This window comes from Prosopis cineraria, unplaced genomic scaffold (genome assembly GCF_029017545.1).
Source record: "Prosopis cineraria cultivar Desert tree isolate PC_DT_omini unplaced genomic scaffold, ASM2901754v1 PC8, whole genome shotgun sequence".
NCBI lineage: Eukaryota > Viridiplantae > Streptophyta > Magnoliopsida > Fabales > Fabaceae > Prosopis > Prosopis cineraria.
This window is the reverse complement of record NW_026555339.1, coordinates 28,670,522-28,742,610: the sequence shown is the minus strand read 5'-3', so window position 1 is coordinate 28,742,610 and position 72,089 is coordinate 28,670,522. Positions and strand designations below refer to the sequence as shown.

The 72,089-nt window shown below is 31.0% G+C and overlaps 1 protein-coding gene and 1 long non-coding RNA gene across 3 annotated transcripts; one reads left to right on the top strand and one right to left on the bottom strand.

The window, feature by feature from the left end:
* The first annotated feature begins 35,925 nt into the window (after positions 1–35,925).
* Positions 35,926–39,255, top strand: LOC129317799 (uncharacterized). Its single transcript, XR_008595049.1, has 4 exons — positions 35,926–36,230; positions 36,324–36,430; positions 37,911–38,140; positions 38,844–39,255. It is a non-coding gene; the product is annotated as an uncharacterized LOC129317799 (long non-coding RNA).
* Positions 39,256–58,906: 19,651 nt separating this feature from the next.
* Positions 58,907–63,275, bottom strand: LOC129318958 (non-specific lipid transfer protein GPI-anchored 12-like). 2 transcript variants are annotated; one of them, XM_054963973.1, is made up of 3 exons: positions 62,659–63,272; positions 60,746–60,799; positions 58,907–59,162 (listed from the first exon to the last, which is right to left on the bottom strand). In XM_054963973.1, the coding sequence occupies exons 1-3, from the start codon at positions 63,053–63,055 to the stop codon at positions 58,993–58,995; spliced, it is 621 nt and encodes a 206-aa protein (XP_054819948.1). In that variant the 5' UTR covers positions 63,056–63,272; the 3' UTR covers positions 58,907–58,992. The 2 variants fall into 2 exon arrangements, with proteins under 2 accessions (XP_054819948.1, XP_054819949.1); XM_054963974.1 differs by lacking the exon at positions 60,746–60,799 and having other exon boundaries at positions 62,659–63,275.
* Positions 63,276–72,089: the final 8,814 nt, after the last annotated feature.

The window sequence follows — 72,089 nt, the reverse complement described above, 5'->3', positions numbered from 1 at the left end:
TTACATTTCCTAAATTTTTTATTATAATTTATTCTCCTTTTTCCTTTTATATTAAATAATTTTCTTGGTTTATATTTACTATGTTTGTTATAATATTTTTCTTTAGGATATTTTTTAAATTTTATTTTCAATTTCCTTTTCTTTTTTTTTCTTTCATATTTTTTTGGTTTACATCTTCATTTATGTCCTTTCATCATTTTTCCACATTTTAATATAGTTTTATTAGTTTTATAATATTTTATATTTCTCCATGCATTTCTACATTTATTAGCTATGTATTTTCTTAAAAATAATTCTCTTCTTTCCATAGTATCTACTTTATTTAATACATTTATTGGTCCATGTCTTAAATCATCTATTATTTCTTCTCTTGATGAGGTTATTTCATAAGTATTATAATAATCTTCTAATATTGTATCTGATAATAATTTTGATAATTTTTCATAAAATAAATCTAAATAAAATCTTTCTTCTTTTAAGTCTCCTAATCTTGCTTCATAATAGTATTTTTTGTATTCACATATAAAAGCATTTAAATATTCTGATTTTAACGAACATAATTCTATTTCGTGTAATATTTTTATTACATCTTTCTTTTTACTTACTTCATTAATATCCTGTGTTATTCTTGTAAATTCATTTCTTAAAGCTTTTTGATATTTTTCTATAATCATTGCATAATATTCTCTTCTATTTTCATAACTTTTATCTTGTTTTTTAAAATTTTCTCTAAATTCATGAGTTTTACTCTTTCACTAATTTTGTATATTTCCTATAAATGTTCATTCTATTAGCATAGTTACAGTTTGTATGTCTACATTTTTTCCTGTTAATGCTGTTAATGTTGCTTTTCCTCATTCTTCTATTATTTTACCATTATCCAAATTACATTCTAAATCTAACTATATTCCTGAATTAGATATTTGTTTACTTTCATATTATGCTAAAGGTGTTGGTATAAATTCATTATTTTTTGGTATATTAAATGTAGCTTAAAAAGGTATATCATTACAATCTATTTTATTTGGTTTTATAAAATCTATTTCATAATATATTTCTCTTTCATCTGGTTCTAGCATTCTTTCATCTCTTGGTTCTTCTGATATTCAACTGGATTCTACATTTCTATTGTTATAAGATGGATCATCTAAATTTGGTGGTATAAAGTTTTGAGGCATTCCATAGGGTTGTTAATCATGAATTACTAATTGTGAATTTTGCATATTTATAAAAAATTCATCATAATTGTTATTTATCAAATGTTTATATTTTTGTTTTATTTTCTCTAATTCTTTTCTTTCTTCATTTTCTTCATTTTCCAATAACTTTTGTAACTCCATTTATAATTCTTCATATTGACTTTCTATTTCATCTTCTATTTCATTTATTGTTTTTGCCATATTTACATTTACTTTCTATTATGGTTTTTGTTGAGTTTTCTTTTTAGGTTTATAGTTATAATTTTTTAACATTATTTCTACAGCTCTATTTACACTCTCCCATTCTTCTTCATCTATTCATTTTTTCCTCTTAATTCTCTTTCTATTTCTATTTTTAATTTTTATTTTATTTCTTTTTCTTTTTCTTTTGCATAATTTGTTCCACTTTCTCTATCAAATATTTGTAATTCTAGTTTTTTCATTTGTGCATGTATAAATCATATATTATTATTCATTATTTCTTGTTATTTTCTTAATTTTTTTGCTTCTATTCTTGTTTGTCTTATATTTTCATGTATATCTTATTTTTTTATTTTTTCTTCAGTCATACATTCATTTTCAACTATTTTCATCGTATTTACTTGAAACCATTCTTCTTCTACTTTATTATGAGGATTTATTCCTAAATATTTTATAATTTTATAAATATTATGACTTATCGTACTTCGTTCAATTCTTAGTCTTTTTGTATCATATTTTATTTTATCTAATTTTTTATTACAATCTTTTTTTTATTTCATATATTTTTTATTCTGAAGGTTTAGCATATTCTTTAAGTCTTTTCATTTTTTTTTCTTTAGGGTTTTCTTTTTCTAACATTATTTGTACTTCTTCTGGTATCATATTTGTTATTTATTTTTCATTAAATAGATGTTCTAAATTATTTATATTTTTGTTTATATAACAACCTAATTATTTCATTAAAAACATGTTTGTCCAATTTGCTTGATTACTTATACTATCTTCTTCTTCTCTTAATAAAAAGGGTACTAAAATACATGATAAATTTTCTATTAGTATGTAAGAACTTTCTGAGATTTTATTTTATTCTACTTTATACATTTTTGATTCAATTATTTTTATTATATTCATTATGACAAATTTTCTAATACTTCTATTATTGCAAAACAAATATTTAGAAATGTTAAATATTTTCTAGTGTTTCTCTATCTTACTGGTGTTGAATAATATATTCTAATTTCTCTTCCTATATATTCATTAATTGCCAATATTATTCCTATTCTTGTTTCAATATTTTCTAGATCTTGTTCTATTAATCAATTTAAAAATATAGAAAACATAAATGAATTATTTGAACAACTATTTGCCCAATTGCAATACTATCAGCTGATTACTATCAAAATATTCAAACTATTCAAAACAACAAGTAAGGAAAACAAAAAAAGCAGATAAGGAAAGCAGGATAGCAGGTAACTAAGTGAAACAATAATAAACTTTAGAAATTAAGAAGTTCATATTATCTTCATCTTAACATTATTTTGACCTTCTACTCTGATATCATGAGTGAATATATATATATATATATATATGAATATATATATATACATACATATTTTGAAAATATATATATATATATATATTATATTTTAATTTTATATATCATATACATGTATTATATATCTATATATCTGATATATACATATAAACATACATATGAATATCTATATATATATAATTATATTTTGAATTTTATATTTTATATAAATATATATAAAATATTTATTAAATAAATATTTAAATATATATATATATATATGTATAATTCATTCACCCTATATTACATTCATTGAATCTAAATATATTTCGAATTCAATGAGCTTGACATTATAGCTCCAGTTGGGCTGTTCTTGTGTGCAACCCTGTAGGCCCATATGAAATTAATAGTAGGCTAATTACGCTATTAGCCCATAAATCACAAATGGCCTTTAGCAACACATTGCAATTACAAAATTCATATAGGGATCAATAATATGATATAACCTATCATGCAACCGTATTATATTCCTTTTGTCACGCGATATTTCGGTGAAGTATGAGATATGGAATTGTCATTCTCCTTCACTTGACCGTTACTTTCTCGATCTCTAAGTGGACTGACAGTAGCAATAGAAAAACTCTTTCCATTATAGTATGGCCATACATTTTCTCAATGGCCATACATTTTCTCAATGGTCATATATTTTCTCAATTTTACTCATCAAGGGGCTCAGTAATATCTCTCACTTAATGTGAGGGACAAATTTCATCTTGACCACTCATATTCTTCTGCATGAATATTACTAAACTCAATCATAGCCTTTATAATTACCCGGTCAAAGGTGACTCTTGACTAGGTTGAAGTTCAGTGGTCATTATGTAGGAATCCATGATGATCTTAGGTTAAAGGGCTTAGTAATATGGTTACATATGAGATAAGCTAATGACCTATACCATGTAGCTTTCTCATAGTGGGTCAGTCCAGCACCTTGTACTCTTTCAAGTGCCTATAACTTTGATTTGTATCTCTATAATTAATCAAAGTCATACTAATCTTGTTTCATCTATGATCCCTTATAGATGACCAACCAGGGATATTTAGGACAATCACTATAGTTTGTCTAAGAATACAATTATCATATTAAGCATGCAATTGATATGATAACAAAAGACAAATTCATTAAATAACAATGTGCATAGTACAATAATTGGTCCTATGACACAATTTTCAACATAAATAGGAGAAAGTTGATTAAGATTTTGGAGAGAAATGAAGCATATCTTAAGAAGGAATTATGTCCCATCTCATTACTATCAGGACTTGCAAAAACAATTGCTTAGAATTAAGCAAGGTTTCATGAGCATGGAGGAGTACTACCATGAGCTTCTGATGGCTTTGATTAAAACTGATATTAAAGAAGGTGTTGAAACTTCTATAGCCCGCTTCATTAATGGCCTAAAGTTTGATATTGTTGCTGAGGTGGAGACGAACCATTATATTGATATGGAGGAGCTTTTGCAAAAAGTTACTCAAATTGAGAGAACTACGAAGGTGAGGCAAAGGAAGACTTCTTCCAATTTTCATAAAGATTCCAAGTCATCCTTTAAACCTAAAGGAGATTGCAAGCCTAAGGACATCTCTAAGTCCAAAACGCCACCATCAAAGGCTAAATCTAATCCTAAATCTTCTTTTTCTACTTCATCTACTTCTATTTAGTATTTTAAGTGTAAAGGTTTTGGGCATAAAGCTAATCAATATCCAACTCAGAAAAATATAATTATTATTGACACTAGTGATGGTATAAGCAAAAGTGATGACAATGATTGTGATAGTATGCCATCATTGGAAGATGCTTTTAACCTTGAGGTTGAGGAGTGCGAGGCATCTGCTGGGAGTGCTTTAGTTTCTTGCAAGGCACTTAATGTTCAACTTCATGATGAGAGAGAGCCTAAACAAAGGTGCCATGTCTTTCATACTCATTACTTAATTAATGATAAAGTGTGTAATTTGGTGTTTGATAGTGGAAGCTGGATTAATGTGGCACTTTACTTGTTGATAAGTTAAATTTTTTTTTTATAAAGCATCCTAATCCTTATAAATTGTAATGATTGGCTGATGGCATTGAGATAAAAGTCTCTAAGCAGGTTTTGGTTTTCTTTTATGTTGGGAACTATCATGATGACATTTATGTGATGTTGTACTTATGTGTGCTAGTTGTTTACTACTTTATAGGTCTGGACAATCAGACCACAATGTCACACATAGTAGGCAATCCAATTGCCTTTGCTTTCCTTATAAAGGTAATAAGATTAAGTTAAAGCCAATTCAACCCCCAAAAATCCTACAAGATCAAGTTGGAATTACTGAAGAATGTAAGAGGTTGAAGAAATGGAGAAAAATATAATAACCCAAATTATATTTATAAATTTAGAATAAATAGTAAGATAAACTTATTATATTTTTATTAATTGTTGGGAGAAAGTAATAGGATGGGTTGTTGGTTTGGTAGAAGCGCTCTTAATTCTTGCTTATGAGATTGGGTGTTGGAATCCTGGTGGTATCCAGGGGAAATTTTCATTTTTGGTTGTTCGAAAAATTACCAATTTTGCCCTTCAAATATATTATATATATATATATATAATAGTGACATAGGTAGTGGAAAAATTAGGGGGGAGCCGCGCATTAGTTTTTTTATTCCTTTCATTGTTTCCGTCTTCAGCTTCGAAGGTTCCAGAGGAGAGCGTGAGAGAGAGAGAGGGAGAGGGAGAGGGAGAGAGTGAGAGCTCCAGACCATCGCCTCTACCCTTCTCTATTGTTGCCATCGCCGATGCTGGGACTCTCACCGTGAATCTTCTACATGCGGCATCTTCAAGCTTTTTCCCTCTTCAAATGAGAGCGCAGGCGTCGACAGTGGTTCTCCTGGTCGGGTGGTTGTGGGTGTTCGGATTTTCTTCTTCTTTCCCCTGTATTGTTAATTGTCTGTCGCTGCAAGGAGTTCTGGCAACGTCACAATCAGTCTTCTCCCCTGTTCTATGCTTGTTGGGAACTTATGCTGCTGTGGAGGTCATTTTCTTTCCTCTCCCCTGTTCAGTGTGAGCTTCGATCTCTCCTTTCCTTCTCTATGATTGGTTGATGAACTGAGGTATAGAAGCTTTAAGCCCTCTTCCCCTTTGTTGTTTTGGGTGTGCGTGTGAATGCCGTGTGATCTAGGTGATGATTTTTTTTCTGCTGCTGTGAGTGTTGGATGGGGATGAGAAACTGATTCAAGTTAAAATTTCTGATGAGGAGAGCTATATAGTAATATATAGATTGAAACTTTTCTGTGAATTAAGGCTGATTTTTCGGTTCAAGGAATGAAATTTGGTAAGCTAGATTTACTCAAATATTAATATTAGAGTTAAGAGTGATTTGTCTATTGAACGAATGGAAATTGGAAGCTAATTAATTTATATATTTATTGTACATTTTGGGAAAATGGAAATGGGATAGGAGAAAGCTTGCTAATAATTTGTGATTTAATGCCGGGAAGGTAGTCGATAAAATGATTGAGAGTATTGTTACATGATGACTTGATTTATATGATCATTATATTGTTGACTAAACAAATCATCATTAGAAGGAAATTTCTCTCTAGTAGAAGTTGGAAGTTGTTTAGTTAAAGCATTAATAAAGGACAACTTTTGACAAAGAATTGAGGAGGAAAAGAACTTGGTCTAATGGCTTAAGTATTGTTCAAAATAAAAGATGTTTAATAGAAAGTTTGAATGGAAAGAAAAAAGAAAAAAAAAAGGAGATTTAGTATTTAACTTGAGCTTTGGTGAATAATTTTGATTATGAAACTATTGTGAGTTTAACTTGAGAATTGTGAACACATTTGATGATTATGGAAGTGATGTGCAGTCAATTGGATATTTGATGCAGTATTTGAGAAAAATTGGATTTAAGATTAATCTATTTTACTCCTTGGAATTAATTTAGACTGTAGACTTTGAGTTGTAACGGGTGACATATGTATATATAATAGTATTGAAGGAATTGATTGATGAAGAGTATAAGTTGGATTGATTTAGGATCTTAGTGACTATGGTGTTGTTATTATTGAATAGAGCTTTTGGAGAAGGAAAATCTTGATTGATGTAGTAAGGAAGAGTTTATTGAAGTCCTAAGAAATTAATTCTAGTACTTGGGCACACTATAGGTAAGTAAATAGCCTTCTAACTGATTTATCAATATTTTTTTTAAATTTTTTTTACAAAAATCATTCAATAACAATTATATCATATATTTAATATCTTGTTAATTAAATTATTTTTATATCTTAACAAATTATAAAGAAATGTTGAATAATATTTGAATTATGATTTGTGTATGTATTTTTCCTTACGAAGGATACTTTCATATTTGATAAGATTATTTTATCAACTTTGGTTGTTTTTGGATTACTCAGTAAATGTCAAATATGGACATTAGTTATGAAATTTTACTTTGGCAGGTTTTTAATGCTCAAAATTATTTATGGGAGTATGATTTTGAGAATGGAAACAATATTTTCATAGTGATGATTGCTCGCGTGTTTGAAAATGGATTTGAAGGAGATTTTATACAGAATACTGGTTGTTAATGGTAGTTCCGTTAGCTTTTAGCATGCCATGATCAATGACTAGTTAGTTTGATTTTCGTGAGCCCTGTTCTCACGTTTGTTATTCATAGGTCTCGTACTCACGTTTGTTTTCATAGCTTTAAGTCGCGTTTGGTTAGCATTACCCTTTGTGGACTATGTATCTACAATTGTTTCGTAGCTCAGGCTGCGTTTGGTTACTTACCCTCGTGGACTGTGTGTCCACGTTTGTCTCTGTAGCATAAGTTGCATATGGTTAGTTACCTTCATAAACTGTGTGTGCACATTTGCGAGTTGTTTTGATAAATCCCAAAAAATCTGAATTTTTAAATCAACTGATGATTTCATATTCTAAAAGTTTTTAATATTATTATTTTTATTTATTTATTTAATCCATTTGACTTATTAAGATTAAATGTTAGAGTTGCTTCATCAATAAAGATCTAAAGGCTCATTTTACTGAACTTGTATAGAATTTTTTTTAAATTTTAAATGTACAAATTTTATTATATTGAATTTCTTTATTTTTAATTTTCATAATTGTTGTAAATTATTCATTTTAATCTTGTAAAATTTTATGGTTGGGATTGGGATGTTATTCACTGAAAAAGTATTTGGTTTGATCTCAGATAGTGTAGTTGACATTGTTCGTCCTGTTAATCACTGAGGAACTTTTGGCTGAGCTAGGTGAAGATTTGTTTTGTAAATACCTCCTTTAATATAATTAAGCAATTCAGGTATTATGTTTTGAAAATATAATTAGGTACTCCACATATATTATAATTAGGATCTTCATTTGATTATCTTTATTGTTAGTTTACTATTAAGAACTGAGCTCTTGATTATTGTTTTATGTAAAAATATTGTTGTACAATTTTTAGGAGACCCTATCTTTAGGAAAAGTTCTATCACAACTTTTACAAAAAAATATATTAAATGTACTATTCTTATTATTTGCACTAAAAAATTGTTTGATTGGTTGTCAGATGTTTTCATGATTTAGAAATTAGAATTTCTTAAGTTAAGGTGTTTCGAGTATGGGTCTTGTTCTTATATTTTGTGCCAGTCACGCCTTATTTTTAGGGTGTGACAAAAAAGAGAAAGAGAGAAAAGAAAAAGAAAAAGAGAAGAAAGAAATTGTTAAAAAAGAAAGTGAAAAATCAAGTGTCACTTTGGTTTGTGGCAAAAATGAGATTAAGCAAGCATTACTTAATGAGAAAGCATTTATACTTGTGTGTCGAGAATCTTATATTATTACTTACTCTTTTGATGTTTCTTTACTTGGAAGTGTTTTGTATCTTTTGTAGGAATTTGGAGATCTTTTTCTTGATGAGATCCCAGATGGAGTTCCTCCCTTAAGAGGAATTAAGCAATCACATTGATTTTATCCTTAAAGCATCTCTTCCTAATTTGCTAGCTTATAAAGCTAATCTTGAAGAGACTAAGGAGATCTAACACCAAGTTGAGGATCTCATAAAGAAGGGCTTTGTGAAAGAAAGTTTGAGTCCATGTGCTGTATTAGTTATACTGGTGCCTAAGAAAGATGGCTCTTGGAGGATGTTCATTGACTGCAAAGTTATCAACAAAATAACAATTAAGTATCACTACCCTATTCCTCATTTGGAAGATATGTTGGATGAGTTGCATGGTGCATGTGTTTTTTTCAAAATAGATCTTAGGAGTAGGTATTATTAGATACATATGTACGGGGGTGATAAATGAAAAATTACTTTCAAGACTAAGTTTGGATTATATGAGTAGTTACTTATGTGATAGAACACATTTATTATACACTTATTTATGTCAATTAGGATTATTTATTAAGATTTTATTAGTCAAAGTGCACAAACATTATATTAGATTTGGAAAGTTGCTTAAGTGTTTAGATTCATTGGACTGGAGGTGTTTTGGTCTAAAAAATGAATTTTTGAGAAAATGTACAAGAAAAATTGACAAATGAATTTTATGTGCAGAAGATGAGTAGTCAAATTAGATTTTTGAAATTCATTTTAATTTGAGAGTAATTAAATAAAAATTCAACATTTTCTTATGTGTCCTAGTTTGATTTAGTTTTTGGTTTGTCTTTATGTATAAAATTTTATATAATTTTGTACAGCCTAAAATTTGATTATTTTAATAAATTCTTCCTTCTAAATATGAATTTAATTCAGAACTTAAATTAAATTTTATAATGTCACATGTTATTTAATTGAATTATGTGATTTTTGTTACATAGGTGGCATGTAACTTGTGCTTCAATTAGGCAAAGGAAGTCAAAAGTTTATGGGGTCAAAGGCTAATGGTTTGGACATGTATAGCCTGCTATTTAGTGGTTTACATTAGCTTAAAATGTGGATGAAATATGAGATTAATTTGACACACATTGGAATCATCTATAAGCCAATAGGAGAATGTCACCTTGCAGTGTGACAAAGCCCTAAAGTTTCTTTTTATTTACTTTTCTTTTATTTTTATTGTGTTTAGCTAATGCCAAACTCATTATGCACATCCTACTCTTCAATTTTAGATTTGCCACACACATTTCATCATCTCTTCCATTTTCTCTTACTAATTCACGGTGTTTTTCATTTTCTCCATCTTCTCTCTACACCTCCAGCACTTCCAGCACTATTTTCTCCCACTTCTTACTAGGATTGTGCATGGGCAGGGTTGGGTAGGGTAGTCTCTTAACCTAATGCCCTACCCTAAATGTCTCTGGGCAAAAAAACCAAGCTTGAAGCCCGACCCTATTCAAAAGATGTCCGACTTTGGAGGGGCTGGGCAAGCAGGGCTGGGTAGGGATCAGGCACCTCAGGCAACGTCTGTAGTCCTAGGATGATATGAAAGCATGAAAGAATAAGAAAAAAAATAAACATGAAAAAGCTTAAAACAATAAACTACACACACAGTAGATAGTACAACTAAACAACTGAACATTATGAATAACTTATAAGATGATATTCCACTACCAACAACAATAAAGGAAGTGGAAAATAGAAGATAAGCATAACATGATAAAATTTATGAAAACACAAAGGGATTTCTCTAAAATTCATGGTCAGTCATCTATAAACAAAAATAGCCATTTAAAAAGGTCATAGATCCATCTTCTACAAACACTAAACATTATCATCATGGCATCAACCATTAAGCCATCAAGGCAACAACCATCACTAAAATAAGTTTTCAAAATTCACATGTCAAATAATCTAATAATTCAATCATAAAGTTAATCCTAAAAAAAAAAATCATCCAATAAAAACTAGACAAATTTTGAGTTGCCAATGCCTATTCCTCCTTTAAGGCTGAAGCTGAACCATCAAGAACCTGAAATAAAACAATAAGAAAAATTAAATTACATGACATTTTATAACAGGGAAAATAAATTAATTTAACAAAATTACCATATTGAGTATTCAAGCAACAATATTTCTCTCTTTCAACCATCCACAATCATAGTATCATATTGTCCTCCCTCGATGATAGTAGTTACTTCTAATGAAAAAATATCAAATTAAAAATATGTCCAGCACTGTACAATAGCTAAAATCAATATTCACAGCACAGAAAAATAAAGACAAAAATTAAATTAAATTACAAATATTACTAGATTGAATAACATGATCTGTCTCTTCAAAGTTGTCAAATTCATGCAACTTATTAGCAAGTTTTGTGAGAGATGTTCCAGGGAGGAGCCAATTTTGAGCGCAAATTAGTACTTCAGTCATTCGAGGAGATAGTAAACTCCTATATTGATCAACTACTTGCCCTATAGTGCTAAAAGCATATTTAGATGCGACCGTTAACACTGGAATAGCCAACATGTCTTTGTCCATAAGAGAAAGCGTTTTATATATAGATGCATTTGCCTTTCACCATGACAAAATATCAAATGCTGCACCAGAACCAAAAATGATTTCAAGATTAGTTGCAAGATATTTGTCTAACTTTGTCTGGTCAACATTGGAAGTCATCTGCTTTTGTGACTCCAACCATAAAACACTAGGGTCATTATCATTATCTAAAGAGTTATCCTCTGATGAAGTCACACTTGATGGTGCAAATGAAGAGGGGGCACTTGATTCCAAACTTACTCTAGCTGAATACTCATTATATAAATGATATAAGCACTCTTTTACCCTCATTTTCATAGTTGCACATACATTTGAATCAATGTAAAGCTGCTCAAAAATATAATTCACATAAGCCAATTTGTATCGAGGGTTTAAAAGTATAGCAATCATCAATAAAGGACTCATATTATTAGTTTGACTCCAATACTTCTCATATTTTATTTGCACGCTAAGGCTCATGTCCTTAAGGAGAGGATCAGCATTCAATATATTTTTTACAATAAATTTTGCACACATGCAATTTGATGGAAGCATGTGTTAGATGTCACATTCAATGTGGAAGAAAACATCAATGTTATATCATAAAAAAACTTTCAAAAACTTCAGGAAGATACGAGCTTTACTCCAGTCCCTTTCCTTAGGATACTCACGTCTACATAAACACCTGATTGGGTCACGCTTATAGATACACTCGTCCTCCTCATTAATTTTAAAGTAAGTACAATATTCATCATCTTCATCATGTATTCTTTCAAACACTCTTTCAAACTTCAAAGTAGATTCAAGCATCAAATAAGTGGAATTCTATTGTGTGAAAACATCCAAGCATACAAGACTTTTAGTGTCTAATTTCTCTCCATCAGCCTAACTTTTAAATTTAAGAAACCTAGAAGTAAAGGAATGAACATACCTCACAGCATTTCTAATGGAATCAAAGCTTTCTTTTAACTCCTTCAAGCCTTCATTCACCACCAAATTGAGCATATGAGCACAATACCTTAGTTATAAGTAGTCACCATCACATACTAACCCCTTTCAAGCTTTAATCCTCCTCTTTAAGTATGCTAAAGCTGAGTCATTAGTTGTTGCATTATTCATGGTTATTGTGAATACCTTGTCAATCCCCCAATCTAACAAACACTTCTCAATTGTCTTCCCTATTGTTTCACTTTTATGATTTTCAATCATACAAAAATTCAGAATTCTCTTATAAGTTTCCACTCTAGGTCAATAAAATGTGCAGTCACACACATGTAATTGAAGTTTTGATTTGATGTCCAACAATTAGTAGCGATACAAATATGATGAGCACACTTCTTTAGGGCCTTCTTTAACAGCTTCATCTCTCAAAGATATAACTGCCAACAACCCCTTGTCATGGTTGTTCTTGTAGGAATTGAAAATCTAGGTTCTAATTCATGCATCAATTTTTTTAATCCTTCCTTCTCAACAATCCTAAAGGCTGCTCATTTGTAATTATAAATTTAGCAAGTGCTCTTAAACATCTCTTTTCATTATAAATATGAGGAATTAAGCCTCTTCCTTGTCCTTGCAAGTTTGCCCCTCCTTGTGACACATAATTTAGCATTGATTGCTTATTATCTGTCATGGCTTTATGTGGGTTCTTGGGACATTTAAGTATGTGCCTTTTCAAGGAGTTTGTCCCATGCTTAATTAAGTCATAGGCATATGTGGTGTGGCAATATTTGCAAGCTGCTTTATACTCCCCATTTGTCTCTTCTAATGGCAATCTAAAAAAGAATTCCTAAATTTGTGATGATTGTGGTGTCCTCTTTTTAGGTTCAGATTTTACAGGTTCTTTCCTCTTTTGACCTTTACACTCTGCTTCCTGAAGGGCTTTTGTAGTGGTGCTGATAGGAGGTAGAAGAGGTAATAAAGAAGGTACTGGAGGAGGTGCAACCGAATCAATATTAGTCCCACTTTAATCTTAGGTAAAGGGTGTAGTCATAGGCATGAATGGAGTAAGGTTAGCATTAGGACTCATAGGAGTAGAACTAGGACTATTGTATGCTACATGCGAAGAAGGAGTAGAAGCAGAATTTTGTTCCATTTTTTGGCCTAACAGATAATTTCATTAACCAACAAACAGAAGCAACACAAGACTTCAATGGATAAACTTAACATTAACATAAATAGAAGGCATAGATAAACATTAAAAAACTAGCAGCAAAGTGCAAACCACTTTGATGAATCATTGTTAAACAAACCAATAACAAAATGCAAACCATTTTGAATTTAACCAAAACAAAACAAAAACAGGGATCTCACAAAGAATAGAGACAAACCAACAACGATGTTACTTAAGCTTTGAATAGAGAGAGTGAAAGAGAAGAATAGATATAGAGACAAGAGACTACTTACCTAAGCTTCAATGAGACGAGCTAATGAACTCAAGCAAGACGGGAGGAATCTCTGAACTCTGAAGTTGCTAACCTAAGATAGAGGAGGATCTGAACTCTAAAGTTGCCAATGCCAAATGAAGGAAGCTCAAAAAGATCAAGGAACAAAGAGCGGTGTTGGAGATGGGATCATGAGAGAGAGACAAAGAGTACCAAAGGAGAGGATGAGAGGTATATGACTAAGCGGCTGTGTGGCTTGAGTGTATCAGATAAAAAATGTGAGACTTGAGTGTATCAAATGTGAGTTAGGGTTGGTGACGGGCGACCTTAGGTACATGAAGACGTCCCATAAAGTAATGGACATGGGACTTAGCTCAAAAATAAAGGCATTGCAGCGCAGAGTATAGAAACTTAAAAGGGCCGTCAGAAGGTCGACCGGGATGTCAACATTGACCGAGGACAGTTGAATTAGGTCATAAAGACCCATCTCCTTCCACTGGAGCGCATAAGTTTGCTTCAAGCGCCTCACCCAATTGACCCAAGTGTGAGAAGACTAGGGCCAATTCCTCAGCTTTCAACAAGATGACTTAGGAAAAGGTGAAGTCGTTCGAGCTAAGACCAAATTGCGAATAAAGGTCAGTAGCTAGGGATTTGGTTGAGTAGGGGCTATTACTTTAAACATGTCGGGAGAAATGGTCAGGTACCCACTGTCACTATTATTGGAGATTTGAAACCTCCAAGGAGAAGTACTGGAGAAAAACAAAGAGCAGTTAGTATATTTCCCCTAATAGAATAGAAGGGTTAAATAGGAAAAGTAAAAAGCTTACCAAAAAGCGACGAAATCATGGAATGAAATGTTTTTCTGTAAAGAAAATAAAGAAATATCAGAATGTTTTTAACACTTAAATACATACCGTTACAAACCCGCCAAGTGAGGCAACGAGATTTTGGATAGTGGCTAAGGATTAGGAAGACTTCCAATAGATGTAGAAGACGGAGCGACAGTAGAGGTAGCGGTAGAAGTGGAGGAAGCCATTTGAGAGCGAAGGGAAGATGGGAGTAAGGGAGCAAATGCTTGAATGTCAAGAAACGACAAAAAGGGCAAGAGAAGTGACCAGAAAAAGAAATGAGTTTATATTAATAAAGGATACTCAAAGATAAAGCGATGTTTTAGTTTTTTTCAAACGTGCCACGTGGCTTACGTTATCAACTATTAGCACGTGGGGGACACTGTTTAGGCTAAAATATGAAATGTTGCTCAGATAGGTTACAAGGCTAGTTGGGCTGAGTAACTGAAGAGTCAGGCCCAATATAAATAAAAGGGCCAGTCCTAAAGCTCAATAAAGGCCATGATAAAATAAACATGTCGAAATCCCATCAGTTACAAACATTGGACCGTTGGCATAAGAAGACAAAATCTCGAATAATTCCTAAATCTACGGATATCGTGCCTAAGTATCTCGGTGAGATGAGCTAATTATAAAAAATGGGAAACTCGAAATAAAGACCATGCCATGAGTTTCGTGAGATCCTTGATTTTTTAACAAAATGTGCTAGGTATTAAGGGAGAAGCTACCACCATTCTGACACTATAAATAGAAGACAAAACATAAAAGAAAGACAGTCAACACTCAATCAAAGACTCACATTTTTACACTTTTTAGCCTTTAGTTTTATCAGTTAATTTTACTTTTAATTTAGACTTGTAACTCCTCGCATTTCAATAAAAGAAAATACTTGTTCTATCAAAGCCTTGTGCATCTTTTACATTCGAGTGAACTACGGTAAGGGAGCTCGGGACTCTTTTGTTATCAGTTGAGACTTAGCATCTGACACACCTGGTATTTGTTGTTCATCACGGATAATTTTCTAGGTGAAGGCTTGAGTAAGAATCAAGAGAAGGCACCAGAGGAGTAAGCCTTTGGCTCTTATACTCCTTGCAGTACATGTAGGATTATATTTACTTTTTGCCTTGACTATAAGACCTTTTGTCATTTTTAGACCATATTTCTTTTTACTTTCTTTTAGTCATTGGACTATAGTCCACCATAAACTAGCTTAAATTAAGATTTCTAGAATTTGGTTATATTTTAAATTATGATGAACCAAAAAAAAGTATGCTTTGAATTAAATAAAGTGGGTGTAGCCTTTATTTTTTGATAATTGTTTACTAAGTGTCTAGATAGTAGGACAGGGTGTCACATATGAAACCAAGTTCTTAAATCGTATTTATCCACATATCAAAACTTATCATTACACCTTTAATCCATTTCCATCTCACATAAACTAAGTGTATTGTCACTATACATTTAGACATATGACCATGACCCATTATCCACATGAATTGCCACATCACAATCATGTGAGACATCATAAGTTTGCATAGGTAATGATCAACCAACCTTATACCTTCCTTATTTCCTCAGACTGAAACTGTGAGCTATATAACAATGAATAGCTCTGTTCGTGTAATCGAAGTATCCAAGCTCATCAATTGTGAGGTATGACCTGACTAAAGATCACATGACTCACTCTCAGACCACAGCTTTCCCCACTCTCAAATCTCTCAGGTGTCGTATTTTGTAAGCTATTCTCCTCAATAAACTATTAGAGAAAGTTAGGTTTTAGTCTCTTGACAAATTATGGGATAGTCCCTCAATAAACTATGGGACAAGGCTATGCCCAGTGCACCAGAGGGCAGCCTAAATACCATATGAATTTTAACTACTCTTAATCCTTAAGTGAACTCCTGCCAACTGATCATACCATATATGATATCTACTTATTTTTATAATTTTTACTTTCTCAACATTATTTCTACTTTCAAATGTAATATCTCACCACACCCTCTAGGGTCTTTTGGCCATTGAGGCTCACCATTACCTCACTGGTCTATTGATGGCATAGCCTAACACAACCTTATAATACATATTTTCACATATAGTCACTACTTTCAAACTCAACACATGCGTTTTAGTCAAACTTATCATTAATTAACCAATTTCACATATCATTACAAAAATCGCTCTTGCTACATTGACAATTCATTTGAAGCAAGTATATAAACATAACTTTTCATTGCATGACAAACACACATTTGCCAATCACAATTCATATGTATAACACATACTTAACATCACAATACAATTAACATATAACTACCTAAAGTAGGGTTTCCTCGATTACCTCAAACCTTTAAGAGTTCAAAGACTTACCCCTCAACATTATAGCTTCCAAACTTGAATTCCCAAGCTAAATTGGTGTCTAAGAGCTTAATCTACAATTAATCAAGTTAATCTTCATTAACATTTCCAAACACAAGCATTCAACTCTCATTTCTCCACTTCTAAATTTTCAAATGCCCACTTTGTATGAGTTTAAGCCTACCCATTGAGTTTATTAACTCTCTCTAGTCCCTAATAACATTAATGACTCATTAAACTCCCATTAATGGCATCACGCTCTTTCAATAACCCTCATTAATGTTATTTTTTGCATAATAGTAAGGCCCAACCACCAAAAGTGGCAAAACCCAATATATCTAAGTTTAGATACTCTAATCTACTCCCATTAACTCTATTTGAGTCAATAGATTTTGGACCCATAACCTATATGCACCGAAAATCATCTCTCACCATCAAACCCTAACAAAAAATTGATAAATGTGGAAGACATTAAAAGGAATGGGGTCTAGGGAACTTACTTCAAGTGTTTCTAGCTTCAAAATATTCCTAATGCCATCTAAAAGCAAACCCTAACAGTGCATAACTTGTCCTCTTCATTTTCTCCTTTCTCTTCTTTCTGTTTCTATCACAATTCCCAACTGATAAGTTGCAGAAATTGGTTGTGCACCACGGCGCATTGCACAGAGAGGTCCTCTCCTCACATCAGTTGTGTTTGTGCGTAGTGGTGGACCTAATTCACACCACAACATGTGGCACAACAGCACTTTATCTCTATTTTCTTCTCTTTTCAATATTGGGGTAGTCCGACTTGATATTGGACCCATAATTAGGGCTGAAACACAATCAAATATGATTGTTAGACTTCCCTGGCCACACACCACCTCAGCTTACTTAATTATCTTAATTAATCTTAGTAAATCAGGGAATTAAAAACTGGGATGTTACATAAAGCATGTCCTATTTGTGAAGAAGGTACGCAATCTCAACATTTGAAACATGAATAAAAGGAAGCCTACTTTAGTCATAGGAGATTTCTTAGTTGGTACCACTCTTATCCTAAATTGAAAATGCTTTTAATGGCTCAAAAAAGTATGAATTTGCTCCCAAGGCATTAACTGGGGAGCGAGTTTACTGACGGGTAGAGAGGATCAATATAATCTTTTGTAAGAATCAAAAGATTGCAAGTGAAATATTTAGATTTTGTTATTCGTTACATGTATGAGATAGTTTAAGTTGGGAGTACTAAAAGATTACAAGAGGAATTTTGTTGTTATTTTAGTTTAAATTCTTGTATTTAATTCCTTGAAACATTGTTCTGATTAATATTGTTATTTAGATTTTTATATAATACATAGCCTTATAATGAAGAAGAGATCAATGGCATTCGAGATGTTTTGGCTCAACAATTTCTCCAAGAATGCTTTTCAAAGTGAAGGGAGGTTGAACAAAGTCTTATAGTTTTAGTAGTTGAACAAATATATATATATATATATATATATAAATATTAATTATATGGAAAAAATATTATCTTAGTGTAGTCGTAACTCACTAACTTGTTGTATACTCATTGTGATTCTATTGGCTAGCTGGCTGTATTGCTGTATAAACTATAAAATTTACAGGTTTAAAGTTCTGGATTTCAAGAAAAACAAATAAAATTTTAAAAAATAAACTTTTAACAAAGGTTATATAGAAAATCGATGTTAAAAAACTTTTAACATCAGTTTTCTGGAAATAATCATTGTGGAAAGCAGACTTTCCATAACGGTTAAATAACCAATATTGAAAGTTGACTTTTCATTTCCCTCTTTTTTACTACTTCCTTATAATCGATATGAAAAGTTTAAAATAATCATTGTTAAAAGTCCATCCCCCAGTAGTAGCAATAGGGATTTTATGTTTCATTAGGAGTGGAAATAAGCCAGCCACAATTATTGCTTGACATATTTTAAGCTCAGTCTAATTTATTTATTAAATAAGTCTAAATTAAGCTTTGACATTTGATGAGGCATATTTAGTTAAATATATCAAGTTTATTTTTAAAAGATATAGTCTACAAACCTATTGCCTATTTATGTACATATATGTAATATTATGTGATATATTATATATATATATATATATATATTAATTTCACCATTTAATTTTAATTAATTAATTTTTTTTATTTTTAATTATATCTTCAATTATATTGGGTTTATATATTGATTTTAGTATTGTTATATTATTGTCGTATTGTATTGTAGTTAATAAATTTTTTTAATTATTATATATTGTAATTGATAAATTGGGTGATATATATATATATATATATAGAGACTTTAATAGTCTTTAAACATATTTGAGAGGGTTAAAACTAATATATAATCCTATCTAAAAAGCTTACTTTTAAGTAACCCAACTTACGAATGGTTTTTTTTTTAAAGTTTTTTATTTTTTTATTTTCAATTTTGTTTTGTGTGAGTCGTGTTAAAAGTAAAAACTTTGAACCTTTCCTATTTCTTCTCATAGATTTTTTTTGTTGAAAAAAAAAATTGTTAAGTGGGCCAATACTAACCCATAAGGGGTTGGAGTATTGGACTCCTACTCTAAATGGCATGGGTTGAAAAACTATTTATTGGGTCAAATTTAAGCCCTTCTCATTACAGATGCTAGTATCTTTCTCACCCTTGTCAAGTATTAAATCAATCTTATCTTGTCAAAAAAAAAATCTCATAAAATGACAAAAAAGAAACAATTGGACAGAGCAGCCACAATAGACTTGAGCTCTCTCAAGTTGGATGCTGAAATTAAATTTAGACAATTGAAATTTTAATTTTTTATATTTATTTAAAAATTATAAAATAAAATATAGGGAAGTTTGCCTTATTTTATAAAATTAATACATACCCATACACTATTATTAACTTAAAGATATTAGAAGCTCTTGAAATTTTTTTTGGGTATTTTGACACTTTATGTTTGCTCCTTTCTTTTTAACTATTAACATAAATAAACTTTAGTGAAATTTAATAATTCAAGAACGGATGCCCATATTAAAAAAGAGTTCATGGATATTTTTGCACTTTTGTTGTCTTAAGGTATTTTTGCCCTTGTTAACAAAATTTAAATATTTTTATACATACCAAAATCAATTATAAACACAAAACAATGATTTATAAACTAGAGTTTATATGGTTTTGAGATAAATTTTTATGAAAGTATAATTGAAAAGTTGAAAAGAAAAACAAATACTAATAGCTTATGAAATAGTCATAATTTTGAATTTATTTATAATTAATTTTAACATATATATAAATGTTCGGATTTTTTTTTAAAAAACTATTGTTTAAGTTGGGATCAACCTAATCAACCTATCAACCTAATTATACAAATATTGTAAGATGCAGCTAATTGGCCCAATGAATAGTGTCATCCCATTGGTCAGAATACTTTATTGTATAGTTAATACTATTCTCACATTGGTTAGCCTAATCAACCTAATTATACAAATCTTGTAAGATGCAGCTGATTGGCCAATGAATTGTGTCCTCTCATTGGTCGGAATAGTTTAGCCTAACTTAGTACTATTCCCTTATTGGTTAGCCTCCTCCTTGGTCTTCTTTAAATTTTAATTTCAAAACAAATGAATTATCTTAAATTATATTTTCTCATGAATTTCGGAGAATGCTCAATAGTCATGGAGTATATAGATTCAATTGAAGATAACAAGTGCTAGTCAAACATTTTTTTCTCAAACAAAGTCGACTTGTGAAATGCGTTGCATAGATAGTGATACACATATCGAACGCATATTTAATTTGTTGATGTTTTTATTTTTAAAAATATAAAATATGATACGTTTTCTATATATACAAATATATTTATAAAAAATAAAAAAGTTATTAAAAATATAATTTTAATTTAAAAAATATCTAACCTAGCATGCATATATAGTTCTCTATAATAATACCAAGAAAAATATAATCATTAATTATACTTTTAATTCATCTCTACCTAGTTGCCTACCACCTAATCATTGTCAATAGTTCCAAACTTAGGGTTTATACATCAAAAGATTATATTCCTAAATTTTTATAATTAAAAAATATATAATTTTTATCCTTTTATTATATCTAAAACTTATTTTTTTAAGAAAAAATTTAATCTTTGACTTTAAAAAAAATCACATAAATTAATTAAAAATAAAAAAAATTAATATTGCAATATTTAATAAAATTTAATTTCTTAAAATTAGCCTTAAAGGATCAGTTATAAAGTATCAACTCGCAAAAAAAAGTATGAGATATATATCAAAAATTAGAATATATATTGAAAAAGTATCGGCGAGTATCGATATCAGACACGATAACAATATGAACACTTAAAGTAATTTAAAGTATCAATGCTTCATAATTTGTGACCCATTTTCTCTTCCAGAATTTTAGCTAGTCTCTGTGCAGGGCTTCACACTGTGTTGTCTAGCAAATTGTGCCATGCAACGGTAGAGCAAGGATTTTTTGTTTTGCGCTGGGGGGGGAGGGTTGGATTATATGACGTGCATGTATGGTTATGGAAGGAAAATTATATATTTACAATCAATTTTATAAATATATAATTAAAATAAATTTGTACTTTCATTTTTCTTATATTTACAATCAAGACTTTAATGATGATTGGTATAAATTTAAAGAGTTTGAAAGTTCCATTATCCACTTTAATAATTGATGTTGTTAATGGCATTTTAATTTAAAACATATTTTTAATTTTAATTTAAATATTAGTGCCAATTTTTTTTCTGACATCAAGAAAAACTTGGGCAGATTGGCTTTCCATATATTTGCTTCACCGTGGGTGACAAAGTTCAAGCTAATTGCCTTAATCGAGTCATTTGTTCAAGACACTGTTGATTTTTTTTTAATAAGGTAAGTTGAGTATATTTGTTTCATGTTTTTCAATTTCATCACATTTCTCTTCATCAAATATTCTACTATTTGTTCTTCATGCATTCAAGTCAAACAGTGGAACTAAAGAACAACAAAACAATAGATTAATGGCTTATTATGGCTATGTATTTGTCTTGTACACTTGCTTAGATGTAGCATGAATGGCTTTCTAAACAATTTATCTTGGTCATTACTATACAGGTCAAGTTAGTTTTAATGTCGGGTCCAGACTTTAGAGTCAATCTTAGGGCTGGATTAGTGACAAATTTAATGACAAAAGTGGCACAACAAGCTCGTTATTTTTATGGATTCAACAAGCTCGTTATAGATTTGGGTGATGAACAAGAAAAGTTAAGATCAGCAAAAGAAAGCATACAAATCCAAGTTAGAAAAGCCAGAGCAAATACTCAAGAGCCTTCAGAGGACACTCAGACGCAGTTGGGAAAAGTAGAATATCTCTTAGATGAAGCAGAGAAGTTGAAAGTGAAAGCAGAAGCAAACAAGAGCTACTGTAGTACTGTTTTGCCTAACTGGATTGGTCGATATATTGTTGGCAAGCAAGCAGGAGAAGTGATGGAAGAAATGAAGCAGCTTAATGATAGCTTGAGACAGAAGCTATTGCTTGCACATCGTCTATCTCTTCAACCCATGCGTAAGTCAGATGATTTCATTTTATTTGAAAGTAGAAAAGAGGTTCTCAATCAACTCTTAATGGCACTGAAAGATGGTGAGAATACGAGGATTGGGCTTTATGGAATGGGGGGTTGTGGCAAGACATCCATGTTAAAAGTAGTGCAGGAGTCAGTAAAGGATTTGAAGCTATTTGATAAGGTTGCTTATGCTATTGTATCTGATCCTCCAAAGATTTCAACTATTCAACAAGACATTGCAAATTGGTTAGGATTGAATTTTGAGGCAGAGATAAGCGAACACATTAGAGCTACAAGACTGTCCATGGGATTTGCAGAGGATAAGAAGTATCTCGTAATCTAGATGATGTATGGGAAGTGCTACAATTTGAAGACATAGGGATTCCTCTCCAAAAAAATTGCAAGGTTCTTCTAAGTACTCGTTTACAATAGATATGTCCCTTGATGGATTGCCAAAAAGTGATTCATCTGTCACTTCTAACTAAAGAGGAAGCTTGGAATTTGTTTCAAAGGCATGCTGGCGCAATAGAGGATAATGTTATGGCACAAGAGATCACCAATGAATGTCATAGAATACTCGTGGCAATAAAAGCTGTGGCTAGTACTTTGAAGGGAAAATCTATACATGTGTGGAAGGAAGCATTGGAAACATTAAAAGATCGAAGGCCATGAGATATTGAAAAGGGACTGGAAAATCCTTATAGATGCTTGAAATTAAGTGTTGATCATTTAGAGGGTGAAGTGAGATCGATTTCTTATTATGTGCTCTCTTCCCAGAAGATTCAAAAATTACTCTAGAAGATTTGACCAAGTTTGCATTTGGACTGGGCATATTTGAGGATGTTAGTGACTCATATGAAAGAACTTGAAGTAAAATTAGTGCAGCTATTGATAAAATCAAGGACTGCAGTTTGTTGTTGCAAGAAGAAGGACATATTATTGAAATGCATGACTTGGTGCGTGATGTAGCCTTGCAGGTAGAAAATAAGAAAACACAGGTGCTTATGGGGCCTAGATAGAATCTAAAGACCTTAATAGAGATGGATTATTAGAAAGAAATAAGAAGATTATATTGCCATAATGCTAATGAATTTCTAGATAAGTTAAATTGTCCAAATCTTGATATTCTTTTTATCTCTAGAGATGATAGATGCTCATTAGAACTTCCAGAAACATTTTTCAAAGAGGTGATGCAGCTTAAAGTGCTAGCCATAATAGATACATCTATTTGGACAAACCCAAATCTATTGTTGCCCTAATCAATTGAGGATTTCAAGAAACTTAGAACTCTTTGCTTGAGAGGATGGACGTTAGACAACATCTCAATTTTAGGAAAATTAGATGCGCTTGACACTATTCAATTATTATATTGTGTAGTGAAGGAGTTACCTTATGAATTAATAGAATTAAGGATGTTAAAATTGTTGGAAGTATTAGGGTGTAGAATAGGAGGCAATCCTTTTGAAGTGCTATCAAGATGTTCTCATTTGGAAGAGTTGTATTTTGTTGAAAACAATCTTCTAAAAGAGACATCAAATGATCAGATTGTTGTTGAATTATTTCACCATATAGGCCACTCTAAGAAGTTACAAAGATATCATCTAGAAATTGGAAGTTGCATTGATACTTTGAAGGATGATTCAATATCAAAATTCATATCTATCAATAATGTTAATGCCTCTACTGCAAATAAAGCATTGCGATTTATGGGAGAAAAACTACAGGTTCTTTTCTTGGAAGGGATCAAAGGAGATTGTAAAAGCTTCATTCCTGAGATGATTCCAATGGAAGTTGAATTTATGATTGAGTTAACTAAAATTCTACTTTGTGATTTTAACAAAATAGAATGCTTGATTGACACCACAAATTGTCAACCATATCAAGCTAGAACCTTCTTTTCCAAGTTGCTAAAGTTGAAAATTGAAGCCATGAAGTGCTTGGAAGTCTTGTGTCATGGTCCAACTCCTTGCTTTTTCGAGAATTCAAAGGAGCTATTCATATCACAATGTAACCAATTGGTATCTATAGGCAAGTTGACATTATTTAATCTCAAGTTTATAGAATTGGAAGATTGTCCAAAACTAACATCTCTCTTTACAATTGCTACTGCTCAAAAAATGGTAATGTTGGAAGTTTTGAAAGTAATATATTGTGTTAAATTGAGCCAAATCATAGAAGATGACAAAGAGGATGATATTATTTCAATAGAGCCTATGTTCCCAAAATAAACAAGTTATTATCAAAGGATGTGAACATTTAGAATACATATTACCATCTCTATTTACTGGTGGCCTTTCACAACTTGAGAGTATTGAAGTAGAAGATGCTCATAAGTTGAGATATATATTTGGTAAATGCAATCATAAAGATCAGAATCAAAACCAGACCATTAACCTTCCAGATCTAAAAGTATTCAAGCTCATTGACTTACCAAATATTATTAGTACTGGCTCTCAAAATGTTCATATTACATGGTCATCCTTGGATGAACTACATATAATGGGATGTCCATTGTTGGGCGACTTTCCTAATTTACATTCTGAAGGGAGACAGAAGGATGGTGACAAAGCTATAAATCAGGTAATAATAGTTTTTGAAATAGTACACACACGCACACACATACATGCACTAACTTATAACTTAGACTAGTAATTACAACAATTGATTTCTAATACATAAATGCACTAACTTATAACTTGGACTATTAATTACGACAATTGATTTCTAATTGTTAGTGCTTCTATTCAGGACATGGTGCATTCAGCATTGGGTGGTCAAGACATGAGAATCAATGTTCAGATTGGTATGGTGAAACGTGTTGTGCAAGCAACAACCCGACAAGCTCATTATTTTTATCAGTTCAATGCTCTTTTTACAAATCTTGTTAAAGAAAAGGACAACTTAAAATCAATAAGAGAAAGCATGCTAGTCCATGAAAATGTCCTTGAGCCTTCAGGAAATCTTCTTCAAAAATTGAAGGGGCAAAAGATCTCATAGAAAAAATGGCAAAGCTAGAAAGCAAAGCAGAAGCAACCAAAAGCTTCTGTTATGGGATTTGTCCTAATTGGTTACATCGATATACTGTAGGAAAGCATTTAGCAAGGATAATAAAAGCAGTGAAGTAGTTCAATGAAAGGTTAGTATCAAAATCACTTCAACCAATTATCATGGATATTCATTCAGAAAATTTCATTTTGTTTGAGTCTAGAAAAAGGTCGTATGAGGAACTGTTAATAGCGCTAAAAGGCAATGACAATAATATGATTGGGCTTTATGGAGTAGGGGGTTGTGGTAAAACATTCTTGGCCTTAGAAATGTGTGAAGCTGTAGATGACTTGAAGCTTTTTGATGAGGTGATCTTTGTCCTTGTATGCAATTATCCAAAGATCTCTACTATCCAAAACAAGATTGCATGGCATTTAGGCTTCTCATTTAATAGCTATGAAAGTGGATGCCAAAGAGCTGCAAGATTGTCTATGAGATTAAATAGTGGTGAGAAATTTCTTATAGTCTTGGATGATATATGGAAAGTGCTTAATCTTGAAGATATAGGGATTCTTCTTAGTGAAAGTTGCAAAGTTATTCTAACTACTCGGGATCGGCAAATATGTACTTGGATGGAGTGTCAAAAAATGATCTATTTATCACTTATAAATGAGAAGGAAGCTTATTTTTTATTCCAAACAAATGCTGGGACAATAGATGATACATTTAAAGCTTTTACATAAGAGATTGCAAAAGAATGCGGAAGACTTCCCATTACAATTATAGCTACAGCTAGATCTCTGAAGTGTAAACCAATAGCTATATGGGAGGAAGTATTGAAAAAATTGAGAGATTGTACACTGGTTATAGATGATGAAAGGAAAAATCCTCATAAATGTTTGAAATTATGCATTGACATTTTGGGGGATAATGCAACAAGATCACTTCTCGTATTATGTGCTCTCTTCCCAAAAAATTCATTCATTTCTCTTGAAAATTTGATCAGATTTGCATTTGGATTGGGCATATTTGAGGATGTAAACTCTTATGAAAGTACTAGAAGCAAAGTAGATGCAACCATAAGTATACTGAAGGATTCTTGTTTATTATTGCTACTTAATGAACATTTCATTTACTTGCATAACTTGGTGCGTGAAGTAGCCTTGTGGATAGCAAAGGAAACTCAAGTGATCATGAGGCCTATAGAGAATCCGAAGGCCTTAATAGAAAGGGATTATATGAAAGATACAACAAGACTATATTGGCATGATAGCAATGAATTTCTATCTCAGTTTAATTGTCCTAAACTTGAGATTCTATTTCTTTCCATTGATGGTGGAAGCTCATCAGAATTTCCATATGTATTTTTCAAAGAGATGATAGAGCTCAAGGTGTTGGCTATTAAAAATACATCTATATCAAGAAAACCTACTCTATTACCCAAATCAATTTATGGACTAAATAAGCTTCGAACTCTTTGCTTAAAAGGATAGACATTGGACAACATTTCTATTTTAGGAAAATTAGAGGAGCTTGACACTATTGAACTATCACATTGTACAATCAAAGTGTTACCCAAAGAATTAGCAACAACAAGGAAGTTAAAATTGTTAGAAGTATCTGGAAGTAACATAGGAGGCAATCCTCTTAAGGTTCTAATAAGATGTTCTCAACTGGAAGAGCTATATTTCAGTAGAAATAATCTACAAGAAACTATGTTTGATCATCAAATGTTATTGAATTATTTCATCAAATTGGCTCCTTTAAGATGTTGTGAAGGTATCATTTAGAAATGGAGTATTTCATAGAGGCGTTGAAGGATGGTTTGAAGTCAAAATTCATATCTTTAAATAATTTTAATATCTCAATCTTAAATGAAGCAATCAAGGATCTAGCACATAACTTGGAGGTTCTTTTCTTGGAAAAAATCCAAGGTGATTGTAAGAATGTCATTCTTGATATGATTCTAGCAAAAGGAGAATGTATGAGAGAGTTAATTGAATTTCTACTTTGTGATTCTAACATCATAGAATACCTGATTGACACCACAAATCATCAACTTTATCAAGTTAGAACTATCTTCTCCAAGTTGCTTAAGTTGAAGCTTAAAACAATGAGGAGCTTAGAAGCCTTGTGTCATGGTCCACCTCCTTCTTGCCTTTTTCAAAAATTGGAGGAGCTATACATAATGGAGTATAGCCAATTACATTGTATAGTCCCTATTGGTAGGTTGAACTTGTGTAGTCTTAAGTGCTTACAATTGGAGGATTGTCCAAATTTGACATCTGTCTTCACATATTCTAGTGCTCACACTATGATATTGTTGGAAATGCTGAAAATAAGGGATTGCTCTACATTGAAACATATAATAAAAGATAAGAAGGAGGATGACATTATTTTTATAGGTCCTGTGCTCCCAAAATTGAAACAAGTCAATGTCAAGAGATGTGAACGTCTAGAATGCATAATTTCATCATTTCTCACTGATAGCCTCTACTAACTTGAGAGTCTTAAGATTGAAGATGCTTATGAGTTGAAACATGTGTTTGGAAAATACAATCTTGGGGAAGATAAAAATCTAAACCAGATTATTGATCTTCAATTTCCAAAGGTATTCAAGCTCATTAATTTGCCAAATATTATTAGCATCTTCCTTCAAAATTATCATATAAAATGGCCTTCCTTGGATGAACCACATATAAGAGGATGTCCACAATTGATTGGCATGCCTGATTTATATTCAAAAGTGAGATCGCCAGGTGATGACCTCTTTCACATAACTTAAGAAACAATAGATTTAGCCATAATTCGTACATGAAATTTTATAAATTTAATATTCTTTTTTTAATTTCATTTAGAAGGTGAAGAAGCAATAGCAGCAGTCGAACAAGAACATTACTGTGATGATGATGCTAGAGATATGGATGAAAGAGAAGAACAATATTAAGAAGAAGAATCTGCTATACCAAAGGGTAGCAACAGTATAATTGAGCATAGAACCACAAACTATGAGGAAAGTAGAGATGTTGATGAGGTATTGTTTGGAACTTTTATCCTACTAGTTCAGTGAACTTGAGAAATGTTTTTCTTAATTTGTATTACTTTCTTTGACATTAGCAAACTATTCCATGTTAATTAGCCTTATTTGAGATATATAAATTTAACTTCTCAGTGAAGTTATAGAAACTGATAAAGTAAATCATTAGGCATTAATGGGCAGTGTAACATAAAAATAGCAAACGCAAGTCTTTATAATAATCTTGCACTTGAGGAATTAAAACTAGAAATTTTATCAGAAGTAGGTTCATTACACTATTTATTTTAGGATAACATTATATAGAAGACAACCTAAAATGTTTAAATTGTTGATTGGTATACAGGAGTTGTTTGAGAAACAACCATAGGATTTGACGGATCTACAAGAAGCTCTTCAAGAATACATGGGTATGTTTTGAACTGTCAAAAAGAACTGTTATATCTTTCCAAGATGCTCATAATGTTAATGACTATAAATTGTCAATTGAACATATTACTGAGTTTTAAATTTCAACTTGTTGCTATGACACCTCAAATTTCTCTAATTTTAAATATTCAAGAAGAAATTTGGATCACTTTTACTTGTACTTTTACTTGTTGTGTCTCTTCCTCTACATATAGGTCCAGCAGTGCTTTCACCAAGTTTTACCATCACTACCCCTTCACCAACTTCAGAAGCACTAACTTTATCTTCGATGAAACAACACCAAGTAGTAGAAGAGTTAGCTGATTTTCATGGTCTAGCAAGACATGCTTGCTTGCAAGATGAGTCATTTGTCAAGGCAATAGGTTCACATTTTCAGTCAATGAAGCAAGATGGTATCTCTTGTATAAAATTTAAAATTCCCTTTTGGTTTACACTTTTTTCATGAGCAATCTCTTATTTTTATCTTCATATTATACTATAGCTTCTCATCAACAAAAGCTTCTTGAAGACTCAAACAATGAGGTTCAAGTAGCAGTAAATGTTCATGTGGAATCACAAAATATCGATGTAATTGTTGAGACTCAAGAAAGCTTTCAAGAGAAGAACATTTATCAGGTTAGTTCAATAAACTAGAGAGTGGTGTATCTTGATGATTGCTAATTTATTTCATATTATTGTACTATAGTCTCACTAAATTAGCTTCTATTTTGGGCATGCAAAATTGAGCTCACCAATGAATTTTAACTTTTAAAATGATATATCAATTTGCAATCAATGTGCGGACTAGCACAAAATTTACAAATGGAAGTCTTCATAAAGATTCACCACCAGAAAAATTAACAGTGGGAACTTCATCTCAGGTGGGTTCATTAAATGCTTCTTAATGGGATACATAATAAAGAAGACAAACTAAAATGCTAAAATTGTTGGTTGCATATACAGAAGTTAATTGAGAAACAACCGCAGGTTGAACTTGACCTACCACAAGTTGTGATAGACCCACTACAAGCTCTTCTACAATCCAAATGTATGATTTAAAAATTTCCTCAAGTTGCTTTGTAATATTTAAAATTTTTATAATTCAATCAAAAATGTTTTCAAATTGCAATTTAGTACTATGACTTTTTGACATTCTCCAATTCTAAAGATTTGAATCAAAACTTTGGTACCATTTATTTTTGTAGTGTTGCTTCCCCTACCTACGCATCCAGCACTACTTTCACCAAGTTCTAGCATCATTGCCATACCCACAACTATGGAAGCTCCAACTTCATCTTCAATGAAGCAACACCAAATGGTAGAAGAGTTAGCTAGTTTTCAGGGTCTATCCCGACGTGCTCACTTGCTAGATGAGGCATTTGTCAAATATCCACATTTATGGAACTAGAAAATCTCACAAAAGTCCCCTAGGTTTTGTAAATTTTAAGTCCTCAATTGACATGTTGGAGTTTTTAAAATTAGGGAAACTAAAGGATATGGATGACTCAAAGAGGAAGAAATTTGAAGATTTATGTCTCGAATTGGAATCTTTTAGCTTTGACGAGGATTAGTTGGCATCTATTCGCCAAAGGGTGATGGACATGCAAGTTGATCTCAATGACAAGTTGAAGCAACTAGTACAATTGAAGTCTGATGTTAGCAGCTTAGGAGATCAACTTAATGTTGCAAGGGCGAGAATGTCTAGCGTAGAGCAAGATCTATCCAAACTTGACATTGTATTTGGCTTATAAGTATAATTAGTGTAGTGACATGTAATTCAAGGTCATTGACCTTGTTTTCTCAAATTTTGCTATTTAAGAAACTAGGTTTCCCTTTGCACTTGTGTTTTGTGAATGAATGACTGAGATTATCATGTTCACTAAATAAGATGCTAAATAGAGTTGGGGTCTCATTAGTTCTGGTCCTTTTTTTTATTTTTTCAATATGATCAGGTTCTTGGATTCATCTTCAATAAATGAAAATGCAGGTTTCACATGTTGGTTAAGAATATTGGACTTGGCTTCTCTCTATTTTCTCCTTTCTCCATTTCCTTTCCACTTCCCATCTCAATCATTTGATTCATTTTTGAGTAGTTGAGATTTGATGCTTCATAAAATTATTATTATATTTATTTTTCATTAAATTTCACATTTTAATAATAATTTTGTGAAATATCAAATTGCAACCATTTAAAAATGGATCTAATAATTGAGATGGAAAGTGGAGAGAAAATGGAGAGAGAGAAAAATGGGGAGAAGCAAGGTCCAAGAATATTGCCCCTATTTGACTGTGTGATGTGTTGGTCCATTTTAATGATATCTGGGCTGATAAAGCATTAGAATATAATATTTGACAAGACTTAGAGGCCATTCTTGATTTCTTTTTAAGGTAATTCAGTGAAAGTTTTGCTTTATTAGTGTGTTGCTACTTTGAAAATTTGATGCTATTAGGCTAATCTAAAATTTTGTTATGCATGTTATTTTAAAAACCAATCATTGTAGTTAAGGGTGAGCAAAACTGAATTGAAATTGATAACTAAACCAAATCAAATTGAGTTTGATTTGTTTGGTTCGGTTTATTTGATTTAAATGGTCAGTTTGATTTATTTTTTAAAAAAAATTTGGTTTAAATAGTTCGATTTAGTTTGAGGATTGTAAAACCAAATAGACTGAATTAACCAAAATTACTTATATATAATTATAAATATCATAATTGATTTATATCATTAAGGATTATTTTTATTTTTATTAATATATTTTTAGAAATACTAATATCATATTTGATAAATGAAAATGTGGTGGGAGTAAGAGGGAGATGTCAAATAACATATTAGAACTTAGAAGCCTACTAGCTGCTAGCCAAGCCCAATACCATTAACTTAGGTTTAGTAAAAAAACCCTCACTAGTTTCCTCATCACTCACTCTCTCTGTCTCTCAAACTTGATTGCCCTGTGTCTTTGTTACAATCTCAACTCTCACAATCACAAACTCACAGCCACAGCGTCAAAACTTAAACCCTTATTTCACTTTACTTTGCTAATTTGCTCTCCTCTTTCACTTTTTCGGCAGTCGGCGGCACTCTTCTCCTTCAGAGCTCAGTCTCTATGGCACGAACCATAACCTAGCCGCTCCTTTCCTGTCTGTTCACCATTGTCTACTATTCACTCTCTCATCTCTCTTCTCATTTAGTTTCCACTATTTCACGAAGGCACAAACTATAGCTCAAGCTTAACTCAAGCTTCATCTTCCTTCTCAGATTAGGCTCCATCTCCCTCTTCTGTTCGTTCTCTATCTCCCTTCATTTGCTTAGCCCAGGCTTAGTCTTCCTTCTCAAATCAAGCAACTTGCAAGGTATGTCTTCAACTCTCTATTTTCAACTTGCAACTCTCTTTGTCTCGGGCTTTCTTCTTCCTTCTTTATTGTGTTTGTTCTTTTGAACTCTTGGGAAGTGCATGTCAGGCTCTCTTTTATATTTCCTTTTGATTATAAATCCCTTTATCTTAAAAACTAATAATTTTAAGGTAAATATAATTCTAATTTCTGCTTGTGCATTTAAACTTCAAAGACTTCTCCTTCTTTATTTTCTTCTTGTTCTCGCTTTTAATTTATTATTTTCTAATTTAATGGTTTAGATGTCTACTCATGGTAAAGCTAAAAGACAAATGGCTACTCTAAATAGTCAAACTCTAACACTAGCTTCAACATCTAATATTGAAGTGAGTTCAAGAAAAAGGAAGGCCATACAGCCAAGGTCTGAAGTTTGGGATCATTTCCACAAATATGTTAATGAGCATGGAGAGACTAAAGGTAAGTGCAATTATTGTGAAAGGGAGTTTTTTTGTTGTGATCTAAAGAAGAATAGGACTACTGCACTTAAGAATCATATGGGTGTATGTAAGAAACAGCCTCTTCTTGAGGAAGCTATACAAACCCACTTAAATTTTAGTGTAGATGATAATGCTTCCATTCTTGCTAACTAGAAATTTGATCAAGAAGGAATTAAAAAATCTTTGGCAAATATTGTTATTATTGATAAACTGCCTTTTAAATTTATTGATGGGTTTGGGTTTAAATGCTTTATGGCTATTGCTCAACCAAAGTTTAAGGTTCCTTCTAGATGGACAATAGCTCGTGACTATTTTAAAATTAACATGGATGAAAAACTTAGATTCAAAGACTACTTGATTAGAAACAAATAAAGGGTTTGTCTAACAACTGACACTTGGACTTCTATTCAAAGAATCAATTACATGTGTATTACTGCCTATTTGATTGATGTTGATTGGAATTTGATTAAAAGAATTTTGAATTTTGTTCCAATATCTAGTCACAAGAGGAGGGATATTGGAATAGAAATTGAGAAATGTTTGCTTGAATGGGGAATTGATAGGGTGTTACAATTACAATAGACAATGCTACTTCTAATGAAATTGCTCTCTTATACTTGAAAGAAAAAATTTCTAATTGGGGCTTTTTTATTATGAAGTGTCAGTTTCTACATATAAGGTGTGTTGCTCACATTGTAAATCTAATTGTTGTTTATGGGTTGAGATTAACAGGAAGTTCTATGAAGAGAGTTAGAGAGGCTATTTAGTTTGTTAGGCAATTTGCCCTTAAAATGAAAAAGTTTAAAGAGAGTTGTGAGGATGAGAAGATTCAAAGTAAGAACCTCTTAACTCTAAATGTCTCTACTAGGTGGAACTCTACTTATTTAATGTTAGAGACTGTTAAAAAATTTGAGGCAGCTTTTAAGAGGTTTGAGGACAAAGACCCTTAGTTTCGAATTGACCTTGAACAAAGGGAGGGGGTTCCTGATGCTTTTGATTGGAGGAATCTTAGAGGGATGGTGATGTTTTTGAGTCATTTTTATGAGATGACCTTGCGTGTTTCTAGTGCTTTTTATGTTACATCCAATAGCTTGTTTTATGAGATTCACATGCCATATTGCCTTTTGGATGAGTAGGCAAAGAATGATGATTTTGAGCTATCATCAATGGCATTTAAAATGAAAGAAAAGTATGACAAGTATTAGGGAGATCCTTTAAGGATGAACCAACTCATTTATGTTGCTACTATTCTAGATCCTCGATATAAGTTGGAATGGGTTGAATTTGCTCTTTGTAAAATCTTTGATGGTGAAGTTGGCAAAAATTTGGCAAAGCAAGTAAAGGATATTTTCATTGCTTTATTCCATGAGTATAAAGAGCATGTCTCTCCCTCAAAGCAATCTAAAAAAGAGCAGCTTGTAGATGAAATCCAAGTTGATTTTGATGATGAAGATAACCCTGCTATGAAGGTTAGAAAGTTGCTTGAATCAAAAAAGAAAAAGTTTTTAAGTGACTGCCTTGGTGGGAAATCTAATAGAACTGCAGTTGATAAATATTTGAATGAAGAAATTGAAATGGATAAAGCTAACTTTGATTTTTTAGGCTGGTGGAAGTTGAATAGTCCTAGATATCCTATTATTTCAAGGATGACAAGAGATGTTTTGACAATACCAATAACTCCTAAAGTTGAATAAGCCCTTATTTGTGCTGAAGATTGGCTTCGTCACTCCATTCTTATGGTTGTAGAAGTGAAATTGGATGATATTCAAAGGATTGAGAGAGGTAAAATTTCTATAATATTATGTTATTTATGTGCTGTATTACCTTTAAAATTCTTTTATTTATGATTTAATTTAACTCATAAATTGATTTACTTGTCGATTTTCATAGAATTGGATTGGAATGAGCCATGGATATTGTGTGAATTCTTCAAGGTAACTTTTCATTATTGCTATGGCAATTGGTTCATTCAGTTGTGATTTTTGTTTTGTTGTTGGTTTTTGTAGTTTTGTAACTTCTACTTTTTACTATTAGACTATTAGATTGTGGCAATTGATTCATTTAGTATAGCTCTTCTTACTGTTTGTTTAGTGGTTAATTCTGTAACAGCTTGCACATTTTCTTAGTGGCTACCAAGTAAGCTTTGTTCTATAAAGATAATATTTTGGCCAAATGTTTAATTTAACTATTTTTTTATAATGTAGGCTCAAGCAAAGACTATCATTGGTAGCCGAAAACTTACAAGTTGTAATGGATTGACTATCTTCTATTATTTTGCTTAATATTTTGTAATAATGTATTGGATTAGTTATTTTAGATTATGTTAAAACTCTTGGATTTATTTGTAGTTTTTTAAGGGATTATTATTGTTATGTGATGGATTATTATGAATTTATAGTAGGTGAATTATAAATTTATAAATTATATGTGAAATTTATCAATTATTTGCTTTCTTTGGTACAAAAAAAAAATATAATACAGGTGCTAAGTTATTATATCTGATTTCTTTTATTTTGGAATGCTTTTTCATGTTGTTTGGTTTCTAGTTTGGTAGTGTCAGTGTTCACGCCATTAGATGATCTAATTTCTTTATTTAATGCAGCTCTTCATGTGACATGTTCTATTTAGATCGGTCCAATCTAGAATCTAGATTGTTTTTTCTCCCATTTTAGTTGGGGGATTTATTTCTTAATCAGTATTATATTTTTTTTTGGATGGGCCCAATTTGTTGACAAAAAGGCTCAATGTGTTGACAAAAAGTAAGCCCAATGTGTTTATAAAAAAGCTCAATAATTAAAATAAATAATCAAACTGAACTATTAAATTTCAGTTCGATTCTTTTAAAATTTTAATTTAGTTCGGTTAAGAAAACTTTTGCACTTCAGTTTGTGAGTTTCAATAATTTTGAAAAGAACCGAATCTTTCAAACTGATGCTCTCCCCTAATTGTAGTCACTTATGTGCTTTCAGTGACATTGTTGCTGCTACTTTGCTTTTTCTAGATGGGTCTTCCTTGTCCCAAACGAGTATGATCTCTTGTACATTGATGAGGGGATCAATGATTGATGACATGGAGATATATTAGATTTGAGTCAGTTGGGGGAGATAAATTAAAATTTTAAAAAGCCACGACACAAACCAAGATACAAATTATTTACTGATACTTGCTTAGAATCAAACATACATACATACATACATATGAGACTTTATTTGAGAGTTTATTTACACTATTTATTAATACTGTTAGAGTTAAAAAATTAAAAAAATATTTTATAAAATTAAAAGTTTAAAATAAATTATTTTATAAAATTAAAAGTTTAAAAATATACTTGTGGGATATAAACATTTACTAATAGGCCAATCAAGAAGCCATCGCAACAGATAGCAGTCGCACAAAGAGTGGCTGACATTGAGAGTGGAGACTGGAGAGTGAAGACAGCGTCGAATCGATCAATCGAAGCTTGAGTGAAGCAAGGAAAGCACAAAGAAGAGTTTCAGACGGCGTCGAAGAAGGGTTTTTGAAATCAAAACATGATTTCAGGCATTATAACTTTGTTCTTTCTCTGGGTAGAGCGATATGTAGTTGTTTTTCATAGTCGCTGACGAAGCGCTGTATCTCTCTTTCTGTTGAGGCTTCAACACCTCCGAGTGCTACAACGGCTCGAAGGTATACTGTTGCCTATTATTATTAGTTTTTTCTCATATCAATTTCCTCAATCTAGAAATTTTAGTTATGTTTCTGGTTTGATTACGGAATTAGGCCATGAATTGGTGGAATCAACAAAATGGCAGCGAAAGGTGGCGATGGCGAGGCAGATCGAGGTGAAACGTTGCGTCGCTTGTCAAGATGCCACTGCTCGTATCAGAGTAATTTTCGTTTATCGGTCACAACAACCACAGTTGATATACTATTTCTCAAATTTCTGCCGATCTCTGTTTAAGAATTAGACTCTGTTTTAGAATTAGACGTGTTAATTAAATGGATTTGAGAAAGTATGGTAGCAAATATAAGATATACACTAAGGACTTGGGGGGTGTTAGATAGGTGTTGATTTAACTCCAATAGTACTAGTGGATGCGTACATGTACCAGAGCTCCTAGTGTTCTAACATCATACCATAGAATCCTTCAAAAGGATGGCTCCTTGTAATGAAGAAAGTAGTTTCATCACATATTTGATATTGTTAATTGCTAAGTGAATTTATCATATATTTATCTAGATGGGCCGTATAAGAGTGAATGTAGATATAACTTACTCATTTTTCTAGTCAATATCAACGTTAGATTGTAACTAATAGTGGTTAGGTCTGTCTTGAGTTGATTCCAACAGTACTTGTGATTTCTTGGGTTCGAAAGCTTAGGTTCTAACATTTTATGATATATTGTTTCAAAACGATGGTTACTCTGTTGATTGCTGAGTGGGTTTATCGTATTTGTAATACCTGTTAGCTATCCATCTTGTGTGTTAGGGAATCAATACATCATATCTTATGGTAGTGTCATGTTGTATTGTTGTTCACTTTGTGAATCTAAGAATAATCAAGTACATTCTACAAATCTTGTAGAAAGAAGCTAATTGGTCAGTCTATTGGTTGATTCTGATTGGTCAGACAATTTTATTATAAGGTCTATTCTGATTTTTCTTTGCTTTGTTTTCTTTACTATTAAGGTCTTCCTAACATAAAATGTCTTGCACTGTCTGAGATATTTATAATATATATTTCATCATTTTATGATATAGGTATAGGTATTTTGATTCTCAAACAAGAATTTATAAAGTAAGATGAGGACATTTATAATAATCATCCAAAATATTAGGTATTTTTTCAAGTTTTTAAGTGATATAGTAAAAAATTATTGGGAAAAACATTATATTACAAATGCTAGAATTTGGAATACATATGCTGAAGTATCCTATAAGTATTGTATTGGATACGTATTGGATATGGATTTGTTTACTTTTTGAAGCATCCGTGCTTCATAGACTCTCTATGCATTCTCTTAGAACTGTCCTTATTGGTCGGTTTTTTCTTTTTCAATTTCTATTAATTTTTTTGACTGACTCTTTATTGCATATAATGGGGGTTTTAAATTAGTAAATTCAACTTTAACTGCATTTCCTTTCTTTCATGCTTCGCAACTCGCGCGCTTTGATTTCTCTTTTGAATTCATTTTCCTTCATCTGATGAAGAGATAGATTGCTTCTATTTGGTAAAATATATAATGTGTGTATCCTGTCTATTTGGTAAAATATATAATGTGATTTTGAGGATTGAATCACTAAATTTCTTGCCTATTTCTCATGGTAAGTAGTTGCGGATGAGTGACTTTTTTATTTTGGTTATAGGTATTCAATCACAAAGGCTTTCTGCATAGCATGTCATGACCTTCTCTTCCATTTTGATGTTCCTGTCTTTTGGCCTATGTTACTCTGTTACTGGATGGTTCTCTTTGCCCTCACAAAATATTAGATTTCTACTTCTGGATTTATACAAAATATTCAGGGGAAAGAATGATGAACTGTGTGTTTTTGGAAGACTTGCTGCTGGAGCTTTCGCAGGCATGACATCCACTTTTGTAAGTAACTTATTGTAAAGGACTTAGTTGTTGTGGGTTTGACAAGCATATTATCATGTTATTGCACTTTATTCCAGCATTATAGTGTATTCTACATGCAGTAAGAAATAAATGACCATGACTGTCTTTGAGAAATGAGATGAGTAAGTGAACCATGTTCATTCTTATTACTTGCTTTAAATATGAGGTAACACTTTAATTAATTTCATACCGCAATGTCCTTGATTATAACTGTGCTTCTTGGTCTTTGTTCAAACACTTATTTTCTTTGTTTAATTATGCTTGCAGGATAAAAGTAAAACTTAAATAGAGTTGTTTGGTCTTAAGTATAAACTCATACTTAACCATTTAGTGATTTTGGTGTAAGGCAGTTCCACTTGATCTGTAAATGCAGAAGTTACTGCGAAAAGTTCAGATTTTTCATCTTTTGGCTTCAGAAACAATAATAGGAAGAGAAAATTGTAGAAAACACACCAGAACATGCTTCCATTTTCAGTTTCATATAAAGTGGAATCATTAGCTTCTTGCCGTTACTGTTTATTCAACAATTGTAATTAATTCACTGAAGTGACAGAACAAGAGGTCACGTCCTCTCAAAGTTCAAACTCTTGAATTTAAATCACTTCTTTGTCATTTCGAGTTAGAATCATCATTAAATAGAACCTATTGCTAAAACCTATTGTTCAAATTCTTTTAATGATAGGGTATCTCGCAGGGCATATTCAGTGCTGGAAGTGGAAATTCGTCAAAAACGATAGTGGCCAATGGCAGAGCTGGTAAAAAACCCAAGGGTATGGAGAAAGCACAAGCTGAGATGAGAAAAGTATATGAAGGAAAATGTTATGCTTTAGTTTAGATCGTAAATGCTTTTGTTTAGGCCTGGTCTCAAAATTTGTGTGAATTTCTTTTGATATATATTTAAATGGTTTTTATTTTTTTATTTTGAATATCTCGTGTTTCTCATTGTAAATGTTTCATTTTTTTTATATTTGGCCAAGCTGACGAGCTGATTATGGTAATTTTTATCTGTATAACTTTATTGGGCAACAGATTCGCCATCTTGTACCCTTTGGGGAGAAAAAGTAGGGAAATGGTTAAATGGAAAATTTCAAGCATGTTGAATATGCTTCTGTCTGGACTTTTTAACATGCATAGGTTGCAATAGCTTGGATGTATTTTTAATAGCTTTACCTGTGACCTCTTTAGCTGTTTCAAGATGATGATACTTTTCTTTTCACTCAAAAAATAAAATTCTTCATTTTTGAAGAATGTTAATCTTATACATGCTTAAAAAAATGTATCATATCATCAAGCATTGGAAATATTTTCTTTAAACTTATTGCATTCTTTCCCCTTTTTAATCGTTCTTTTTGCTGACTTTTTTTTTTATAAATTTTAAAGCTTTTTTTTATTATAAGCATATTTTTAATCTTCACTCTTCCTATTATTTATTTTGAATTTTTTAACTTAAATTTGTCTTCAAAAATTGCTTCATGCTTTAAATTTTTCCTGATATCTTTCCTAATTTTAAACTGAAGTCATCTTTTACATTCTTTACATTTTTTTAATCCATTTTTTTAATTTCATTTTAAATTTGCTTTTTGAAAATATAAGGCCATCTTCTAATCTTTGCACTTGCTTTTATCGTTGTATAATGAAAATAATTTAAATTATTTAATTAAATATTTTTTAAGCTTATATATTTATAATTATTTTTTAACATTTAGATGTGGGTTTTCTTCTTTGTGCTAGTATTCTTTTTACTGCAGTTTTTTTCTCCTTGTTTTTCATTTTCTTGATTCTTTTTGTTTGGACTTGTATTTTTTTTAAAAAAAATAATTTCAAAAGTTTTAGGTCTATTTAATTTTGTTCTCTCTCTTTTTGTTTTTTTAAATTTCTTGTTTTTTTTTCAATCTTTCATTCTTTCAATGTTTTTCTTTTCTTTCTCCCTATATTTTATTTTTTTGGATCCTCAATTAAATAATTCATGATATTATGTTAGATTTATTATATTAAGTGTATTGTGTACTTAGAGATAATATACTTCATTGAAATAGTTTAAGTCATTTGGTTAGATATTAAAAAGCTTATATATTTATGATTTATTTTTTAATTTTTAAATGTAGGATTTCTTTTATGTTTTATTAAATTTAGGGTAAAGGTTAATTTTGTCTTGATATTTATTTTTTAGGAGCATTGGGCACCTTACATTTTTAAATGGTACAATTGTTCTCTTGAAGTATTTTTTTGAGGTCCAAAAATACCTTTCCTATTAGGAGGCTGTCAAGTTTTCTATTTTCTTTTGATGTGAATGTACATGGTGTTCACACACAATAAGTAAGACTTTGATCATTTTTTTGTGTGCTAATTTATTTATTTTTTTTTTCAAGAGCGTTGGGCATCTTAAATCACCAAAGCATTGAATACTTTAAAATCTTGTTAAGATAAAATTTAATAAATATTATTAAAATATTAAATATTTTTGTATTTAATAATGTAAATATTATTATTTATAAATATTCATTCAAAATTTATAAATTACTTTTTAAATATAACAACTCAAACCAACATTTTTTTAAATTTATAAATTTTTTTTATTTTTCATATATCGATCTTTAATTTTCTTTTCAAGATAATGCCCAAGTTGTTATGTCTTTTATGCATGTTAGAACTTAATTATATTTTTAATATTAGTTAAGTTTCTTAAACTTCACAATGTATAGAGAGTGTTAAATTTGGATAGTGTAATATTTTGAAGGAAGACTATTAGCTGACAAAACAAATTACAGAAATATGACAAATCAAGACCAACAATATGCAAACAATTATTTGAAAGATATCATTTATTTCATTAATGTGCTACAAAAAAAGTTACTTAACAAGAGAAAAATTAAAAGATGAAAAGAAAAAATCACTTCATTAATTTGGAGCTTCATTCCCTTCATCTTTAATACAAAATTTTAAAGTATAAAAAATTAAAATATTAAATTAAGTGGTGTAATGTTTTAAATAATAATATTTAAATTATTGAATATTAAAATACTTAATATTTGAACAATATTTATTAAATTTTATTTTAATAGGACTTTAGGGTGTTTAGTGCTCTTAGAAAAAGACTTTACGATGCTTAGCACTCTTAAAAAATGAGTTCAGAAAAAAATTAGCACCAAAAGACATGATTAAAGTCTTACATGTCACTGTGTGTGAGCCCTATGCATGTGCCACGTCAACAAAAAACAAAAAACTTAACGGCCTCCTAACAGAAGGGTGTTTTTGGGCCTCAAAAAAATAGTTCAAGAGTAAAATTACTCCATTTAAGAGTATAAGATGTCCAGCGCTCCTAAAAAATAAATAAATGGGCAAAATTGGACCTTAACTCTTAAATTTAATATATCTTAATATATTTAAAATATTCAAATGTTCACAAATATTCAAATATACTCCAAATCAAATTGGAAGATCATATTTTTCATTTTTTTATATGTTTTTTTGGAAAGATTATCTTTGTCATTGTTTATGTCTTGGATTGGAACAAATTAGTATAATTCATCCATGTCTACAAATCAGTTGACATTTTTCACAAATTTTACAAATGAAGGCCCTTATTATCATATTTGTTATTCCTTAACTGAAGTCTGAATTTATTTATTGAAAGAGAATAGTGTTTTCTTGAAATTTTTAACTTCTAATTATATCCCATTTAAAAAAAAAGAATGTTGAAGTTGAAAAATTGTATAATCATTCAAATTTTTGTTTTGAAGTCTATAACTCACTACTTGAATCAAAATGATTTACTTCTATTTTTTACTTTATCTCTTGATATTATACATATAAAGCTATGTTGAATTCTTCTAGAAACACGACCACCTAGAATCTATATTTTCAGTATCTAGAATTTTATTTTCATTAAAGGAACTAACCTGGAACATACTATTGGAAAGTGATTCAGTAATTAAACCCTCCTATTTTTTTTTCTATTGCAATTAAAACCCCTTTCCCATATTAACTAATATATGTAGAGTGGAGTGATATTAAAAACCCCCTTTTTCTCTCTCTTTTTGCATAAAAATGTATGTAAATTTCTCATAAAATTTGAATATTCGAAAGATTATCATATATAACATAAAATTTGTTCACTGATTCTTTCTAATCGAGCCTCTCGATCTATCATTATGCTTTGGGAAGTAGAAAGAATTACAATCCCCATCCCTCCTAAAATTCTAGGAATTCATTGACAATTAGAATATATTTGAAGACAGGGTTACTAATTCTTTTTAAATTCAAAATAGTTTTATATGACCCTTTCCTATTTCTTCTATGCTATAGGGTTAAAATTAAAAAAATATTTTTTTTTTGCTTTCCCTATGTTTTCTCACATTTTCAATAAAACCTTCTAGGAAAAATATTGTAACAATGTTTTTGATGATGTTAGTAGATGGCATTTGAACTATCCCTTTTCTATATATGTCAACATTTCATATAGGGGTTATTATGTCAACAATGGTGTCCTTACCCATGATAAACTAAAATGATTGTTGCCCTTGACTTTTGATATAATCAACATGCTATTTTTATTAATTTAATTTAATTATTTGATTATAAATAATATTTAATTTATTATTTTTTAATTTAATTTATTATTTATTATTTATATTTATGAATTCTAATTGAAATTGAATATTGAAATATTTGGATTTAGAATTTTTTTTATAATAATTACAAAAGAAAAGGTATATGCGTGAGACAATCAATCTATTAGTCAATCTATTTTTTTCAAATTCTATAAATATATTATCTATATCTTAGTCTCATCTTATAATACTTCGAGTGCTAATGAAACTATTTTACTGAAATTTAATTGTCTCAACTCCCAAGCAATCGCACCAACAATTCAAGTTCCTTTTGGATTTACTTCTTGATCAATGACAACTGTAGTATTATCATCATATTGTATTACCATACCATTGTTACATACAATTATAGCTCTGATCATTTTTATCTTTCCAACAATGTGTTTGGTACTACTTCCTTGATTATAGCAACAATAACGTCACCAATATAGGCATATTGTCGATTACTAGCTCCTATGATTCAAATATGCATCAACTTGCAGGCCCCACTGTTACTGACTACATTCAAATGGATTTGAGGTTGAATAATATGATTGTTTTTCTTTGTTCTTTTAGTGCAAAGGGTGAGATAAAAAAAGGAAGAAATATTGTGTATAAAAAACCCACAATTGCAATTGTTTTTTTTTCCCATCCCAAAGACCTCTTTCCTTTGGTTCTAATTATTATATTGAAATAATAAATTGTGTTCGTGTAGTCATTTTGAGTGTTGCTATTGCAATGGCCTTGCTAGTTATATTTTTTGTGACTCTGCCCATTTCATAGAGTATTCTACCTGATTTAACAACAACTATCTAACATTTAGGAGATCCTTTTCTTGACTCCATCCGTGTTTCTATAGGTCTTATTGTAACTAGCTTGTTTGAAAATATGCATAGCCATATTTTTCCACCACGGCAAGCATTTTGTGGCGTTGCTCACCACACTGCTTCTATTTGTCTAGATGTAATCCAAGTAGATTCAAGTGCTTGAAGAGCATATCTACCAAAGCAAATATGATTATCTTGAGAGGATATTCCTTTCATTCTTCCTCTATGTTGTTTATAAAATCTAGTTTTTTTGGGGTTATAATTAATGGTTTTTTCTTCATTCCTTCTCTACTACAAAATCGTACATGAGACTTTCACCTCATATGGCTACTTGCAATGAAACGATTAAAATAGAATATAAATATACTTGAATTTCATGAATGCAATAATATATTGAATCATGGTGGGACTTTTTGAGATTTCATCTAATCTATTGATTTATTGATAATTTGTATATCTTGTTTTGATATATATAACTAAATAAGTATTCTTTTTACAAATATTATTTTTCCTATTATAAACAATTCTTGTTATCCAGATATAAATAGATAATGTAGTTTTCTTATGTTATAAGGTTCTAATGAATCTTTATTTGGTTTTTCCTTTTATTATCATATCGAATTGGCCCCTATTTAGAAATCCAATAAAATCAAAACTTTCGTGGGGCAAATATTTATTCTTTTATTATCTATTTTAGATGCAGGGTTAGCCCATGACTCCTCAGAACAAAATTCTTCATATATTTGAATTTAAAATTTATGTTATATTTAGCTTAAATATGTCTTTTATTGCTTTACATTTTTCTTGGTGTCTTTCTCAAATTTTAAATAAAATTCATCATTTTTAAAGAATGTTAATCTTATATATTCTTAGAAAAATTATCATATTATCAAGCATTATAATTTTTTTTAAAATTCATTGCATTCTTTCTCTTTTTTTATTGTTCTTTTTGTTTACATTTTAATTTTTTTTATAATTCTATTTTTTAATCTTCACACTTCCTATTATTTATCTTGATTTTTTAGCTAAAATTTGTCTTCAAAAATTCTTCATGCTTTAAATTTTTTTTGATATCTTTCTCAATTTTTGAAATTAAAATCTTCTTTTACATTCTTTATATTTTTTCATCCAATATTTTTTTAATTTTTTGCTTCATTTTAAAGTTATTTTTTAAAAGTGTAAGCATATCTTATAATCTTTGCAATTCCTTTTATCTCTGTATATGTCTTCAACAAATGCTTATTGGTTTACATTTTTCTTGATATCTTTCTAATATTTTAAATAAAATTTTATATGTTCTTACAGAATCTATCTTATTATAAAGCATTAGAAGTATTTTCTTTAAACTCATTGCATTCTTTCTCTTTTTTAATAGTTCACTTTGTTGATTTGTATTTTTACATTTTAAAGCTTTTCTTAATATATGGGTATTTTTTTAATCTTTACACTTCCAATTATTTATCTATATTTTTTTTGGTTAAACTTGAATTTTTGGCTTCAATTTGTCTTCAAAAAGTGCTTCATGCTTTAAGTTTTTCTTGATATCTTTCTCAATTTTTAAATTAATGTCGTCTTTTACATTCTTTATATTTTTTTTTCCAGTTTTTTTGTTGATTTTTTGCTTCATTTTAAAGTTGCTTTTTAAAAATATAAACATTTTTTGCTTCATTCTTTAGAGTTGATGAAGTAGGGCATCTGATTTTTTTTTTTTTTAAAGTCTATATACTATGTTTTGTGTCTAACTGGTGTCTACCCATACCTGCCCATATCCGAATGTATCGATTAAAAAAAAAAAAAAGACACACTGCATTTGGATTCAGGACATGTGTTCATGTTGGATACGTATCCAACACCAACATAGTGCCATTTTGGGCTTATCCATGCTTCCTTGATTCTTTCTTGCTTTTTTTTTTTTTATGGTTCTTTTTGTTGATTTTTTTTTTTACATTTTACATCTTTTATTAATATAGGCATAATTTTTTAATCTTTTCAATTCCTATTATTTATCTATATATTTTTTTAAACTTGATGTCTCCATTTAGCTTAAATATGTCTTCAAAAAGTGGTTAATGCTTTAAATTTTGTTTCTCAAATGTGAAAGGAAAGTCATCTTTTACATTCTCTAAATTTTTTATCCAGGTTTTTGTTGATTTTTTACTTTATTTTAAAGTTATTTTTTAAAAATATGAGCACATCTTCTGATATTTGCACTTCCTATTATCTTTGCATACATTTTTTTTTTGGTTTGAACTTGATTTTTTTTATTTAGCTTAAATATGTCTTCAAAAAGTGCTTAGTACTTTAGATTTTTCTTGATATCTTTCTCAGTTTTTAAATTAAAGTCATCTTTTACATTCATTAATTTTTTTTTTTCATCTTATTTTTTGTTGATTGTTTACTTCATTTTAAAGTTGTTTTTTTAAATGCAAGAACATCATCTAATCTTTTCACTTCCAATTATTTTTGTATATATTTTCTTGTTTAAACTTGATTTTTCATTTAGCTTCAATATGTCTTCAAAAAGTACTTAAATTTTTCTTGACATCTTTATCAATTTTTAAATTAAAGTCATCATTTATGAAGAATGTTATGCTAAGTTTAACACTTGTCCCGAGTGTTAATAAAAGCATATTACAACTAAATAAACTAAGTATGGTTGAGAAGTTGATCATAAAACTAACTTAAGAGACAACCATTTAAAATACTAAACAAGTTACACAATATAGCAAACCACACATTAAAACCTTTTAGAAAAGTCTAAAGGTTCAATATATAGTGCATGGAAGCAAACTAGTCAAAATAAGGGTAATATAATTAATAACTTTCATGACAGCATTAATTTGCTGTTATAACAGCCCTCTCAGGTAAATTTTCAGAAGGCGCCATCTCGCTGTCCAAGAGGATTGAAATGATTTTAGAGCCCATACATCACTTTTAATGAGTATTATTAGTGTTTCAAATTTCAAATTATCCAATGGCCGGCTTGAAAATTGGATACATTACAAGGAAACAGTGTTACTGTCATTACATCTTTATTTTGCTGTCATCACAGCACCTCCAAACTAACTTTTGGTGTGCATAGTTTCTTCATCCAATGTCCGATCTAGGTAATTTCAAAGCCTACTGAAGCTTATAAAAAGTTTTACTTGTGATCCATATTGTAGGAAAATCCAACAGTCAGACTGAGATTTAGACACTTAAATGCAAAAGTGTAGCTTTTTATTAATAACTAGTTTCAAAATTGTCCAAATCTCATCCTAATGGTCACAAACCTGTGGAAATACTTCAAACACGTCGAACAAGACTAGGAGTATCTGATAGAATATTAAAGTGATAGAAAAAACTCATTACATTAAAATTTGATTACCCAGGTGCAATTTCCCAAAGTGGACCCTTAACCTCAAAATTCACAAATCACATAAGAGTAGCCAAAAACCCGTCCAAATACTACATATACATATACATAGATATGCTAAATATTTTTACTTGGCTCATAGATCCCCATGGGCCTAAGCACCCACTCTCCCTATCTAAGGTACTTAATTGCACATACACTCAACACCACACTTCTCATGTTGGATTCCCTCTCCTATTAAGAGGTGTCAAACACTCAATCCACTAACTTTTTTAGTGAACTAAGCTTACAAATAAGTAAGGCAACATTGAGTACTGGCAGTGAGCCATAAAATATCATAAGTTCACATTTTTCCATTGATGAACTCTCATCGAGATCATATCTCCTACTCTTTTCTACCTTCTCCAAGTACTGACCACTTCAACACTCTAAGGTAATATAACACTTATAATTCCTCCCTTAAACGGTTCCTTAGCCTATTAAAGATACCTAACCTAGTTGCACTTCCTTAAGTGCAACTTCTCATCTCTATGATCACAATGCATGGTAATATCTCATTTACATAAATAACATTATTATTAAATAGATAGTAAACATAGATGTATTATTATCAAAGTAATACCACATACACCCTATTAAATCATTTTTATTTGTATTCAATTGTTTGAAACATGTAATACATGCTAGATAGTATTATCTACTTAAAAATAGCTAAATAAAGCAATAAGAAATATAAATTTTCCTATTACCTCAACTCTTTTGTATCAAAAGAGTTTCACCTTACACAATAATATGACTTGGCTTGTTTCTTAACTTCCAATTAAGTTCCACCATTGATCCCTACAACTAGGTGATCCACATAACTTATTATAGCAAATAGCATAAAAGAAGGCTATAAACCTCACTACACAACTTGGATTAAAAGATCATAATCTAACCTAATGGTCCAAATATCAAACTAACAATTCACATAACATCACTTAACTACCAAAATCATTTATAAGCCACCATTAAACAAATTTCCAAACCATACAGCTTTTATTCAATAAAAACCAACACTTAGCATTACCACCTTTTAGAATTAGCCATGATAATGAAAACTAAAGCTTAATTTAAACCTTATTGGATTCAAATAGCACAATTATAACTAAATCAAGATAGTTTAAACCATTGAAGAGAAAAACCCAATCTCTTAAGGCTTAATTTTTCCCCAAAACTCCCTTCTTTCAACCAATTGCCCATTCAAAATAATAAAGCACCATATAAAAATTCAAAACAACCTCTTAAGACCCAAGAAAATCAAAGCTTACAGGAACAAAGCAATTAAGATCAAAATTTAAAAATTTCCCCATCCAAAAATTGATGAAAACCAAAAGGGAAGGAAGAGTATTGAAGTAGGGAGCTTACTTAACTCGTAACCAAGCTCACAATTGTTGCAACGTCTCCCGGATTCGAGCCCTAACTTCTTATCTTCTTCCTCTTCTCCATCGTCTACTCTCTTTTCCTCCCTCCCTCTCTCTCTCTCGTCCATTCCTTCCCTTCCTTTGTTCTATTTTTCGTTCTTTGCTCTTCCTTTTCTTTTAAAATTTGATCCCTTTTCCTTTTTTCTTTCATTTAGTGCCCTATTTTTTTCTCACATGTCCATAAATTAAGAGCATTTAATTCAGTCTTTAATTCTCAGTATAGCCCTAATCTGACCTAAACCTTTACCAAATTATTCTAGGGTTTAAAAATCCAAAAACTCATCCTAAATTAATATTAACTTAATTAAATTTCAAATTACAAAATTACCCTTTAATTTAATTTCTTTATTTATTAATTTAATAAATTAATTTTTCATTTTATTTTTTATTTAAAATTGGGCTTTTAAAAAATTTGGAATGTTACACTAAAGGTAACCTACTTCTTGCTTATCTTAATGAGTTTTTTATTTTTAATTTAATTAATTAATTATAATTTTGTAACAGTTATTAATGCTGTTAGGGACTATTAGATGTTGATCATCACCGAACCATTCGATAACACTCTAAACATATATTATCTCAATTCTCTTGGAGGCTAACCAGGAAATCAATAAATTTTATTAGAGTTGATTAATACATAAGTTCATAAAGTATTTCATATTTGTATTTGTTTATTCAAATTTCATACAAACATATTTTTTTTTTACTTTTTTATTAGGGTGACTGTGTTATACCATACAAACACAAAACAAACAATTCTAAGGTTGTTTACAAATTTTGATGTGGCCTACACTTGGAATACAATAAAGGTAATTAGAATTTTTATTGAATTTAAATATAATATTCATACCTTTTTAATGCATTAGGACATATTCATTGGTTCTTTAATTTGTAGTGCCCGAGACAAATGAAAAATAGTTTGGATTATGGCTTTTACATGATGTTCATGAAGGACATTATTATCTATAACGAGAGTATAATTCTAAGACAGTATGTCAACAAAATTCACCTTATAATTGCTAATGAATTTAATTATTAAAATTAATTTATGGTGGATTATTTATATATTGCAGTACTATGAGGATTCTCATATTAAAGAATTTGGGAATGCACAAATAAATGATATAATTGAAGAGTGGTGCTACTACATGTTCCAAGTATGGTCCTCACAAAAAAAAACAAAATCAATAGAATTAGAGGAAATATCTAGGATTAGTGGAATTAGAGGAAATACCTAGGATTAGTGTTTTTAGTTTTACTAGCTAGTTTACTTTAGAAATTATTTTTCTTTAAATGATTCTATGCATTTGTTTACTTAAAAAATTAGAATAAGAGATGAGTTTTTGATTCATTTTGCAATTGATTGCAATACAATTTTATAATATTCATATCTATAAATGTTGGAATGACTGTTTGTTGGGATTATTTTGAGTAGTTGTTGTAGGGAGCTGCTTCCCCTATTTAAAAAAAATCATATAATAAATGACGGTTACTTAAATAACCTCATTTATTTAATAAAAATGGCAGGTAATTTTTGTCATTTATAGTAACAATAAATAATGGATAAATAATTTACTTTTCATTTATTGTTTGGTAAATTCTGCTACTGAACTTAATTAGAACCAAACAATATTTACCCATCATTTATTGCAACGTTATCAGAATTTATCAAACAATAAATGAAAATTAAATAATTTTTCCATCATTTACTGTTGGAATACCTATCATTTATTCTCTCTCGCTTTACAGGAAACACGAACAAAATATTTTAAATGATAGTTATATTACTGTCATTTATAGGCAAAAATAACCATCATTTATGCCTAATTTTAGAGTGGTGAAAGAAGCAAATGACAATATCACGTTCTTCATCAGCAAAAGTTGAATATAGGGCTTTAGGGACTATCGTGTCAGATGTAAAATCTCATTCTACTAAACACAATCAACCAATATAACTCATGGTAAGTAAAGGATTAACTTAAAGAGAGATTATCAAGGTTTAATTCAAAAGCAAGGGATCCCAAGTTTTTCATAATCATAAAGAGTATAAAACAATTAAGATCTCTTGTATCAAAGTAAAAATAAGTTACGGAAGTATGGAATACCTCAGAAGAGTGAAAGAAATCAAAAACAATGAAAAATAATTCTTTTAATGTGTAACAGAGTAATGTGCTGCAGCTCGTGCACGCTACACTGTGGCATGTCCCTCTCTATGCCACTCACTATGGCTTAGGTGCCATGCGCATGTTGCATGTAAAAATCAACAGTTTCTACTGTCCTTTGATAGCAAAATTGGGAAACTTCTGATGTGTCTCAATTCTCCGTCTGACGTCCAAATGATGTGATCTAGGTATCTACAGAAAGCTTTTTACATGAACTAGCTAATGGCATGTGTTTCACTTCTAAAATAGGTCATACTAGGAAGTTGGGCACCCAAACACATTTTGATCACTTTTCACAACTTTTACATAAAAAGGGTATCCAAAACCCTCAACAAGTGCCAAAAGCCTTTCTTACCACCTAGACCATGTCCACTGGACCTAAGACTACTAGTACAACACATCACACATACTTAAAAAAAAGAAGAGCATAATATTACTCCTCCACTCCTTTTTACTAAAAACAGAGGGGGAGGCAATTTTCCATTACATTACACCCCAATCAATCAAACTATGTTCAAATCTTCATTTCTATACTTGTATTAGTATTTTAACCCTATTAACATATGTATCTCAATATACATAAAGACTTAGGGCTCAAAATACAAATCAGACATTTGTAATAACAAAATAGTACAAGTATGATGGCATGCAACCTAGAATTGACATTTATATACTACTACACAAAATAAATATGAGCCAGAGGCATATAATAGGAACATGCTAATTCCTAGCCTCTTGAGTCTTCTCCCTCTTAACACCAAAGCTAGAGCCTGAAAAGTGTTAAATAAAAGGGGTGAGTCTAACTACTCAATAACCAAGGTAAAACCTACCCTATCTAGTTATATATCAATTTTAAGCTAAGCACATGCATATGAAACCAAGTACTTTAAACATACTCACACATATCATAACTCATCATTTCTTATTTAATAACTTCTTTATTTTACATATACTAAGTGCATTGTTACCATATTCTCAAATATGTGACATGACCCCCTATTCACACAACTTGCCACAACTCAACACGTGTGACATGTCATATATTTATTTAGGCAATGATCAACCAATCTTATATCCTCCTTATTTCCTCATATTGAAATTGTAGGCTATAACATTGAATAGGGCTTCGTCCATTTGACTAGACTACCCAAGCTCACCAATCGTGAGGTATGACTCTGCCAAAGATCACATGACTCACTCTCAGACTATGGCTTCCCCTATTCTTGAATCTTTAAGGTGTCTTATACCTTAGACTATTCTCTTCATTGAATTAGTAGAGAAATCTAGATTCTAGTCTCTCGATAAACTGTAGGATAAGGCTATACCCCCGTGCACCAGAGGTCAGCCTAAATACCATATGAATTTTTCTGTACTCCCAATCTCTAAGCAAACTCCCACCCACTGATCATGCCATAAATGATACTCACTCATTTCCACATTTTCATTTATTGTTTATCATATTCACACATTGGGTTCATGATCATGTGCTACCCAAGTGAGCATCTAATAAGATTTCATCACATTCTCCTCATTTATCACACTAATCCATTTCTTCATTAACATACATTTGCCTCAACACAACACCACATTAGTCTTCCTAAAGACATGCATGTTCATAGTTCAAAACTAGCTTGTTTTCACATTTTGCATTTCAAGCCAAAAATAACATTATGCACATTCAAATTTTCATACACTTATTGAAGCTAATACATGCTTTCACATTGAAAATCAATCCATGCATTCAACATTCACAATTAAAGATTAATTTAAAATCAATTAACATATAACCACCAAAGTAGGGTTCCCCCAATTACCTTAAACTATTGAGAGGTTAAAGGTTTACCTTTCAATGTTTTAGCTTCCAAACTTGAATTTCCTAGTCAAGATAGCTATCTAAGAGTTTAATCTACAATTTTGCCAAGTTAACTTTTATTAATATTGCCAATCTCACACATTTCAACTCTAATCTTCCCTTTCTTGATTACCTAATGCCCACATTACTTACATTTGGGCTTACCTATTAGGTTTATTATCTATATATAACATCAATACCTCAACAACCACAATACTGACAGATTTAATGTCTATTTTCAAACATTAATGGAGCTCATCATCCAACAACCAGTAAAATCATTAATACTAGGTTTGAATACTCTAAACAACTCTCATAACTCTATTTGAGTCAATGGATTCAGACCCATACCCTATATGGATCGAAATCATCATCCTTATTTAAACCCTAACTCAAATCCTTGAGAAAATGAAAGAGGAAAGGAGAAAAAGGATTTAGGGATCTTAGCTTGATGATTTGAAGCTTCAAACCTTCTCAAATCCTTTCTTAAATCATGCCCTAGCAAAGAAAATGCAAGTTTCCTCGATTTTCCTTTTCTTTTCTTCTGCTTTTTGCACTAGAACGCAACTAAATTCTATAGAATTTGCACCGTACGCCACGGCGCCTGTCCTTATGTGCCGTGGCATGTGGCACAAAGGCCTTTCAGCTTGTTTTTCTTTACTTTTTGGTCCCTAAGTGACTTAATTTCACTTTGGACCTATATTATACCAAAAATTCTAACTAAAAACACTTATTATTCTCCTTTAACCACACACCATATCAACCTACTTAATTATCCTTATAAATTTTAGTAAATTAGGGAATTAAAAACAAGGATGTTACCTTAGAGATTACATGGTTGGTTGGTTTGTTAAAAGATTTGAAGGTTGAAAATCTTCTTCCTATTCTAGTACATTGTGATAGTAAGGCAGCAATTCAGATTGGTTCAAATTCAATGTTTCATGAATAGATGAAGCATATTGAAATTGATCGTTATTTTGCTCATGAAAAGCTACAAGAAGGGTTAATTAAGTTACAATATGTGTCTTCTAACAAGCAGATACTTTTACTAAGGCTTCAGAAAAATTAGGTCATGAGAGAATGTTAGCCAAGTCATAATCCATAAATATTTTTAGTTATAACTTGAAGGGGAGTGTAGAAAATATTGATTGTGATATGTTTAATATCTCTGGATATTGTTTGTTATTTGGGTTAGTTTTAGTGTAGATATTGAGCATCTAGATTTATGGGTCAAGAATATTTTATTAGATATTCGGCTTGTTTCTTGGTTATTCTGGGCCATAAATATTTTGTGCCTATTCTATGTTTTGTGAGATTTATTTCTAAAACCCAAAGGGTTCTATAACATCCTAAGTTTTAATCCCTTGATTAATTAAATTTAATTAGGGTAATTAAGTAAATTGAAGTGGTGTGTGGCCAGAGAGGTCTACTAATCTTGTTTGATGCTATTTCAGCCCTAGTTGTGGGTTTGGTATCGAAGCGGGCCACCTAGGCATCAAAAGGAGAAGGAAAAGAAGAGTTGAAATTGCTATGCCACACGCCGCGGCGCGTAGATTGTCTACCACAGTGTACAGCCATCTTTGAGCAAGGAAGGACCTCTCTGTGCCATGAGCAGCGGCGTGTTGTGCGTCTGTCGTGGCGCATAGCCATTTTCTGTACTTTATCAGACACAAATTGAGACAGAAAAAGAAAGAAGAGAAAAGAGAGAAAGAAGAGACGTGTTTAAGCTCTGCTAGGGTTTACTTAAGAATCACTTTAAGAGTATTTTGAAAGTTACAAACACTCAAGGTAAGTATCATACTCATTAATATCCCCTTTTCTTTCACATTTATGAGTTTACGGTTAGAGTTTGATAGTTGAAGTGGAATTTTGGTCCATATAGATTATGAATCTGAATTTGTTGACTCAAATAAAGTTAATAAGGGTAGATTAGAGTATTTAAACCTAGGTATGATGAGTTTTGGTGTCTTGAGTTGTTGGGCACCATAAATACTCAAAAATCCCATTTATTATGATGGTTGGAAGTTTAGGATGCCATTAATGAGAATTTAATGGCTCATTAATGCTATTGGGAGCTAAAGGTAACTATTAAACCCAATGGTTAGGCTCCACCTCTTGTAGAGTGAAGGTTGGGCAAATTAGAAGTAAAGATTGAGGGTTTAATTATTTGAATTTAGGTTGTTGATGGAATTCAAATTGATTGCTTGTAGCTTTGGCTCTTAGTCACCTTTTTAGAGTGGAAATTCAAGCTTAGAGGCTAGTTAATTAAGGGATAAACCTTTAACCTCTCAAAGGTTTGAGGTAACTGGGGGAAAACTTTACTTTGAGTAGTTGTATGTTAATTTATAGCTAATTAATTGTTGAGTGTGAGATTATGAATGTTACATGTATGAAATTGATTGTTAAAATAAGAACTATATATTAGTTTCATTGAGTGCATGAAAAAGCAATTTTTGGGCTTGAAAATGCAAATGCAAAGTCAAGGGGATTTTGACTATGAGCATGCTATTGTTTGTGAGAAATGAATGTTTGTCAATGAGAAATGAATTTTGAGAAAATATGAGAATATATACTTGGGTAGCGCAAGGTCGTGAGCCCAATGTGATTGTTGTATTAGTGAATTTATGAAAGTGAAAAGTGAGAACAAGTGAGTATGGTTTATGGCATGATCAATGGCGAGAGTTCGCCTAGGGATTGGGAGTATAGAAAAATCCATATGGTAATTAGGCTGCCCTCCAGTGCACGGGGGCTATAGACTTGTCCCACTGTTTGTTAAGGGATTTTCTCATAGTTTGCCGAGAAACTAGAACCTAGCTATTTTCACCGATTCAATAAGGAGAATAGCCTAGGGTATGAGACACCCCAGGGATTCAAGAATAGGGGAAGCCGTGGGCCAAGAGTGAGTTCTATGATCTTTGGCCAAGTCACATCTCACGATTGGTAAGCTTGGGTAGTTCAGTCACACGGATGGAGCCCTAATCAATGTTATAGCCCATGGTTTTAGTCTGAAGAAATAAAGAGGATGTAAGGTTGGTTAATCATTGCCTAAGTAAATATATGACGTGTCACACATGCTAAGTAGTGGCAAGTCACAAAGTATGGGTCATGTCATATATCTGAGAATATGGTGACAATGCACCTAGTTATGTGAGTAAAGGAGCTATAGAGTGACAAATGATAAGATGTGGTATTTGTGTACTTGTTTTACATATTTGTTCTCCCTGTGCATATATTTGTTTTATAATTAATATATAACTACATAGGGTAGGTTTAACCTTAGTTACTGAGTGGCTAGACTCACCCTTCTTATTTAATACTTTTCAGGCTCTAGCTCTGGTGTTGAGAGGGAGAAGACTAAAGAGGCAGGAAATTAGTACATTCCTTCTTATATGCCTCTAGTTTTGATGTATTTGTGTAATAGCATACAAATGCCAATTTTAGGATGCATATTATCTCACTTGCATTATTTTGGCTGTTGAAAATGTTTGAATTATATTTTAGGCCCTTAGCCTTTGTTTATGTTGTTATATATATGCTTATAGGGCCAAAATACTAGTGTAAGTGTAGAAATGAAGATTTAGGCATGTTATGAATGATTTGAGTTGAATACAATGTGAATTTACCTTACCTTTTATTTTTGTTATATTAGGGTTGATGAGTGAATTTTTGTTATAATGATATTTTGATGCTTGTGACGTGTTGTACTGGTAGTCCTAGGTCCATCGGACATGGTCCAGGTGTTAGGAAAGGCTTTTGACACTTGTTGAGGGTTTTGAACACCCACTTAGTGTAAAAGTGTTAAAAAGTGGTTAAAATATGTTTAGGTGTCCAACTTCCTAGTGTGACTTGTTTTGGAAGTAAAACTTATGCCATTAGTTAGTACAGGAAAAGAGTTTTTCGTAGACACCTAGATCATGTCATTCGGACGTTGGACGGAAAATCGGGGCGAGCCAAAAGTTCCTCAATTCTGCTATCAAATTGACAGTAGAACCAATGGATTTTTGTGTAACATGCCACGACGCATGGCTCCTGAGCCGCGGCGCATGGCATAGAGAGCAATATGCCACGGCGCAATGCTCTATATTTTAGGAAATAAATTATTTTCAATCATTTTTTAACTTTTTTTTCTCCTTTGAGGTATCCCATACTTTCAAAATTTATTTTTACTCTAAAATAAAAGATTTTATCGATGTTAACTTGTTACTATTTAAAAAACTTGGAATCTCTTATTTTTGAATTAGAAACTTGGTAATCACTCTTTGGAGACAATCCCTTGATTACCCTGAGCTTTATTTGCTAAATGTGTTTAGTGTTGTGAGACGTTACAAACTTGGTATGGTATTACAGGTTCAATAATAGAGTATTATTCAGTTACGTTCATTTTCTATAAATCAGACAACCAATTAAGACACTAATTTAAAAGATAAAACCGGTTAAGATACTAGTTTGAAGAATGATAGTTTAACCAAGATTAGACTAGGTTCAAAATGGTTAGTAATTTAATTAATATATTTCAACTATTATACCTTCTATATGAAATACAAATAATAACAATAAAATCATAAAAATAATTTATTTTAATTTCTTCTATTGATATTTCAACTTTATTAAAAATAAAATTAATAAATAAAAAGGAATGAACAGATACTATACAGGGAAAATAATAGAAAAATCTTCCGGAAATATGATAATGACAATAAAATCTTGCAAAAAATTGTAATTCTTCTCAAGTCTTTTGTGATCATTTTGATATTAATATTTTTTGTGAAATGAATATTAATATACTTAATTCAACTTTGTCGTTTTCTATCTCGTTTCAGTCATTTTTTTTTTTAAAAAAAGTAGTTATTACTTAATCCCAAATAGTCATTGATATTCACAATATTTGGGACATTATAATCGTTTTACAAAAAATATCAAAAAAAGTCCCAAGAAATTTGAGAAGAATTATCATATTTTATGAGATTCTATTGTTTTTTTTTTGCACAGTTCAATAATTTTTTTTATCATTTTTCCTATTATAAAACTATAAAATCAACCACACACAGCTCGCACGTTTATATTTTGCATAAAAAATGTGCCTATTCCCCCTCAAGCACTCGTTTATTTATTAGTTTTCCTCTTTGTTAACCCGTTCTCATGTATACCTTAATCATTGCTCGTTAGTTACCTAAGTCAAGTCAATTTTTGCTTTTCAGTTTTCTAATATTTTTAATTTATTTATTATTCTTGAATCAAGATTAGATTAATGTATATTTAAATTTAGATTTAAACTAAAATTTCCATACATAAAAATTTATGAATTTAAATTTGATTTAAATTTAAATTATATTTCACAAATAACTTCACATTCCCTCTACTGTGTTTGGTATGAATTCATTGAACTGGTAAAGCGTAACAATTAGGTCAGGTATTGAAATACTCCATGTGCATAATTTATTATCACAACTTTCCAGGATGTACCTCAACCTACATTTCCTTTTGGCATAAAACTATTAAGTGCATAACGCACGCCATGTTTATTTACACTGTAATATTGTAACATTTGGTATATTCAAAAGTGTTTTACGAAAAAAATAGAGAGAGGATAATTTTGCCTTTAAATTATAACACTAGGAGTATAAGACTCTAAATTTTTTTCATGTTATTTATTCACATAACATTTAAAAATGTCTCAATGTGTCTCCTTCAACATGTTCACTAACAAATTACATGGGAGAAAATTGGGGCCCCCAATTCATAAAGGATAAAAGTGCAAACTGATACATAAACTTTCGGTTTAAAAGCGTTTGAAATATAAACTTATTTTTTATATAATATCTTTTAAATTTTAAAAATGATTCAATCTAGCCCTTATCATTAACAAATGATAGAAAATAATATAAGAAATTATAGAAAAGACCAATACAATTTTCTTAGTAATTTTTTTATATTTTTTGAGTCCTTATCTATAATTTTTTGATCCTTTATTAGAATTTTTAAAATTATTTTTTAATCAACTAACGATCAAAATTAACTTTTATTAATAACAATAACTAAATTGTATCGTCTCAAAAGTTGAAGGAAAAAATTGAACAAAAATTGAATTTAAAGTCCCAAATGATACTTCTAAACTTATAATTTAAAAACTAATTTACTATTTCACCTATATAAAAATAACAGACATAGCCTTATAATTAATAAGAAAGAGCACATGGTGGCGTTTTTAAATATAATGGGTGAAAGTGCACTTAAAATTTTAAGATCCTAGGCGCTCTTATACCTATAATTTAAGGCTAAAACTATCTTTTTATCAAAAAAAAAAAAAAACAGAGAAAGTGCACTGTTATATTACAAGGCATTGCATTTTCCTTTCTTTTTTAAAAAATATTTTCTATGCATCTAATATGCCTGAATCTCACATCTTAGCTTACATCAGTCTCTCATTCTCACGAAGTGATCATGATCTTACCAGTGCTGAGCACCAGACAGAGTTGATCACGTCTTTTAGACATTAATTGAATGTAAACGGGGACTCTATATATAGGTAAATTAAAAAAGGGCATTAGTTAAGAACATAATAATTAATAATAATACTTAAAAATCATGATAATGTGAAGATGATGAAAGTGGAGAAGCCTAATAAAATGAAATTGAGAGTAGAGTCCTTGATAATGCTGGAAGCTTCATCTTCATCGTCTTGGCTTTCAAGATAGCTCAAAGTAGATTCCTCTGATGAAGGATTTCGTGCTGATCCTTCTGCTGGTATTTCACCTGCAAATAAATGGCGGTAAAAAACAAAGGGCTTAAATTGGTTCTCATGTCTTCAAAAAAAAAAAAATCTTTAAATTCAGTCTAAGAAACTTTCAATATGTTTTACTGAAATTAAAAAAAATTTTAAAACTCATTAACCCTGTCTAAAAATTTAATAATTTTTTAACTTTAATAATATATTTTTTCTCTTCAAAATTCAATGGAAGTTAAATAGAAAAATTTAATGGGTGACTTATAAATAGAATTAAAATTTTTTTTTTCACCTTATAAATAAGATTAAAGAAAGTAATAAGCACTTTATATTTTGAAAAGTATATTTTTGGTAATAATAATGTTACAAGTACGCATTCAAAGAGATGGCTACTCCTTAATTTTATAAACTCCACTTTATTTGTTTGGTTTCTCAAAGTGAGACTCATAATAATTGATTCAACTTCTTGACAGCTTAGGCACTCCTATTTATTTCATCAAATTTTTTATTAAACGATCTTCTGTTAACAACAATCAAAGATAAGAAATTACCATAAAACCCCATGGAAAGAACAAAAAGAAAGAAAAAGGGAAATTAAACAAACAAAGCCAGACAACAAAGGAAAGGGAAAAAAAATAAAGAGAAACAAACTCCAAAACTAGACAAAATAAAACCAAAACACATAATGAACAAAATAGAAAGTCGAAGCAACAACACGAGAGCTTGAAGCAATCTATTGCTGGCACTCCCCCCTTCCAGATATCTTTAATTAGATCCGCATCCTAATAAAAGTTAGTTATTTAGTTGAAAACATATAAAATTATAACAATTTCTCACTTTTGCCATTAATATTGTCATAATTAATATTTTGGTGATGAATAGATACACAATTAATATCTCTTCCCCTCTCAAAATAATAAGGGTAAATTTATTCAATTACTCAAAATTATCATGACACACTTTTATATTTATGAACAAAATAAGTTTATAAAAATCACACCCTATATACATAGGAATGAAGAGATACCTTGAAGGTCAAACTGTGAATTTTTTTTATTTTGTAAAATATCCAGGGGGTTTGCTAATTCACCTGTATTTAGTTAATATATTTAGAAATAATCATATTTATTTATTTTCAATATTTTAAATTCAATTTTCCAAAGAAGAATAGTTGCAGTCACTTTAATTTGATCCAAAAACCAAAGAAGTCACTTTCTTTATGCTCTAATTATTCGTTATTCTTTTTTGACCTGAATTCACACTAATTACTTGGAGTGGAGCAGTTGATGGATTTACATAAATAGTAAATTTATATAACTAGCTCCACGTGTGAGCGTAATCAATTGAAAAATAAAAATAGCAACAATTAAATTTGAGCAAAAAAGAAAAACTTGTATAGCTGGCTACATTGGCAATGATAACATTTATTTAATAGGCATGGCACGTGGTGGGGACAACCAAAAGAAGAACATGATTATATATATATATATATATATATATTGCCATAAAAGAAGAGTACGATATTGAAAAGGGTTAGGAATAATAAGCACCTCATCGAAAAGAAAAAGAGTAATAATATTGATAATGGAAATATAAATTTCATTTGTCTTACTCGGGGACATGGCATCTTGACTTATTGGAGCCAACGATACTGGAACTCCCGCAGCTGGAAGGAACACGTAACACTAAAACTTTAATAAATATTCACTCACCAGTGAAATTGTATCTTGTTTAATCATGAAAGTGAAATGATGATAACCAGACTTTTGACTAATAACAGTGTTGATATTATATAATAATGTAAAAATTATAAGTTATTTTTAACTAATTTCCACTGCTAGAAAAACAATTAATATAATTAAAAATTATATATATTTTTTTTATATTTATCTTTATTTAATGATAATTTAATCATAAATAAGTATAAAATTTTTTATTTAAATATTCATTAAGGATACTTTTTTAAAAAAAACCTGTGAATTATTTATAATAAATATTAAAATATCTTATATTTTTAAATATGATGGTATGATACTCTCTTTAGTGTTTTTAAAAGGTGGAGAGGAATAATTTTTTTATCTTATTTATAAAGTATGTCATTGATTTTGTATTATAAGTGTTTCTTTTAAGAGAAAGTAGTACTATAGATATTTAATAAGAATAAAATATTAACCTCTTCCTACTCTGAAAGCACAGAAAAGGAAACAATGAAAGTGTAATGCACTTAAATTTAGAATTTTTATTTTAAAAAATGAAACTATTTATTATCTGATATAAAAAAAGAAAAAAATTCTGAATCGAGTCGAGTAGGATCTCGCAGCACTACTCAAGGTAGCACAACTTTATATAAGCTAAGCTACGCACTTATTTTGATACTATCTCAACACCACTCTCACTCCAATTAAAGATATAATAGGTATTGTTATATAATTTCATAAAAAAAGTATTGTTATATAAAAAAAATAAAAAAGATATGGTTGATCTTCCTTTTAACTTCGATGTAAATTTCAATTATCAAATCAATTTTTTTATAATATGAAGAGTAAACTTCGTTAATAATAAAAATTATTTCTCCTGAGGTATTGAGTGCAAAGATAAACTTTTCTAAACTAATTTATTATATATATAAGAGTTGATATTTGAATCACATACCACTTGAGCTGGTCCCTATCACTTACATCAATTTATATTTTTTATGAAGTAAAATTAAAAGGAGAGTGACCCTTTTAATTACAGAAAATTGGATGATATATAATATATATACATATATATAATTTTGTCTTTTTTGAATTGTTCAGCCATTTCCTACAATTTCGCAGACACCACGTACATAAAGAGGAGATCAGTACATTTGATGTTTGATGTTCCTATAATAATGCCGGTCATGTAATCACATCTTTCTCTTCTTGCACATGTTTTTGTTTTATCTTTTCACTTCAAATGCCATCAACGTATAATAAATTTATACAAAATTTATAGCAAGCCCCACCATTTACAAAATCATACGGCTTACTATCCAAATAATGTATAAAAATATATATCAAGTATTATAATGACCTCAAAAAATAAACTGTGAGCTCATTTTTATACTTATGAATATTGAGACTTTTAATAAATTTAATTTTTATGTGTATTGATTAAAAACATAATATTTCTTTTAAAAAAAAAAACACTATGCACTAAGAGAAAATTGCAAATAGCATCACATTATTGAAGACTGTGCAATATTAACTGCACATTCATCCACGTAAGATTGCTTTAAAAAAAAAAATTGAATTTTAGAATGAAAAAGGCCGCCGTGATTATTGGATCTGCAGATGTATCTCCAAGATCTTTTCATTCGTTCTTTAAATTCAAACACCAAGAGTCTAAGACCTAAAAATCCAGTCCTGATGAAAACTAGATTTGATTCCCAAAAACTCAGATTATATTATATGCTATCAGGATTCTCAGAAACAACAAATAAAAAATGAAAACTTGAGAGACTATAGATGATCATTGAAGAATTAAGTGTACTATACGTACCTGAGCAGGAAGTAACATTAGGAGCAGAAGAAGAAGAAACTCCACAAACAGAAGGAAGATTGAGAGCTTTCTTAATATCAATGGCAAAACCAGAAGCTCCAGGATGACTTAACAGTTCACACAAGCAAATGGGGTTACTTTCCACAAGTCCTGCTATCTCTGGGCAGCATCCTTTCTCTGGTTTTGTGAGGTTACTTTCAGATTTCACATAGCTCAGGCAATCTGATGTGTTCACTAAGGCTCTGAAGCATTCTGTAATAGCCCGTGCTGACACCGGAGCTATGCCTGGCTGTGTTGGAGGAGATGGAGGCTTTGCTGATGTGCTGTGATGTGTTGCTGTGATTATTAGAGTTGCAACAATGGCTGCTGTTCTGAGACTTGCCATAGTGATAGCCATTTTTGAGTGTAATGCGTTTGGGAGTGTCTCTTTCTGTTTTTAGCTCGAGAGAGCTCGAGAGAGAGAGGGAGAGAGAGATGTGAGGCTAAATGTAAAGTTATTTGGGCTTTTTGGTTCTGTTGAAAACGATTTAGTTTTGGTGCACTAAGTAAGACCACCTCTTTGTCACAAAAACAACAAATGTTGGTAACTCACGAGTGAGATTGAATTTTGCTGTGATACGAAGACCTTATTATGGGTAATTTATAAGCACATATGTAAGCGCTCTTTGAGCTTAAATGTATGCCTAGATTTGGTGGTGAGCTCTTAGGATTCTAAACTTTTATGTACAAAAAAAGAAAAAAGAAAATCTAGGATTAGATTTCATATAATCTAGGGAGAATAATGATTGAGGACCGGTTAAGGGCATTAATTTCAAGTAGGGACCTTGAAATATGGAAATGCCAATTAAGGACCATGGTCCTTATTTGGGATTAAAAACAAAATAAATTGTCGAAACTGCCCTTGAGAGAAATAACCAAATAACTACACAGACCAAAGCCCTACTTGCTTTGTTTCTTTGTCTCAGTCGAGCGGTTTCTCGTCCTGGCTCACCGGTGTTCATTGTCGTTCATTAAGTTCTCCATATTAGCTTTAGGATTGTGCAATCATCCATGAGAGGTCATCTCCAGCATTGGTCCCATTTTTGTTGCACCGTTTGTGTTGTTCCGTTGCATTCTCTGTGAAAGCTCCGACTGCCATTGCTTGGATTTGAGCTCTCCTATACTTCGCCCAAATGTAAAAGTGAGGATTTTCATCTATGAAGTCTCAAACTTTTAGTATGTTGTGGTTTTCCTGTGAGAAATGTCAGCTTAAAAAGTTTATAGTCTCAAACTTGCTCGGACCATTACTATCGAATTCTTTGTTTCTTATAGAAATTAGTTATTTTTTGGCCTGAAAATTGCAATGGAAAATAGAACTTGCTCATGTTCCCAATTCAAAATTTTGGGTTCCTTTGAAACGAAATGCTTCTCGTGTAAATAGCATTGGCTCAATTTTAATGGTTGGCATTTGTTGGGATTCGATGTTCTCCTTTGAAACAAAATGCTTCTCGTGCAAAAGGCTTAATGTTTATGAACGTTTGTCATTGATATTTTTCTTGCTAATGTATACGACTTGAGGCAGGAGATGGTTATGTTGGGATGTTCAGTGATGTTTTAATATGTATAATGTGATAAGGGAAAATGCAAGGCCTTCCTTTACTTTCTTTCACCTGCAAATTGGCTTATGAACTTCTAAAACTGGGAAATAGGTCTCTGGACTTCTGCTCTTTAGGAAATAGGTCCTTCTATCTTTATTGCCGTTTTTGAATTGGCTCCTCGTGTCTGCTTTGTATCATTCTTGGTACTATTTTTCCATCCTTGAAAAGCTGGACCTTGAGGCATCAAGAAATTCACAAGTCTAATTGAATCGTTTCCATTATTAACCTTGTCACGCCTATCTGCAACATATGTTTGCTAACTTCTATAAATTTCCTTCTCTTCTTGGGTTTAGAAACACCAAAATCACTGTTGGTCCTTCTTTATGAAGACTCGTTCTTGCAATGCTTTGTGTATTAGTTTTAGTTTTCATTCTTGATGTTCTTACCAATGTTAAACACTTTCTCTTTCTCTTCCAAATCAAGCAATCTCAATTCATTAGGATTTAGTGGCTCCACACCCTCAAGGCTAATTAACGTCTTATCCTTCCCTTTATAAGCATCCCAAGGTTCCACTCTTTTCATGTGTTGGTGTGTGTGTGTAGTGGTGGGTTAGTGTTTACATTCTCCCCTTATAACTATTTGTCTTGAATTTATATAAACTTAAAATATCTTGTTTCTTATCATTTTTAATTTTCAATGCAACGGCTAACTTTTGAAGAATTTAGTATGTGGTGCATAATTGTGATGCTTGGTTGTTGCTCTTAAGCAACATAAATTAATTAGAGTCTGTGTAATATAGATTGAACTGCAAATCAAGATTTTCCATAAGAGGCAAAACATTTATATCTTTTGTACAAATAAATTCTATGGAGAAAACTAAGATTTGATGTTTGATGAATTCAATAGTGCTATTATATATATCCATTAGTGATGTTAGATATATTCAATAGTAGTTTGTTTTTAACCCTCATTATTTATGTGCAGGACAATGGTTAGAACAAAAGGAAATCCTTTAAGGCAAAAAATTTTTTGTGGCTTAAGCAAGTTTAATGAGGCATATCGTGATAAGCATACAACCTAGGGAAATGATTTGAAGAAACTCAACACAGAAGTAGTTGCAGTATGGAGAAAGTTGTCATCAGAAAAACAAGATCACTATAAGCATCTGGCTAAGGAGGAAAATGCTGGTGTAAAAGCTTACGAGGTATATTGTTTTTGACCTGAAGCATGAAAAATGTGATAAATTCAAGTAATGGTGCTGACTTATTTTTTTTGGACAAATTTCATTTAAGACAAGGTGTTCTGCGACAAAGATGAAGAAAGTTTTTTATTATATCAAAAAGTAAAAATCTTTAAGAGATAGGGTTAATAAAATAGAATTTGGTAAGCTTTTAAATATTAAATGTCACAAATTGCCTAGAGATTTATGCGAAGAAGTGATAAAGGCATTTGATCCTACTGCATCATCCCTTTTCATTAGAGGTCAAAGGAAAGTCATTAATGGCAAAGCAATTCATGCCTTACTTGGCTTGCCTAATGATGGGGAGATGATTGATATGAATGGAGATAAGAATAAATTAAAGTCGTTAACCAAGGAATTTAAAAAAGTATCCTATAATGTAATAAAGGATATGATACTTTTGGGGAAAGAAAATGATAAATTTAAGTTTCTCTTCATTCTCTATTGCTTAGAGAATTTTCTGTCTAAGTTCGAGTTCCAAAATAAGTGATAAACTATTGAAGGTCATGTCTGGATTAAATTTGGGAACTGTACATTATGCTTGGTCATCCTTTTACTATCTGAGCTTGGAAAGGAGATAGCCGAATGTAAAGCATGGGAGAAGAAGGATGGGCACAAAAAAATTATTGGAGGATGCTTATTTCTTCTTGTGGTATATGGATAAATTAAGATATAATTTATTATAAGTTAATTTATTAATTATTTTGCAAAATTCTGTGGGTTATATGATATAAATGTAAATATGCAGATTTTCTACTTTTAAAAGTTTTCATTAGAGCCAATTGAGGTGTCATTGCAAGAAGATGCTTTGGAATATTGGACAGAGGAGAGAGTGACAGCATGAGTTCAACTTAAAAAGGCAAGTAATCATGGCATTTTGTATCACCCTTCTCAAGGACATGACAACTTCTCAATAGAGCTTCCAGAAATAACTTTATTTTATGATCCGGTAAGGGCAAAATCATGGTTGTTAATTAGCAAAGTTATTTTTTATATAATTTTAAACATATGATATTTTATATGGTGCAGGAAATAAAAGAGGTATATAAAGATGTTATGATCTTTACACGTGGAATTGCACAAAGACTCTTCAAGCTCTAAGGTAAAAAAAGAGGAGAGGAAGTTATTCAAAAGCATGATGGTGAAGAGGAAGAGTTGGAACATGACGACAAAGAAAAGGAAGGAGAAGAGACAGGAGATGAAAATGAAGAGGAGGGAGAATTTAGAGAAGATGAGAAGGAGGAAGAGGAAGGACAAGTAGAAGGAAATGAAAATGAAGAGGAAGGGAGATCTAGAGAAGATGAAAAAGAAGAAGAGGAAGGACAAGCAGAAGGAGATAAAAATGAAAAGGAGGGAGAATCGAGTGCACAAGAAGAAGTAGAAAAGCCAATTAGAAAAAAAGATTCTAAGGGTGAAATGACATTAAGAAGGTCACAATGACAAACAATTAGCACTATTCGTTCACCTTTTTTGGATGATAGAGAGAAGGCAAAAAGAGGACATGAAAAAAGAGGATAATGTACAGAGAAAGAAGTTTATCAATACTATATAAAGTCTATTCCACCCAATGAGAAACATGAGTATGATATTCAACCTTACTAGTTGATATGTTCATAATCGATTGGTTGATATAATTTTGTTTTCTGTAATAGGAAAATTGTGGAGATTGAGCAGTATTATCTGACAAGATATGAATGCAAGTGTCTAGGTCCTAGGCAATGGATTAGTAGTTCGGTGAGCAAGTGTGCTAGTTAAAATAGATCAAGTTATAGTAAAATTTTAATGTAACTGTAATTTTGTTATGTAGGTTGTTATGTTAATTGGAAGACTTTTGGTCAATGAGCAAAAAGAAAAGGATCAAATTGTGCAGCGACACACTTTTGATCCACATTTTGCGGTTTGTCTTATGGTTTAATTCCTTTATTTTATTAGGTGCTTACAAGTTACAAGTATTACATTGTTCATTTTAAGGAACCATAATCCACCAATAAAAAAAAATGGGACTTGGATAGCCATTTGAAGGACTTTATGCCAACTAACATCGGGTATAGCATAAGAGATTGTGATTTTATTTTTTTCCCTATAATGTTTGCATTGCACTGGTTTTGCTATATTGTGGAGCTAGACTTGATGCTACCATCTAGTAAAGAATCAAAGAAGAAAAAGAAGAATAGAAAGAAAGCGAAGGAAGTGCTGTTACCGAAAGAGAAGGAAAAAATGACATATTTTATGGTATGCCTTTTCCTACATAATGATATATAAAATTTTGTTGGTGAAAACTTCTCATTCACCTTGTTCTTATTCTCAGAAAAGCAGGTTTGTAGAAATATTAATGAAACTAAAATATGAACTTGTTGATGACAATTATGACCTAGAGTTGAAAGTGGTGCCTATGGAACAGCAACCGATGACGTGAGTAAAAAAGCTGAAATTGTGTACATGTAATTAAGTGTATATTTCCCAACTACATGTTGACAGATTTCATATTTTTATAGATTTGATTGTGGAATGTATGTCATCTTTTTCCTTAGATGGTGGAATAATACTGCATGAGAGGAATGGGATGGCCTTACTATGCCTCCTCTAACAATGGTAGAAACAAATGTTAAAGTTAAGATATAATTCCTATGTGTGATAGTTTTCTTTCTTGTGAGTTGACTTTATCTGATTGTGTAGGAACAATTAGGTGAAATGAGGAGTGAGGTATTGTATTGGCTGGTGACTCATCCACACAACAGAGTGGGCTCTCAAGATATGATGTCCATTTCGAATCCTGGGAATTTAAGATCCAAAATATTGAAATCATAGTATAGACATTTGTGATATGTAAATTAAACCTTCATGTAATTAAGTTTTTTTTCTGTGGCTTCTTGTATATGATATAATAATTAATTCAAAAAAAACTTTGACTACATGTTCAAGAAATTTGACAAACCGTTCTTGATTTTCATTAACTCACGTTACTTTTAAAACTGACATTTGGTTTTTTCACAACATATGTTACAGAATTTTCAAGTAAGGTTGGTGGAACACAAATTGTGCCTAGTAGCTTATCCTTACACAATGAATTCCCAATTTACGTTAGGCTCTTTCAAAACAAACATTTAGCTTTTTTTCAAGTTAGGTTGGGACATTCGCAAGAGACTTTACTGGAACCCAACTTGTGCCACATCAGTTTTCATCAAATAATAAATTTTCAAGTCACATTAGGAACTTTGACAACATATGTTAGTTATTTTCCAACTTTTGTTACCAAATTCTCATGTGAGGTTGCTGGAACAAAACTTGTGCCAAATGGCTTATCCTTACATAGTCAATTCCCAAGTCACATAAGGCTCTTTCAAAACATGTGTTCACCTTTTTCCCAAGTTACGTTAGGCCATTCCCAAGTGACTTTGTTAGGACCCAACTTGTGGTAATACTTATCCTTTTACAATGAATTCCCAAGTCACTTTAGGCACCTTCACAACATACGTTAGTTATGTTTCCAAGGTAGGTTAGGGAATTTTCAATTGAGGTTTTTGGAACCCAATTTGTGGCAAGACTTATCCTTAAAAAAAGAGTTTTCAAGTCATGTTAGGACATTTCACATTACACGTTAGCTACTTTTTTAACTTAAGTTAGGGAATTCTCAGGTAAGGTTACCGGATCCTGATTTTTGACAGGTATCTTTTGATAAACAATAACACCCAAGTGGGGTTATTCATTTCACAACATATAGTAGGAATTTTTCTTGCTTCGAATATGAAATTGCCAATCAATGTTATTGGTTCCCATTATCTAACAAGTCTTTTAAATGTTTGAAATACTGCAAAAAATTTTAATCCCAAGTGAGGTTTTATGTTGTCAGTAGTTACATTAATAATATCCCTATGCTACATTGGTAAATTTAGTAGTTTTATGCCATGACAGCATTTTCACTCGCACAAATGTGGACCTGAAATTTTCATTAGCATTATATTACACTGATTTCAATACATGTACACCATATTTGCATCCCTTTTTACATAAAAAATATCCCAGCTACCAAAATGGTACTTATGCAGTCTATTTACCGAAAAAACAACATAGACTGCAATCTCATTTACGTAACCTATCACCTCCACAAGTATCAAAAACATATGAGGTAGTTGTCTGTACAAAAGGTCATTCAATAGCAAAATGCACAAAATAAATAAAAACCATATGCATTTCAATTTTAAACTAACTAATATGCATATGATTTTCACCCCCTTTCAATCCCTACATCTATGAATAAATAAAAAGTGTATGTTTGCTTGGTAGGTGGTCGCCCTGGGGGACGTGTAGTCAGTGGTGGTTCTAAAAAGGTATTCTTTTCATAATCTTCATAATGTAGCTCTGTCAACTGAGGCATGTCAATAGTTTCCACCAGAATCATTATGGAGTTGTAAATTTTTTCTTGTACATGAATAGTGTAGCATTCTTCAACATATGAATACACATTATCCTGAACTAATTTTATTGCTGTACATGCATGTGTACAAGGAATTCCTACCATTTTTCATTCTTGACAAGAGCATTCTCACAATGTTAGATTCACTCTCAAGTCATTGTTTCCTACCTTTACTAGTATCATATTCACACTATAATGTTCAGCCACCATAACTTCAGCTCTCAATACATTCTCCCTCAGTTTCACTTTAACATGTGGTCCAACTTTGTTTGACCAATTCGCTATTTCTATCTTGCTATTGTATGGCTTTCTCGCTAATTTTGCTTGGTGCTCATTTATCAATGCACATATATGATGTTTTCTCTCTTTCACTAACCAAGTATTAAAAGATTCAGTATAGTTTGTTGTTATATTGTCCCATCTTTTGTATGAAAATCTTGCTAACACCCAGCAATCTATGTCCCCATTTGTTTCTAACCATCTTGCTAACTGTAAGGAGAAAACCATCAAATGACCTATAGCAACATAAAATTTTGTTTCCAACCTTTCATATGCAATATTATCCAACAATTTAAGTATATCTTCCTTAGTCATCCCATCAATCCTTCGCATGCCCCTATTAATTTTTGTAAATTCTGAGCTATAATTTTCTTTGACATGACAATAACAAAAAACATGTCGATTGCCATCAAATATTACACGCACTGCACCAACAAGAGCATTATGCTTGTCTAACACTATGGTTAATTGAACTTGGTGTGTGATCTCTCTCACATTTTCAAGAAACCAAGCCCAATTATTATATGTTTTTCCACCCACCATTGCATAAGCCAAATGAGCACTATGGTCAATTGAACTTGGTGTGTGATCTCTCTTACATTTTCAAGAAACCAAGCCCAATTATTATATGTTTTTCCACCCACTATTGCATAAGCCAAAGTAAATAAGTCATTATTTGCATCAATTGCAGAAGTTGCTAGCAAAGTCCCCTTATATGGACCACTTAAATGACTTCTTTCGATAAATAAAATTGGACGAGCACCTTGGAGAAATCCTTTGATGCAGCATCCATATGCAATAAAATGTCTATCAAATCTATAATTTGTTGAGGCAACCCACTTTACAACTGTGTCTGGGTCCATCTCCTTCAATTTCTCACAAAGCTATAGGATTAACATGTATGACTGTTGTGGAAGCCCATGTATTTCCTCCAATGCTCTATCTTTTCCCCTCAAAGCTTGCCAATATGTGAGATTTAACCCATACTCTTTGTAGAGGTCTTGTCTAATCTCATTTGAAGTTTCTCCACATTCCCCCTCACAGCATCAATGATGATTGATGATATCAATCTTGAGTTAGCCTTTTGCTTTAGTAAGAGGTTATCTTGAGCAAAATGCATGTGTTCATTGTGGAATTTTTTCACACATAATATAGAGGTTGTCTTCCTAAGAGCATAAGTTGATATCTTCCATTTACAACCATCAATATTGCATTTGACAATCATCTTCTTAGGGCTATTTCTCATAAATATGTAACCAAACCTATGAGTAAGGTTGTATTTATATACTGCTTTTGTGAATATAATTGCATCGTCAAATGTCTAACCAACACCCATAAATAAATCCTTCTATTTTACCGAATTAACCTTAGGCAATGGTGCAAGAGCATTTTATGTTGAACATGACAAAGAGGGTGATATTCTTTCAAGCTCTTGCCTACAGGGAGATCCTGGCAGTGACCATGGTAATAAATTCTCCATCCTACATTCACAATTACTCACAGGTCAATATAAATAGTCATTAAACTAATTAACCACACAAATAACTAAGAACAACAACTTACTCCATTGAATTATCCATTGCTCCATTTATTTCATTATCATTTGTCTCAACATACACATGTGTTGACTCATCATTATACTTTATCAAATGTTGTACTCCCTCATCGTCTAACAGATCTATGTATGTGTTTTCACTAAATTTCACTGCAAATTTCAAGTTAGCTGCACCACTTTCAACTCCTGTCACTGATGACATCATCCTCAATAGCTCTTCATGATTTATGCCTTCTCTAATCAATTTAGAAATTAATCTCCCACCTTCATAAGTCATCTTCCCTTGTAAATCTTTTACAAAATGTCCATCAACATGAAGATAACAAAATGCTTCTTTTGCTGAAGTACTTACCATATGAGAAATAA

Bases quoted from the DNA above. Each gene is read 5' to 3' on its own strand.
- LOC129318958 (XM_054963973.1), bottom strand. From the start codon at position 63,055: ATGGCTATCACTATGGCAAGTCTCAGAACAGCAGCCATTGTTGCAACT. The intron at 60,800-62,658 runs GTACGTATAGTA...TGTTCCTTCCAG, and splicing joins TAATGTTACTTCCTGCTCAG to CTGCGGGAGTTCCAGTATCG. The intron at 59,163-60,745 runs GTAAGACAAATG...ATTTATTTGCAG, and splicing joins TCAAGATGCCATGTCCCCGA to GTGAAATACCAGCAGAAGGA.